A 72,089-nucleotide genomic window follows, 5' to 3' on the forward strand; every position below is an offset into this window, starting at 1 on the left:
GAGCCTGTTGGCTTCAAACAGTTGACACATTCCACGCTAGATCGGAGCACCACACCCATGTGGACTTTTATATCCTTGTGAATTCAGGGAAATAAGCTTGTGTGTTGGACACAGATGTTCCGCTGATACCGAAAGGGTTAAGTGCATGGCACAGGGTTCATCGAACCACCTTCAAGACATTTCTCCACCGTTCGACTCTCGAACAGCCTAGGGAAAAACGAACAGTTAAATCTTTCCGTGTAAACTCTGATTTCTCTTATTTTATTGTGATGACCATTTCTCCCTAAGTAGGTGGAAGCTAACCATTTTTTTTCCAGGCGCTTGAAATTTCAAGAGAAGATCATACCGCAACGAAAAACCCCTTTGTTTTAATGGTTGCCACACCAAATCAAATATCTAATTCGTGGCACTGTCTCCCCTATTTCACGATAATACAAAACGAGCTGCCCTTATTTGAACATTTTCGATGTCCTCCGTCAGTCTTACCTATATATACTTGAATATTTCTGGTATCTCAACTGCAGATTTTTCAGCGCTCATTTAACTTTAGGACTCTGTATTTCAGAATGAACAAAAATGGACTTGTGCCACTATTGAAATAAGCCCTTCACATGTGGTACATATTTGTTAAAAGAAATAGTTAGTCATTAGGTCTTTAAAATGTGTGTGTGTGTTTGTGTCTGAGTGTGCGTATGTGTGTGTCTTCCACTTCCCCTCCTACACCCTCGGATCGATTTCAACCACACTGCTACACAAATTATTTTCAGTCTGTAAAGAAATATTATGGGATAAGCAAAGGGGACGTCTTATTGGGGCGGGGGATGATAATTTGGAGGGAGAAGTGGGAGGAGGACATGGACACATACAGGGAGAGTGCGAAATGGACAGATAGAGGGGTGAAGAGATGGTGAGTGAGGGGAAAGTCCATTTGCTTTTATTAACCATCTGTTCACTAAGACAACGCAGCAACATTTCGTCGGGCAATTACAGGTTCACAATTTACGGGTCTTTGAGGGTGGCAACAACCTGAAACAGAGAACATTCTACACGTAGTGGTCCGAATGGTATCGACTAGAAAGTCAGTGGTAAACCTCCCGATTCTTTACTATAGTTAGTGTATTGGAGGTTCATAACACACCATTTACGTGGTTTACCAGTTAATAAAATGCACTGAAAATCTGCGGTCCTAGGTACCACATCATGTTGTTAGTTATGGCCCTTGAGCAAAAAAGTTTGACGACTACTGATTTAGACGAATTGTAAATAAACAACATGGAATGCTTCAAAATCAAATGGGTCAAATAGTTCTGAGCACTATGGGACTTAACATCTGCGGTCATCAGTCCCCGAGAACTTAGAACTACTTAAACCTAACTAACCTAAGGACATCACACACACCCATGCCCGAGGCAGGATTCGAACCTGCGACCGTAGCGGTCGCGCGGTTCCAGACTGAGCGCCTAGAACCTCTCGGCCACACCGGCCGGCTAGAATGCTTCAATACAGTGATATCTCAACTCTGTGCCGTATGCTGATCAATGTAAAATATTTGACAATAATTGCTCATTTTACAAATGAAAAAATGAGGTCTTCAGCGCAAGGGCAAAAATGGTCAAATTTTACTGGTTGTGTTTTATATTCATACAAGAGAGTAGATGTTAGTATTCTTTCCGATCGGTTTACTATTTTAGCATACTGTGCAGTGTTTTTAGATCCTTGTATACTCATATATTATGGAATTGCTGTCAGTGTGTGACATAGCGACCATTACTGTTGCTTTTTATTCAGTAGAGGCGTTTGTACATTGTTTTCCTCATATTGTGGCTGATATTTTGGATGTGTAGGTGTATCGTTTGGATAATTGGGATAAGTTCTTTATCGGAAAGAATTGTGTTTGTATTGTCGTGATTTTGAGGAAATGATAACTAACAACAATGTCACAGGCTCCCTTACATTAGAGTGGAACCTTGTTAATCTTTCAGATAACCATTCCTGTACTGATAGCCCTATCCCATTGCATGATATAGTTAGAGTAAATGTTATCCTGATGAATGCCATTTGCTGAGTCCTGGAATACAAACCAGAACATTGCCACAAGGTCTTGCGATCTGACCGGAAATACTCCCTTACTCATACTTTCATCACAGCTTCCTCTATACATCCGACAGCTTGCGAATCTCCAGCGTTACACCACATGACATATCGTCTCCTTCCTATTAGTATGTACCAAGGTGACTATGACCAGTAACAATAAAACAATAGCCACAATTGATGAATTTAAATCCAACATTATTGGTAACATCCTCACTAAAAATACCTGAAGAACCTAGCCAGATCCTCACTGTACTCAGAGAAAAGCATACACAGCCAGGTAAAAAATTAGTACATCTGGAAATATGGCGTTGATTTTGATCTGATGACGGCGTGTGCCGCCTGGGAGATAGTAGATGTACTGATAGTGGTTTCAGTATCGTCCGACAACAGATACTGTAGTTGCATCGCTGCCAGAGTGCCATCTGCATCTATGCGTCTATCCTTTAGTAGGCAATGCTCCCAGCCAGAAGGCTCAGCGTGGTGCAAAAATGTGAAACAAGCAGGCAACCATGCCACGGAGATGCACTCGTGCTTCCCAAAGCCAAATGAGATAATTGGAAAGGGGTCACATTTTCTCCTTCTGAGTGGCGGGGTGGTCTTTTCGGGGAACTGGCATACAAGTTGGATGTGCTGCGTCAGTTGTGCAACGATGCTGGTGTAATTAGTCAAGTAAGCATTCTCGCACCCGTGGATGCCTCCCAGGATCGTTGTACTGTAAGTGCAGCAGTGGCAGATCGTACAGCTACCTCAGACCGGATAAGAGGGCTTGTGAGCCGTGACGTGTCAACACGAACTGTTGCGAATCGAGTCACAGCTGTGGGACAACGCAACGAGAACGCCCATCTCCAACCCGTCTTCCGCTCATTGCACAGCATCGACGTGCACTGCTCGCCTAGTGCCATCAGACGATCACTTGGAAAATGGAAAGGCGCACCATCGTATTCAGCGATGAAAACAGATTCTACTTGCACGCAGAAGATACGTAGCAGGATTTTAGAAGATATATTGTGTACGAACATTATGAATTACCTCGAAGAAAACTGGCTATTTACACACAGTCAACAAGGGTTTAGAAAACATCGTTCCTGTGAAACACAACTAGCTCTTTATTCACATGAAGTGTTGAGTGCTATTGACAAGGGATTTCAGATCGATTCCGCATTTCTGGATTTCCGGAAGGCCTTTGACACTGTACCACACAAGCGGCTCGTAGTGAAATTGCGCGCTTATGGAATGTCGTCTCAGTTATGTGACTGGATTTGTGATTTCCTGTCAGAGAGGTCACAGTTCGTAGTAATTGACGGAAAGTCATCGAGTAAAACCGAAGTGATTTCTGGCATTCCCCAAGGTAGTGTTGTAGGCCCTTTGTTGTTCCTTATCTATATAAACGATTCGGGACACAATCTGAGCAGCCGTCTTCGGGTGTTCGCAGATGACGCTGTCGTTTATCGGCTACTAAAGTCATCAGAAGATTAAAAAAAACTCCAAAACGATTTGGAAAAAATATCTGAATGGTGCGAAAAGCGGCAGTTGACCCTGAATAACGAAAAGTGTCAGGTCATCCACATGAATGCTAAAAGGAATGCGCCAAACTTCGGTTACACGATAAATCAGTCTCATCTAAAAGCCGTAAATACAACTAAATACCTAGGTATTACAATTACGAAGAACTTAAATTGGAAAGAACACATAGAAAATGTTGTGGGGAAGGCTAACCAAAGGCTGCGTTTTACTGGCAGGACACTTAGAAAATGTGACAGACCTACTAAGGCGACTGCCTACACTGCGCTTGTCCGTCCTCTTTTAAAATACTACTACACTGCGGTGTGGGATCCTTACCAGATAGGACTGACAGAGTACGTCGAAAAAGTTCAAAGAGAGGCAGCACGTATTTTATTATCGCGAAGTATGGGAGAGAGTGTCACAGAAATGATACAGGATTTGGACTGGAAATCGTTAAAAGAAAGGCGTTTTTTGTTGCGACGGAATCTTCTCACGAAATTCCAATCACCAACTTTCTCCTCCGAATGCGAAAATATTTTGTTGACACCGACCTACATAGGGAGGAACGATCACCACGATAAAATAAGGGAAATCAGATCTCGTACGGAAAGATATAGGTGTTCATTCTTTCCGCGCGCTATACGAGATTGGAATAATAGAGAATTGTGAAGGTGGTTCGATGAACCCCCTGCCAGGCACTTAAATGTGATTTGCAGAGTATCCATGTGGATGTAGATGTAGATGGTCGTTTACGTGTACGGTGTAGACTTGGTGAGCGCTGTCTCGTAGAATGCATTCGTCCATCCCACGCATTATGGTCCGGCATGCGAGAAGCTACAAATCTCCTTCACCTTTCGTGTTTCTGGAAGGGACGCTAACCAGCGCTCAGCATGTGAAACCGCCATTATGCCCGGTTTTTCTTTCGTTTTGCAACAGGAAGCTGATGTGTTGTTCGAACATGATAGAGCTCGTCCACACTATGTTTGTGAAACTCAACGTGCTCTGCAAGACATGCAGCAACTCTCCTGGCCAGCACGATCTCCGGACTTTGTCCAGTCGAGTACGTGCTGGCAATGGTGGGACGAGATATAATTCGGGAGACTCGTACACCAACAACTCCTACGGAGCTACTTTAACAGACCGAGCAGGCGTGGCGTAACTTCTCCCAGGACAAATGGCTCTGAGCACTATGGGACTTAACTTCTGACGTCATCAATCCCCTAGAACTTAGAAGTACTTAAACCTAACTAACCTAAGGACATCACACACATCCATGCCCGAGGAGGTAGTCAAACCTGCGACCGTAGCGGCCGCGCGGTTCCAGACTGTAGCGCCTAGAACCGCTCGGCCGCCCCGGCCGGCTCTCCCAGGACAGTATCCGCCATCTGTACGATCGACTGGATGCCAGAGTCAGCATCTGCATTGTCAATCGTAACGGCTACACCACGTACTGGTGTGGATATTTCCGCAAGGATCGATACCTGGTACCTCAGACTGCCGTGCTATTGATCCGTAAATGTATCATTTCTTGTACTCCATACACACTGTTGCATCAATAAATCTTGAGTGAACTGGAGACCTTTAAGTGGCGGTGTAGAAAGAACGAGAACGAAATGACGCAGTTTGCTTCTTATAGGTGAAACTTCTAACAGATTAAGTAACATCTTAAAGGCAAATGATTTCTCTACGTTTCTCTATGCTTCAGAGACGGCCGGTGGGTGTTTATATAATTCAGAGGATAAACAGCATTCCACTATGATAAGTGGAGTTTATGAGATCATATACCAAAAGTGTCACTCCTGTTGTATAGAACAAAATAGGCGGCTGATCTGCTCTAGGTTCAGGGAATGCCATAGAAGTTGGATGTTAAAGAGGACAGATTCATCCACTGCTGAACGTTGCTTAGACGAGAACCACTTACATGCAATAGATGTAAAAATGCTCCACATAGAGGAAAAGGGAGAAAAGTTGACTAAGAAGTATCAGAAATTTTTAAAAAAATCGCCATATGTTTCCGTACTTTTACTACTGAACGAGCAGTCCCAGTTCAGTTATTTATCCCCTTTTTAGATAATGTTGTAACTTCTACATTTGAATGAAACCCTATTAATCTCACAGATAACCATTCCTGTGCACATATGTTTAGTTGTAGAGTAAATGTTATCCTGATGAATGTCATCAGGCTATGCGATACAAACCTGACACTGTCAAAATTGTCAACAGACATATCTTTTATAGTTCAAATCGAGAAACATAGATTAAGAATTTGACATGTGTGTATTTCTGCATTCCCAGTCGTTCAGAAAGTTGTGTGCTATAAAATGGGCTAACAATCTAGAACCTAGCTAGTACAAAAATAATAAAGTTTTATGAACCAAGGGAAATAAATATTTCATTTAAGTGTCCAAATGTTCTCTACTTTTTGAATGACACACGAACATTCAAGGCCGGCCGGAGTGGCCGAGCGGTTCTAGGCGCTACAGTCTGGAACCGCGCGACCGCTATGGTCGCAGGTTCGAATCCTGCCTCGGGCATGGATGTGTGTGATGTCCTTAGGTTAGTTATATTTAAGTAGTTCTAAGTTCTAGGGGACTGATGACCTCAGCAGTTAAGTCCCATAGTGCTCAGAGCCATTTGAACCATTCTGAACAAACATTCAAAGCACACAACACACGAATATAATATTTTAAAATACACTGCTGTGAAAGCTTAACTCTCTAACACTTCGATTCTGTCCTTTTCTAGTTTTCCTACAATACTTAATTGACTTCTATACAATTTTGTGGTCTTTCAGATTTACAGTGCTCCCCCATCCCTCCCAACCACCCTGACCCCCACGCCCTCCCCGGTCATTGATTGCACGTCTCCCAATACTTTGTTTAACTCTTAATCTTCATTGGATAACCAATGTCTTCTAACTCCTCTTCTATCGTGCCATCAGATAAATCGTACCCCACATAGATGCCTTAATGTACACTTTCCACCTATCAGCTCAATCCTCTGAGTTTAACAGTGGAATTACTTTTAGACTCTTAATGTTTGTTCCTTTGGTTTTGTTTTCACCAAAGGTTGCTTTGACTTTTTTATATGCTGAATAGTCCTACCAATGACTATTTCATTTTTGATTTCTTCGCATTTTTTCTGCAGTCATTTCACTTTGGATTCTCTGGTTTCCTATTTATTTTACACTTAAGTGACTTATAATGTTGTATTCCCATAATGAGATTTTCACTCTGCAGCGGAGTGTGCACTGATTTGAAACTTCCTGGCAGATTAAAACTGTGTGCCGGACCGAGACTCGAACTCGGGACCTTTGCCTTTCGCGGGCAAGTACTCTACCAACTGAGCTAGCAGAGTGAAAATCTCATTCTGGAAACATCCCCCAGGCTGTGGTTAAGCCATGTCTCCGCAAATCCTTTCTTTCAGGAGTGCTAGTTCTGCAAGGTTCGCAGGAGAGCTTCTGCAAAGTTTGGAAGGTAGGAGACGAGGTACTGGCAGAAGTAAAGCTGTAAGGACGGGGCGTGAGTCGTGCTTGGGTAGCTCAGTTGGTAGAGCACTTGCCCACGAAAGGCAAATGTCCCGAGTTCGAGTCTCGGTCCGGCACACAGTTTCAATCTACCAGGAAGTTTCATGTATTCCCATCTCTTACTGTTTATTTTTGTATTTACTTACTTTACATATCAATTTCAGTATTTCCTCTGTAACACAATGTTTCTTTACAGTTACCTTGTGCATACTTACATTTGTCTGTCCAACTTCTGTGATTATCCTTTTCAGATAAATCCCTTCCTCTTCAACTGACCTGCCTATTGCAGTATTCATTACCTCAGTATTTAATGCTTCAGAGAACTTCAAACACACATCATTCTTCCAAGTACCCTACTTCCTTCACCACCAATAGTTCTGGACAATTCTCGTAAACTTCAGTCTATTCTTCATCATTACTAAATTGTGATATGACTCTATATCTGCTCCCAGGTACACCTTACAATCCAATATCAGATTTGCAAAAGGTCTCTAAATGGTGTAATCCAGCTAGAATCTTCTTACGACTCTACTACTTTCCAAATATACCTCCCCCTCTTGCAATTTTCGAATAGTATATTCATAATTAATAACAAACTTATAGAACAACTGAATTTGTGTTTTTTATTTTGTCACTCCCATTGCCAAGTTCGTATTTTTCTACAATTCTGCCTTCTATTACATCGCGTACTACAGTATTCCAATCACTCACGATTACTAAATTTCCATCCTCCTTTCATAAATATTTTGCCATATACTTTCACCCTCTCTTTATCAGAATGTGACATTGGCAGATATACCTGAACCATTAGTGTTTTTTTTTTGTTTTTTTTTTTGTCGGTTCTGATGAGAATAATCTTTTTACTGTATTGACCCGCATAGATCCACACCAAAAATCTGGGTAAGCAGTTGTAATGTGCATCAAACAAGTCAGCAGATGCAGCTAGAAGTTCAACAACGGGCAGAGGCTGACACTTGTGGATGCACACAGAGCCCCTCATCCGTGAACTCTACTAGCCGGCTGACAGCTTTCAGAGACAGCACCGGCCAGCCACTTTTGCCTTGACGTGTGTGTTACCTCACGTTTAATGTGCCACTGCCAAGTAACATAATTCGATGAAACTTGGACCATAAATACACTCCTGGAAATTGAAATAAGAACACCGTGAATTCATTGTCCCAGGAAGGGGAAACTTTATTGACACATTCCTGGGGTCAGATACATCACATGATCACACTGACAGAACCACAGGCACATAGACACAGGCAACAGAGCATGCACAATGTCGGCACTAGTACAGTGTAAATCCATCTTTCGCAGCAATGCAGGCTGCTATTCTCCCATGGAGACGATCGTAGAGATGCTGGATGTAGTCCTGTGGAACGGCTTGCCATGCCATTTCCACCTGGCGCCTCAGTTGGACCAGCGTTCGTGCTGGACGTGCAGACCGCGTGAGACGACGCTTCATCCAGTCCCAAACATGCTCAATGGGGGACACATGCGGAGAGCTTGCTGGCCAGGGTAGTTGACTTACACCTTCTAGAGCACGTTGGGTGGCACGGGATACATGCGGACGTGCATTGTCCTGTTGGAACAGCAAGTTCCCTTGCCGGTCTAGGAATGGTAGAACGATGGGTTCGATGACGGTTTGGATGTACCGTGCACTATTCAGTGTCCCCTCGACGATCACCAGTGGTGTACGGCCAGTGTAGGAGATCGCTCCCCACACCATGATGCCGGGTGTTGGCCCTGTGTGCCTCGGTCGTATGCAGTCCCGATTGTGGCGCTCACCTGCACGGCGCCAAACACGCATACGACCATCATTGGCACCAAGGCAGAAGCGACTCTCATCGCTGAAGACGACACGTCTCCATTCGTCCCTCCATTCACGCCTGTCGCAACACCACTGGAGGCGGGCTGCACGATGTTGGGGCGTGAGCGGAAGACGGCCTAACGGTGTGCGGGACCGTAGCCCAGCTTCATGGAGACGGTTGCGAATGGTCCTCGCCGATATCCCAGGAGCAACAGTGTCCCTAATTTGCTGGGAAGTGGCGGTGCGGTCCCCTACGGCACTGCGTAGGATCCTACGGTCTTGGCGTGCATCCGTGCGTCGCTGCGGTCCGGTCCCAGGTCGACGGGCTCGTGCACCTTCCGCCGACCACTGGCGACAACATCGATGTACTGTGGAGACCTCACGCCCCACGTGTTGAGCAATTCGGCGGTACGTCCACCCGGCCTCCCGCAAGCCCACTATGCGCCTCCGTCAACCGCACATACGGTTCACGTCCACGCTGTCGCGGCATGCTACCAGTGTTAAAGACTGCGATGGAGCTCCGTATGCCACGGCAAACTGGCTGACACTGACGGCGGCGGTGCACAAATGCTGCGCAGCTAGCGCCATTCGACGGCCAACACCGCGGTTCCTGGTGTGTCCGCTGTGCCGTGCGTGTGATCATTGCTTGTACAGCCCTCTCGCAGTGTCCGGAGCAAGTATGGTGGGTCTGACACACCGGTGTCAATGTGTTCTTTTTTCCATTTCCAGGAGTGTAGAAAGAACTGCTCCAGTATAGTATACCGCAGTACCGTACAGAAGGTAACTAAAATGAATACTCAATGAAACGAACAGAAATGATATTTTTATTCAGAGACAACATTTACACTGAAGTGATGGTATCCTGGACATTACAAAAGATGGGACATAGTTTTTAGTATGGCGTGTGACGCCAAGGACGGCAGTGCACGCTCTGCAATGTGCTTCTATGCTAGCAACAAGGTTGATAAGGAGTTCTTATGGTAGAACTTTCCATTCCTCGAGCAGCGTGTTAGATGGTCGTTGGTGGGAATTTAAGTCGAGGAAACGGACAGGTCATTTCCTTCGCTGAATATCTTCTCATTTCAAAAGCTCCTCTTGCTACACTGTTCGATTCTCTTGCGCATTGTCATTGATAAAAATACATCAGGGAAGAGCGGACCCTTGAAATTATGGACATGGGGAAGGAGTGCAATGTCACAATAAAGTCGACTGTCCAGTGTACCGTGTCCGAAGATTTGGAGGTCAGTACGCCCATGCAACATTATGCCTCCCATACCATAACACCTATGAAACACATTTGGAGAAAACCGAATCAGTGACCCATAAAGGGCAATCTGCTGTAATGTGGTAGATAGTTTGTCTATTGGAACTACATTGACATTCTTATGAATCTGCCTTACCCCGTCTATAAAATGAGTCCACACATCTGCCGAAGTTGTTCTTATTCTGTTGAGACTGGTCCATATTCTCCGGTATAAAGTGAAATCAGTTTTTCTGTGATACAGGTCAAGTCATAGGACAAAATGGTGAGAACACTTCTCAGAGAATTTACCATGCTTTGGTGATGTTAAAATTGTTGGCAATAGTTCCTTGGCTTTTAATAGGGACGGACTTCAGAGCACTGTCTTTTTCCACACATTTGGATAGATCTGAATCCTCTTACGTGTAAATTAAAAAACGTTTCTTTCAATAGTTTATTCGTTATTTATCTTCTGCATGTCCTTACAAATGTTTTCTTCAAGTTTCATTGTCCTTCGATCACTCGCTATTCATGGAGGCCTTTTCATTTACATCTATCCTCCGAAAGCCGCCTTACGTCATATAAGTGGCCTTTTCTCCCCCTTTCTTGTTCCATCGCGAATGGGGCATGGGGTGAATGATTGTCGCTGAACCTCAGTATGAACTCTTAAATTCTTGGTTTTTCTGTTTGGGGCCATTTCACGAGACGTTTGTGGGTTGTCGTAATATAAGACTCGACTCATCCCGGAAATTACTCTCTCGGAATTTCTACAGTAACTTTCTCCGTGATACATAGCGCATCTCTTGCAACGTCTGCCACTGTACTTTGTTGTGCATCTACGTAACAATTTTGCGGCGATTAAACGATCCCTTGATGAAACGGACTGCAACCCTTTCGATCTCCTCTATCTTGTTTATTAACAAGATTTTGAACTAGCTGCGCTTCAGCAATTGTGCATGCAAGACGTTGAATGGATTGGAAATAACTGCCAACCAGTTGCAAAATTCAGTTTTGTTAAACCCTGACCACGTTTTAGACAGTTTTAAAACTGTCTTCTGTAGAAGGTATTGTACGTAAAAATGGTTCAAATAGCTCTGAGCACTATGGGACTCAACTACTGAGGTCATCAGTCCCCTAGAACTTAGAACTACTTAAACCTAACTGACCTAAGGACAACACACACATCCATGCCCGAGGCAGGAGTCGAACCTGCGACCGTAGTGGTCTCGCGCTTCCAAACTGTAGCGACTAGAACCGCAGGTCACTCCGGCCGGCAGGTATTGTGCGTAGAATCACATATTATCTACATTGAAGCCCCAAAGAAACTGGTATAGGCATGCGTATTCAAATACAGAGATATGGTAAACAGGCAGATTACGGAGCTGCAGTCGGAAACGCCTATGTAAGACAACAAGTGTCTGCCGCAATTGTTAGATAGGTTACTGCTGCTACAATGGCAGGTTATCAAGATTTAAGTGAGCTTGAGCGTGGAGTTATAGTCGGTGCACAAGCAATGAGACACAGCGTCTCAGAGGTAGCGGTGAAGTGGGGATTTTCTCGTACGACCATTTCACGAGTGTACCGTGAATATCAGGAATCCGGTAAAATATCGAATGTCCGACATCGCTACAAGAACGAGACCAACTGAAGAGAATCGTTCAACGTGACAATAGTGAAACTCACCCGCAGATTGCAGCAGACTTCGATGCTGGGCCATCAACAAGTGTCAGCGTACGAACCATTCAGCGAAACATCATCGACATGGCCTTTCGGAGCCGAAGGTCCACTCGTGTACCCTTATGACCGCACGACACAAGGCTTTACGCCTCGCCTGGGTCCGTCAACACCGACAATGGACTGTTGATGATTGGAAACATGTTGCCTGGTCGGAAGAGTCTCGTTTCAAATTGTATCGAGCGGGTATGAATCCATGGACCCTCCATGTCAGCAGGGGCCTGTTCGATCTGGTGGAAGCTCTGTAATGGTGTGAAGTGCGTGCAGTTGGAGTGACATGGGGCCCCTGATACGTCTAGATGACAGGTGATACGGAAGCATCCTGTCTGATCACCTCTGTCCATTGAGCATTCCGAAGGACTTGGGCAATTCCAGCAGGACACTGCGACAACCACACGTTCAGAATTACTACAGTGTAGCTCCAGGAACACTCTTCCGAGTTTAAACACTTCCGCTGGCTATCAGACTCCCCAGGCATAAACATTATTGAATGTATCTGAGACGCCTTGCAACGTACTGTTCAGGAGAGATCTCCACACCAACGTACTCTCACGGATTTATGGAGAGCCCTGCAAGATTAATGATGTCGTTTCTCTCCAGCACTACTTCAGACATTTGTCGAGTTCATACCACATCGTGTTGCGGCATTTCTGCGTGCTCGCGGAGGCCCTACATGATATTACACAAGTGTATGAGTTTCTTTGGCCTTTCGGTGCCGGCCATAGTGCCCAGGCGGTTCTAGTCGCTTTAGTCTTGTGTACATAGTTCCGCGTCGTCAGCGCGTACACAACTTTCCCACTAGAGCGCGCCCCGCTAAGCACAACAGCGCAGGCGCAGCGCTGGTCCGTCTCCGCACTACGAGATGGCGCTGCCATAAAGACGGACCAAATTCTGCTTCCGTCGATCTGCATATTAATATGTACCGCAGCCAATGAGATCGCTGCTAACGTAGAACCTTTTCTCCTCGCGGATCACAATCGCGCAGTGATACATGAACGCGCGAGGTATTATAAGGAGTGTACAGACCTCCGATTAGTCAGTCTGCATTTGTCTGCTTCAGTCTACAGTCAAGTTTCAGTCTGCGCCCAATAAGATTACCATATTCCTGTACATAGCCATGAAGATAAATGTATAGACACTTTTGTCAAGTATCAGAGATACATGTGAGAATAAGATTAACGTACCAATACCAAAGGAACTTCAGATTGTCAATTGTAAATAGCATCCAGAACCAAGTTAAGTAATTTTTATGCTTGTTATTATTTTAATAAATGTGTGTGAAAATTAATCAAGTTCTGTTTAAAGTTAGCACCGTCAATCTGCTACTCTAAGTGTGCAAGTGGTATTTCTATCGTCTGACATAACGGCAGAAGATAAACAGGCCACGATAAGACCACGAGACATATTGCTGACACTCGCCTACTTCGTTAGAGCGACAAGTCAAATAATCTGATGGTGTGTGTAGTGAAGGTCTTACAGTACGCACACCACAAGTCTGGAACACCGCGACCGCTACGGTTGCAGGCTCGAATTCTGCCTCGGGCATGGATGTGTGTAATGTCCTTAGGTTAGTTAGGTTTAAGTAGTTCTAAGTTCTAGGGGACTGATGACCTCAGATGTTAAGTCCGATAGTGTTCAGAGCCATTTGAACCATTCTGAGAGTAAATTAAAATTATATCAATACCTTCAGCTGCTAACAGACGTTGATAAATATCAACGGGGACAGGTGAAAATGTGAGCGCCGACCGGGACTCGAACCCGGGATCTTTTGCTTTCATGGCAGACGCTCTATCCATCTGAGCCACCGAGTGCACAGAGAACAGCGCAACTGGAGGGAGTATCTCGCGCATGCCTCCCACGAGACCCACATTCTCACCTTGTATGTCCACACACAACCTTCATAGTGTCTCACCCCAAGACACTCGCTGGCCGTAGTGGCTGAGCGGTTCTAGGCGCTACAGTCAGGAACTGCGCGACCGCTGCGGTCGCAGGTTCGGATCCTGCCTCGGGCATGGATGTGTGTGATGTCCTTAGGTTAGTTAGGTTTAAGTAGTTCTAAGTTCTAGGGGCCTGATGACCTCAGAAGTTAATTCCCATAGTGCTCAGAGCCATTTGAACCATTTTTAACCCAAGACACTCATTACTCGTGGGAGACATTCTTACCAAGAGGCGTAAGATTTGAGAGTCGGTGACTCTGTCTAGTACATGTACGTGTCATCTAGTCATCGACTTAATCACTTTTTAATACATATGATTTAAAAATAGTAGGTCTCTAAAAATTTGAAAACGTGATAAGAAGTTCACCAGGGGGTTAGTTCCTGAGAATGAGCCCGGAATCTGCAGTGATACGTATGGAATATCAATTATTTGGGATGTCTTTCCCAGAACCCTCAAGCGAACGCACATGTACACTTCTCGACACGTGGCGAGCCCGGCTAGTTTGGCTGCGTTACGCACAGTGCTGGTACTGCCCCGGCTAGTGTGTATACTAGTAGCGGGCTCATCGGAGAGCGACCGGCGCCCGCTGGCCGGCGGGCCGCACCTTGACCCGGCCTGACCTGGAGCGGCCGGCAGGCGCAGGAAGCGGCGAAGGCGAGCGCGTTAGCGCGCCACCCACCAACGACGCTATCGATCGCAGTGGCACCGTGGCACAGCGCGGGCACAGGCACAGACGCTGCCGGTCTGTCCCCAGAGATACGGCGCCTCGCGGCATCATGCGCCGCATGCAATATTCACCGCACGCGCACGGCTCCACCGCGGAGGCTGTTGCGTCGCCGGATGCTTCGCTGACTGGAGGTGGTGCCATCGCTTCCGGTATAGACGAATCGCTGTGCGCATTCGGTACCATAGCCTAGCTCGTCAGGTGTCACAGGCAGGCTATCCACTATTCACAACCTCACCTCTCTTTTCAAACTCCTATACATTTCTCCTTCTCCTCTTCTGTCCCTTCAATATCACCACTACCTTGCAGCTTATCCTCCTCAGTCTCTCTCTTTCCACCTTCTCCTCCACTCGTATTCCCCTTCTGCTCTACCTATATTCACCACCCCTCTTACCCATGTTCACTTCACCCCTCCCTGCTTCTCCTAAACCTCTTCGTCCTCCATCTTTTTCGTCGCCCAACTCGGCCTTCGCGTTCTGCTCATTCTCTCTCACTTTCACTTCATCCTTCTTCTCTTCCACTTTTTTCTTCTCCTCCTTCATTTCCATACTCCTTCACCTTTATTCTGTTTCTTCGCACAACTATTTCCATTTTGCTCTTCATATTGGTCTCTCATTTCTCATCTTTCACACCTCATTCCTCATCTTCCTAGATCTCGTCCCTCAGCTTCCTCCATACTTCCTTTTCCCCTAATCTTTCTCATTTCTTTTCTTGAACCACTTGCATTTCACTGTCTACTAAATTACGTTATTTACACCAAACTATAATTCTCATCCTGCCCTCATTCATTTCCCACTTATTTCTCCTAACTTGTTCATTGCCCCCCCCCCCCCCTTCCTCATGGTCCTCCACCCCTATAGCGTTAGGCTTTCAGTTTTGCTATCAGATCCTGCCACAATGGGTTTTTACTAACGAATTTTGGTTTATACAAATTTTTTTATTGATTGTAAACTTTAATTTTCGTGAAAAACAGGAACTATCAATTTATGTTTTGCAGTGTTCATTACCCATTCATCGTTACAAAATTAATTAACTCCTTATGTCAGTTTCTTCAGAGATATTAATACTTTTATGACCTTCTTTCATAAATTTTTGCAGTTTCCCACATATTTCTGCTTTTACACAACAAAAAACAAAAAAAAACTTAAAAATCAACTTCAGTGTGGGCCTCAGCATTTACAAACAATTTAGAACAAAACGGTCTGCTATAATAAAAAGTACACTACTGGCCATTAAAACTGCTACACCACGAAGATGACGTGCTACAGACGCGAAATTTAACCGACAGGAAAAAGATGCTGTGATATGCAAATGATTAGCTTTTCAGAGCATTCGCACAAGGTTGGCGCCGGTGGCGACACCTACAACGTGCTGATATGAGGAACGTTTCCAACCGATTTCTCATACACAAACAGCAGTTGACCGGCGTTTCCTGGTGAAACGTTGTTGTGATGCCTCGTGTAAGGAGGAGAAATGCGTACCATCACGTTTCCGACTTTGATAAAGGTCGGATTGTAGCCTATCGCGATTGTGATTTATCATATCGCGACATTGCTGCTCGCGTTGGTCGAGATCCAATGACTGTTAGCAGAATATGGAATTGGTGGGTGCAGGAAGGTATTACAAAACGCCGTGCTGGATCCCAACGGCCTCGTATCACTAGCAGTCGAGATGACAGGCATTTTATCCGCATGGCTGTAACGGATCGTGCAGCCACGTCTCGATCCCTGAATCGAGAGATGGGGATGTTTGCATGACAACAGCCACCTGCACGAACAGATCGACGACGTTTCCATGGACTATCAGCTCGGAGACCATGACTGCGGTTACCCTTGACGCTGCATCACAGACAGGAGCGCCTGCGTCATTTTTTCGGATGAATCCAGGTCCTGTTTACAACATCATGATGGTCGCATCCGTGTTTGGCGACATCACGGCGAACGCACGTTGCAAGCGTGTATTCGTCGTCGCCATACTGGCGCATCACCGGGTGTGATGGTATGGAGTGCCATTGGTTACACGTCTCGGTCACCTCTTGTTCGCATTGACGGCACTTTGAACAGTGGCCGTTACATTTCAGATGTGTTACGACCCGTGGCTCTACCCTTCATTCGATCCCTGCGAAACCCTACATTTCAGCAGCATAATGCACGACCGCATGTTGCAGGCCTTTCTGGATACAGAAAATGTTCCACTGTTGCCCGGGCCAGCACATTCTCCAGATCTCTCACCAATTGAAAACATCTGGTCAATGGTGGCCGAGCAACTGGCTCGTGACAATACGCCAGTCACTACTCTTGATGAACCGTGGTATCGTGTTGAAGCTGCATAGCCAGCTGTACCTTTTACACGCCATCCAAGCTCTAATTGACTCAATACACAGGCGTCTCAAGGCAGTTATTACGGCCAGAGCTGGTTGTTCTGGGAACTGATTTCTCAGGATCTATGCACCCAAACTGGGTGAAAATGTTATCACATGTCAGTTCTAGTATAATATATTTGTCCAATGAATACCCGTTTATCAACTGCATTTCTTCTTGGTGTAGCAATTTTAGTGGCCAGTAGTGTATTACTTCCAGAGTTATGGATACCTTCCAGAAAAGAGTTTAAAATTCGGCTAACGGACATCGACTGAACTCATTTAAATTTCACGACTTTAAAGGTTTTAAAATAACACATATCTTTTCCTTAACAATGTACAGTAATTAAATATCAGCGCCTCAGGTAAGTCCTGCAGCATCTTCTCCTGTAAGCTGCCCGTCGGCTCGTTAGTCTTCCATGACCAGCGCTGATCAGTCCTGTTACAAAGAAAGCATGCGACTCTGCTCTTCTCTGCTCTCAACCGGTGACATGAAACAGATAAAATAAATTCAATTGTATAGTTTAATTTACTACTTTCAACATAATACGTTAAAGGCATAGATTAATAATAATACAAACTCGCTAAAAGTCACTCAGCTCTCTAGGAACATGTTGTTGGTGTTGTGGTCTTCAGTCCTGAGACTGGTTTGATGCAGCTCTCCATGCTACCCTATCCTGTGCAAGTTTCTTCATCCCCCAGTACCTAGTGCAACCTACATCCTTCTGAATCTACTTAGTGTATTCATCTCTTGGTCTCCCTCTATGATTTGTACACCTCCATGCTGCCCTCCAATGCTAAATTTGTGATCCATTGATGCCTCAGAACATGTCCTATCAACCGGTCCCTTTTTCTCGTCAAGTTGTACCACAAACTCCTCTTCTCCCCAATTCTATTCAGTACCTCCTCATTAGTTATGTGATCTACCCATCTAATCTTCAGCATTCTTCTGTAGCACCACATTTCGAAAGCTTCTATTCTCTTCCTGTCCAAACTATTTATTGTCCATGTTTCACTTCCATACATGGCTACACTCCATACAAATACTTTCAGAAAAGACTTCCTGACACTTAAATCTATACTCGATGTTAACAAACTTCTCTTCTTCAGAAACGCTTTCCTTGCCATTGCCAGTCTACATTTTATATCTTCTCTACTTCGACCATCATCAGTTATTTTGCTCCCCAAATAGCAAAACTCCTTTACCACTTTAAGTGTCTCATTTCCTTACCTAATTCCCTCAGCATCACCTGGTTTAATTCGACTACATTCCATTATCCCCGTTTTGCTTTTGTTGATGTTCATCTTATATCCTCCTTTCAAGACACTGTCCATTCCGTTCAACTGCTCTTCCAAGTCCTTTGCTGTCTCTGACAGAATTACAATGTCATCGGCGAACCTCAAAGTTTTTATTTCTTCTCCATGGATTTTAATACCTACTCCGAATTTTTCTTTTGTTTTCTTTACTGCTTCCTCAATATACAGATTGAATAAGATTGGGGAGAGGCTACAACCCTGTCTCACTCCTTTCCCAACCACTGCTTCCCTTTCATGCCCCTCGACTCTTATAACTGCCATCTGGTTTCTGTACAAATTGTAGATAGCCTTTCGCTCCCTGTATTTTACCCCTGCCACCTTTAGAATTTGAAAGAGAGTATTCCAGTCAACATTGTCAAAAGCTTTCTCTAAGTCTACAAATGCTGGAAACGTAGGTTTGCCTTTCCTTAATCTTTCTTCTAAGATAGTCGTAAGGTCAGTATTGCCTCACGAGTTCCAGTATTTCTACAGAATCCAAACTGATCTTCCCCGAGGTCTGCTTCTACCAGTTTATCCATTCGTCTGTAAAGAATTCGCGTTAGTATTTTGCAGCTGTGACTTATTAAACTGATAGTTTGGTAATTTTCACATCTGTCAACACCTGCTTTCTTTGGGATTGGAATTATTATATTCTTCTTGAAGTCTGAGGGTACTTCGCCTGTCTCATACATCTTGCTCACCAGATGGTAGAGTTTGTCAGGACTGGCTCTCCCAAGCCCGTCAGTAGTTCTAATGGAATGTTGTCTACTCCCGGGGCCTTGTTTCGGCTCAGGTCTTTCAGTGCTCTGTCAAACTCTTCACGCAATATCGTATCTCCCATTTCATCTTCATCTACATTCTCTTCCATTTCTATAATATTGTCCTCAAGTACATCGCCCTTGTATAGATCCTCTATATACTCCTTCCACCTTTCTACTTTTTCTTCTTTGGTTAGGACTGGGTTCCATCTGAGCTCTTGATATTCATACAAGTGATTCTCTTTTCTCCAAAGGTCTCTGTAATTTTCCTGTAGGCAGTATCTGTCTTACCCCTAGTTAGATAAGCCTCTACATCCTTACATTTGTCCTCTAGCCATCCTTGCTTACCCATTTTGCACTTCCTGTCGATCTCATTTTTGAGACGTTTGTATTCCTTTTTGCCTGCTTCATTTACTGCATTTTTATGTTTCCTCCTTTCATCAATTAAATTCAATATTTCTTCTGTTACCCAAGGATTTCTACTAGCCCTCGTCTTTTTACCTACTTGATCCTCTGCTGCCTTCACTACTTCATCCCTGAGAGCTACCCATTCTTCTTCTACTGTACTTCTTTCCCCCACTGCTGTCAATTGTTCCCTTATGCTCTCACTGAAACTCTGTACAACCTCTGGTTTAGTCAGTTTATCCAGGTCCCATCTCCTTAAATTCCCACCTTTTTGCAGTTTCTTCAATTTTAATCTACAGTTCATAACCAATAGATTGTGGTCAGAGTCCACATCTGCCCCAGGAAATGTCTTACAATTTAAAACCTGGTTCCTAAATCTCTGTCTTACCATTATATAATCTATCTGATACCTTTTAGTATCTCCAGGATTCTTACATGTATACAACCTTCTTTTATGTTTCTTGAACCAAGTGTTAGCTATGATTAAGTTATGCTCTGTGCAAAATTCTAACAGACGGCTTCCTCTTTCATTTCTTACGCCCAATCCATATTCACCTACTATGTTTCCTTCTCTCCCTTTTCCTACACTCGAATTCCAGTCACCCATGACTATTAAATTTTCGTCTTCCTTCACTATCTGAATAATTTCTTTTATCTCATCATACATTTCATCAATTTCTTCATCATCTGCAGAGCTAGTTGGTATATAAACTTGTACTACTGTAGTAGGCGTGGGCTTCGTGTCTATCGTGGCCACAATAATGCGTTCACTATGCTGTTTGTAGTAGCTTACCCGCACTCCTATTTTTTTATTCATTATTAAACCTACTCCTGCATCACCCCTATTTGATTTTGTATTTATAACCCTGTATTCACCTGACCAAAAGTCTTGTTCCTCCTGCCACCGAACTTCACTAATTCCCACTATATCTAACTTTAACCCATCCATTTCCCTTTTTAAATTTTCTAACCTACCTGCTCGATTAAGGGATCTGACATTCCACGCTCCGATCCGTAGAACGCCAGTTTTCTTTCTCCTGATAACAACGTCCTCTTGAGTAGTCCCCGCCCGGAGAACCGAATGGGGGACTATTTTACCTCCGCAATATTTTACCCAAGAGGACGCCATCATCATTTAACCATACAGTAAAGCTGCATACCCTCGGGAAAAATTACGGCTGTAGTTTCCCCTTGCTTTCAGCCGTTCGCAGTACCAGCACAGCTAGGCCGTTTTGGTTATTGTTACAAGGCCAGATCAATGAATCATCCAGACTGTTGCCCCTGCAACTACTGAAAAGGCTGCTGCCCCTCTTCAGGAACCACACGTTTGTCTGGCCTCTCAACAGATACCCGTCCGTTGTGGTTGCACCTACGGTACAGTTACCTGTGTCGCTGAGGGACGCAAGCCTCCCCAACAGCGGCAAGGTCCATGGTTCATGTTGGGGGGGGGGGGGGGGTCTAGGAACATAGTATGTGAGAATGTTTGACACGTTGCACTGTATTCTGTCAATCTGTAACTCCTGCATCCCAACTCAATAAGTCTGCTCTTTTTGCACTTTGCTTCTCCATGTTCAGATCTTCAGAGCAACATTTCCTCTTACCCTCCCCCCCCCCCCCCCTCCTTCATATCTCCTCTCCTAGTCCTCAATACACCTTTATACCTATTATAAGTTCCCAAGCATTTATAAGCCAAGAGAAATAAGATTCAATAGAGCTTTTTCCTACACTGCTTTCAACAGTCGGAGCGAAAGTCGGCGCGTGTTCTCTTCGAAGACTGAATTGTGTAGTGAATGCTACAGTGGAGAAAGTGCGCTGATGTCGCCATGGCAAACTGGATGGCTCTGCTGGTTACGTGCAGTTGTCTCAATCGTGCGACTGGGTTCGCGATTTCCTGACAGCCGGGTCACCGTTCGTAGTAATTAACGGAAAGTCACCGAATAAATCAAAAGTAATATGTGGCGTTCTGCAAGGAAGTGTTACAGGCCTTCTGCTGCTCCTGATTATGAACTATTTAGGAGAAAATCTTAGCAACCCTCTTAGATTGTTTGTAGATGATGCTGTCATTAACCGTCTTATCAAGTCATCAGATGATCAAAACAAACTGAAAACCGTTTTAGACACGATATTTTTATGGTGAAAAAAGTGACATTTGACACTAAATAAAGAAAAGTGTGACGTCATTCACATGAATACTAGGAGGAATCCACTAAATTTCGGTTGCAGAATAAAACTCACAAATCTAAACTCTGTAAATTCAACTAAATATTTAACGATTACAGCTATGAATAATTTGAATAGGAATGATGAAATAGCAATCATGGAAACACAGCAATCATGGAGATGCGTATGTAGATGTAGAAACCTCGTCAAACACTGCACGTGCCGCAAAAAATGACGATAGAGCAAAAATGAAGATAAAGGGCGTGACGGCGAAGGTAAATCAGAACAAGAGAGTGTGTCCCCGACGCAAGCTCCTGCAAGGTCGCGATCGAATATCTCGATCAGCGGAAAAGCACCGTCGCTAGAGTGAGCTGCTTTGGCAGCAACATCGATTATCGACTATTGCAGCTTGTAACTGCGCATAGACAGACCCCATGCAGGCAATAACTCTGCAAGTCAATGCTGAGCAACAGCAGGAAGTGATCAAGCAGAATGAGAAACGTTGGGCTGAATAATTCAAACACGGTAGGAAAGAGAAAAAAACTTTGTGACTCGAGAGAAATCACAAAGGGTACAACTTTGGGCCCACTCGTACTCCTTATGTATGTGAATTACCTCCTACTTAACATTTATGAAGCAGATTGGTACTTCTTGGAGAAGATGGTAACGCTATACTTAATCATATTAGGGAGAAGGTAGCTAAAGAACATCTTGTTATTCAGACAATTATTAAATGATTGTCGGAAAATTGGCTCCCCCTTAATTTTCAGAAAACATACTATTTTCAGTTCTGTACATGGAACAGAGGCACACCAACAATTGTTGTATTATATGAACTGGAGGTAGTAAACAGGGTAAAATGCACCTAATCTTTGGGGTGTATATGTTGATGAAAGCTTGAAATAGAAGATGAATGTTACTGAATGGCTCAAAGAAATAAGTTGAGCTACTTTCGCTCCTCATATAACTGCTACCCTTGGAAACAAACGAATTAACCTTTATGCTAAATCACTGCTGGAAATTGCGTTGCATTGTTGCATGTGGGTTTGCTTCAGACCATACGTGCTCTTTATGTACATTTTTTATATCATCTCGAGTAAACTGTGCCTCATTAATTATTAAAATGCATTTGTGTAATTGCCGATTAGTGTATAACCAGTTGCACAACTCCAAGCCCGGATGTAAATGATGCACTTTTTGTTTATGGTAATGATACAGATTATTGTACTTCAGTGTATGCCGTACCTAAGATTGCGAAGTGCCCAATTGTTGAGAGGTACGTCGTGTACTTGTAGCCGGGCGAGCGCTCGTACTGATTATGAACGCTAGGTAGAGAACCTGTCTTCCGTAACGTTCGAAATACTCCAGTAATGGTTCGTGCTTTCGGAATACTCCGAGTTGGATAAGGTAAGCGATATTCGTTAACTGCAGCCGTAGCATTACCATCGCATTTGCCATAAATAAACACCATATCGGCATAATCTGCTGTCGTAAATTTGAAATGCATCCCTATTTCATAAATAATATACAAACTACAACAGCGACTATGTGGTTTCACTTAAATACACTGTTGTTATTATGTTCTTTCACTGAACAATACAGAAAACTAACTCGTTTCAAGGTTAGGAAACGGCTGCAACAACTCACTAATGGTTGCCAGCAATGACGTAAACGGTTCTACATAATAAATTTAAAGTAAAGAAATTTAGTTGTGTAATAATCTTTGCTTCTCTGGAATGTTCTGGGAAACTACTGCAGATACAAGTCTGGGACATGTTTTATTAGATTCACGAGACGAATAACAACAAAATAAATGGAAATCGTGCTTTACTTTAACCGCGTACCTTTTTGCAATGGCTTCATATTAGCAAACTCGCTAAATTTCAGGCAAAACATTTTACTAGCGGAAATGCCGTAACTAAATATTTGCAGACGTATGTTTGTATGAACTTTTCTCTTTAGTTTTATTGTTTAACAAAATATTAAAATATTTGCATATCTTCGTGAATCACCCTGTATATGTTCGCTAATGAAATTTGTAATAAATAATCCATCACAATTTGAGAAGAATAGATTTGCCTATAACAACGCCACCAAAAGAAAAAAACGACGTGTATTTTGCATTATTGACGTTATCAGTGTTTCAGGAAGACGTTCAGTAAGCACCAACAATTCTTTTTGACATTTGCTCAATAACAAAAAATGTCTGGCAGCTAACAAAGAATTTTTAAACCTAACCTAAAATCAGTTCTTCCGGGCAACTCCTTATATTCCACAGATGAATTTTTATTTAAAACTAATAACTTGTAAAAAAAGAAAAAAAGGAAAGCAGTTCCATGAGTAAGACTCCCAAATAATGTATTCATTAATGTTCAAACTTATCATACATACATGTCCTAGAAACAGGCTAATTCAAAAACATTTCGATAAAAATACCGTTCATATGATGCGTGGACTATGTAGCAGCCATACGAACGAGAATCATTTCCTCATTTCCTTGCTATGGGGAACATAGGCATGTACATTTATCTGCTAACTGCACGTCACAATGAACTGGAATTAGGGTGGCCGCAGGGATACCGCCAGTGGACATTACAGTCGTGGAGAAAGATCTGGACTGAGGAGACGTGCTACATGCTGCTACGCGTCGCTGTGCGTGGGCAGATGATACTTGTGCGTCGCAGATCTCACAATGCGGAGCACGTGGCTTGTCAACACGTTCGGGCAAGTAGTGGAGACATTCTTGTTTTTATTATCTTATACGAGTGCGGAAATTCCGAGGCAAGAACAATTTTTGTGGTTCTGAACGGTCCAGTCACATTAATGTGACCGTTGGCGTTTTTTCCACGTTAACGTACAACAACCACTCGGCAAGTGGCAGCACTAGTAGTGGATGTTATATAAAACAAATCGGGGTGGGGGACGCGGTAAGAGTGTAGTCGTTGTCGTAATGCACAAACGGAGCGATTTATTTGACAACGAAAAGGACATGATCATAAGCTCTCGGACAAAGGGTGGAAGTTTTTCTGAAAGAGTTTGCAAACCGTTCACCTGCCTGCCACTGTGGTTAAAGTATAACATACATGGAAAAATGGTGCTATCCAAAGTCGGCGCAGAGGCAACTATGGTGCACCACGGGCCATAGGCGATAGGTGTGAAGGATGACTGCGGAGACGTGTACGGGCGAACAGAAGTTGAGCTGTTAAGCGACTGGCCGCCCAGACGAACCATGTGTCTGCTCTACAATCATTTAGCGAACGTTGCCGCGTATGGGCCTCTGCAGTAGGGATATGGCGCATACATCCCTGCTGACAGGCGTTCATCGGCAACGAAGGCTGGAATTTGCACACCACTACAGCAACTGGACGTCCACTGACCACGGAGTGTCGACAGGTGGCCTTTTCTGACGAATCACGTTTAAACACCCTGCAACAGTCGCCAGGGTGGTCCAGGCTGGAGGAGGAAGCGTTACGGTCTGGGGAATATTTTCGTGGCTTCCCTGGGCATCTCGTCATTCTGGGAGGCACAATGGATCAACACAGGTATGCATATATCCTTGAGGATTATGTCCACACATACATGCAGTTTGTTTTTCGTCGGCACGATGCCATCTACCAGCAGGACAATGCGACGTGTCACACAGCCCACGGTGTACATAGCGCTGTTCGAAGAGCACCAGGATGAGTTTACCGTACTCTTCTGGCCACCAGACTCCACGGATTGAAACGTAATAGAGCATCTGTGGAACAACCTCGATAGAGCTATTCGCGCCATGGATCATCAACCGACAAAACTAGGCAACTGGCCACTACAGCTGAGTCAGCATGGTTCCGCATCCCAGTTGGCACCTTCCAGAGCCTCTCTGATTCTCTTCCTGCACATCTGCGCTTCAAAAGGTGGTCACATTACTGTGGTTCGACAGTGTACTGTGTTACTGAGAAGAATGTCTAAACTTCAAAGTTTCTTTTAAAGAACATAAATGTAACTGGACAGCGTGGTGTGTTATTGAGAAGAATATCTAAACTTCAACCGTTCTTCCAAAGCAAGAAATAAAAGAGATGACGCGTTTTCTTCTATATTACTGCAGGTAAATTCTGGCCTGTCTTGTCGAAGACGTCACATCCGATTTTTTTCTGCATTCTTGGTTACCATAGCAAAAGACGATGCTGTCGCTGGAGTACTGACCAACATATCTGTAGTACATACAGAAACTCGAACAGCTTCAGTCCTTTCTCTACTAACAAAATACGTGAACTTTGTTCAGATGACTTATGGGAATGTTGCGGAGTAACATATTCGGCAACCGCCATCCCCGTGGCATCTTAAGCAGTTTATGGCCGAACGCTGTGAAGGGAACTGCATACTGTGGACATTTGGAGAGGGCTGCCATTTCACACAGCGACACATAAAGATGCACGTCTTTAATGACTCAAAGAACACGTACGTATTCAGCACACTAACTAACTGGAGGCGCGTAGTGTGGTCCAACGAGTTGCGATTTAAGGCGGCGTCGAGTACGCTGATAACGTCTCTCACGAAAATCAAGAAGCGTGGACCACGTCTATGTATCTGCTAGTATATGCAACGAAGTAGGTCGATGACTTTCTCGACTGCAATTGGAGCAAATCATCAGTCTTCTGAGTGTTTTGATGCGCCTCGCCGCAAATTTCTCTCCTGTGCCAACGTTTTCATCTCACAGTAGCAATTGCATCCTATGTCCTGGATTATTTGCTGGATGTATTTAAATCTCTGTCTTCTTCTATAGTTTTCACCCTCAAAATCTCTCTCTGCTACCATGGATGTTGTTCCCTGATGCATTAACGGATGTCCTATCGTTCTGTCCCTTCTTCTGCTCATTGATTTGCTTATGTTCCTTTCCTCACCGATTTTGCGGAAAACCTCCTCATTCCACACCTTATCCCTCCATCTAATTTTCAAAATTCTTCTATAGGAACTCATCTCAAAGAATTCGATTCTCTTCTCTTCTGGTTTTCTCACTACCATGCAATGCTGTGCTCCAAACGTACATTCACAGAAATTTCTTTCTCACGCGGTATTCTACTGCCAAGATAGCAGAATTCCGTAACTTCGTCTACTTTATGATCACCAGCGGTAATGTTAAGTTCCTCACTGTTCTCATTTCTGCTATTTCTCACTTTCGCCTTTCTTCGATTTACTCTCAATACATACTCTACACTCATTAGACTGTTAATTTCATACAACACATAATGCAATTCTTCTTCACTTTCAGTGAGGACAGAAAAGTCATCAGCCAATCCTATCATTAATATCTTTTCACACCGAATTTTAATTACACTTTTCAACCTTTCTATTTTTTCCTCGTTGCTTCTTTGATATATAGACTGAACAGTCGGGCTGAAAGACTACATCCCTGTCTTACACCCTTTTTAATCGAGCACTTCTTTCCTAGTCTTGTTGACTTATTGCTCCCTCGTGGTTCTTGTACATATTGAGTATTATCTGCCTTTCCCTATAGCTTACTGCTATTTGTCTCAGAATTTCGAACATCTTACACCATTGTACGCTGTCGAACGCTTCCTCCAAGTCGGCAAATCCTATGAAAGTTTCTTGATTTTTCTTTGGTCTTGCTTTCGTTACCAACCACAACATCAGAATTGCCTCTCTGGTGTCTTTACCTCTCCTAAAGCCAAACTGATCGTCATATAATACATCCACAACTTTCTTTTCCATTCTTCTATATGTTATTCTTGTCAGCAAGTTGGATGCAAGAACTGTTTAGCTGATTGTTCGGTAATTCTCGCACTTGTCGGCTCTTCCAATCTTTGCAATTGCGTGTATGATGCTTTATCGAAAGTCTAATGATATATCGCCAGTCTCATACATTCTACATACCAATTTGAATAGTCGTTTTGTTGTCGATTCCCCTAATTATTTTAGAAATTTCAAGGGAACATTATCTATCCCTTGTGCCTTATTTGATCTTAAGTCTTCCAAAGCTCTTTTAAATTCTAATACTGGATCTCCTGTCTCTTCTATATAGTATATCGACTGCAGTTTCTTCTTCAATCACGTCGTGAGACAAGTCTTCCCCCTCATAGGGGCATTCAATGTACTCTTTCCATCTATCCGCTCTCTCCTCTGCATGTAACACTGAAATTCTGGATGAACTCTGCTCTGCATGAAACAGTGGAATTCTTGCTGACCGCTTAATGCTACCGCCCTCGCTTTTAATTTCACCGAAGGTTGTTTTGATATTTCTATATACACAGTCAGTCCCTCCGGCAATCATTTCTTTTTCGACTTCTTCGCATTTTTCATGCAGCCATTTCGTCTTAGCTTCCCTGGACTTCCTATTTATTTCGTTCCTAACTGACTTTTATTTCACTATTCCTGAATTTCCTTGAACATGTTTGTACTTCCTTCCTTTGTCGATCATCTAAAGTATTTCATTTGTTATCCATGGTTTCTTCGCACTTGCCTTCCTTGTACCTACGGTTTTCTTTGTGGCTTCAGTGACTGCCGTCTTTAGAGATGACCATTCCTTTTCAATAGTACTGCCCACTGAGTTACTCATTGTCGCAGTGTCTACAGCCTCAGAGAACTTCAAGCGTGCCTCTTCATTCCGAAGTACTTCTGTAACCCACTTTTTTTCCACACTGATTCTTCCTGACTAGTCTCTTACGCTTCAGCCTGCTCTTCATCACTACTAAATTGTGATCTGAATCTATATCCGCTTCTGGGAAGGTCTTACAACCCAATATCTGATTTCGGAATCTGTGCCTGAGCATGATATAATCTAACTGAAATCTTCTCGTCTCCTCCGCCCGTTTCCAAGTATACCCCTTCCTCTTGTGATACTTGAACAGAGTGTTCCCTATTACTAACTAATACTTATTGCAGAACTCAACTAGTCTTTCTCTTCTCTAGTTTCTACTACCAAGCCCATATTCTCCCATACCATTTCCTCTACTTCCTCCACTACAACCGCTTTCCAGTCCACCATGGCTATTACATTTTCTAGTCCCTTGACGTACTGAATTACCCCATCAATATCCTCATATACTTTCTCAATCTCTTCGTCCTTTGCTTGTGACGTCGGCATGTATACCTGAACTATTGTTGTCGGTGTTGGTCTGCTGTCGATTCTGATGAGAACAATCGTATCACTGAACTGTTCACGGTAACACACTCTCTGTCGTACCTTCCCACTCATAACTAATTCTACTTCAGTTATACAATTTTCTCCTGCTGTTGATACTACCCTACACTCATCTGACCAGAAGTTCTTGCCTTCTTTCCATTTCACTTCACTGACCCCCACTATATCTAAATTGAGTCTTACTATTTCCTTTTTCAGATTTCCCTACCACTTTCAATCTTCTGACATTCCACGCCCGATTCGTACAACTTTATCCTTTCGTTGTTTATTCAATCTTTTTCTTATGGTCACATCGCTCTTGGCAGTCCCCTCCAGGAGATCCGATTGGGGAAATCTGTTGCCGACGGAGAGGTCGTCATGATCCTTTTCAGTTACAGGCCGCATGTCCTGTGGATACACATTATGTTTCTTTAATGAAGTGGTTTCCATTACCTTCTGCATCCTCATGTCACAGATAATTGCTGATTTTCGGCCTTTAGGGACAGTTTCCAACCCCAAGAGCAAGAGAGTGCCCAGAACCTCTATCCGCTCTTCTGCCCACTTTGACAAGGCAGTTCGCTGAATGATGGTGACCTCTTATACCTGAAGTCTTCGGCTCTCCACAGTTGATTATTTTTATTCTAAATTTAAGTGGTGGTGGAGTGTGAACCCTGGACCAAGGAAGTTTTGATTACTTCTCAAAGATGCTACCCCTACACCACAGGAATATACGTGTTTGTATTGAGGAGGTTGCCATTATAATCTGCAGTGATTGGAAGTAGACTACGAGAGGCGTTCAATAAGTAATGCAACAATGTTTTTTGCTCAGACAGTTTCGGCTTAAAAACGTCGGACCCTTTAGCTTCACGAAGTTGCTATATGTGGCGATGCTTTAAGTAGTCTTTAAAATGACGTCTCTAACGGACGAGCTTTCCAAGCGGGGTACTGTCATCGAGTTTCTATTAGCGGAGAACCAGAGCATGGCAGATATTGATAGACGTTTGTCTACGGAGACCTGGCAGTGAACAAAAGCACAATGAGTCGTTGGGCGTGGCGTATGTCATCACCCCAGCAAGATCGCATGAAGCTGTCACATATCTCGCCTGCCAGTAGGTCGTAACAGCTGTGACTCCTGCAATGCTGGAACGTGCGGACACTAATTCGAAGTGATCAATGGGTCACATGGAGGCACCTCGCTCGACGTCTCTGTTGGGAGTGCTGACGCACTCGTCCACCAGTTACGGTACTCAAAGGTGTGTGCCCGCTAGGTTCCTCGCCTAAGAGAAGACCAGAAAGATTACCAAAGGACTATTTGCGCGGAATGCTTGCGCGTTACGAGGCTGATCGTGACAGTTTTTTGTCGTACATCTACACAGACGATGGAACATGGGTTCATCACTTCGAAACGGAACAAAATGGCAATCTGTGTAGTGGCGACACACCTCCTCCGAAGAAAAAAGTTCAAAGCCGAACCCTCAGACGGTAAAGTCATGTTCTGGGACCCTGAAGCAGTTATTCTGTTTCTTATCCTCCCACGTGGTGGAACGATCAACTTCGAAGTGTATTGTACTACCCTCAGGAAATAGAAGAAATGACTACAGTGTGTTCGTCGAAACAAAAATGGAAACGAACTTCTCCTTCTCCATGACAACGCAAGACCTCACACTAGTCCGCGCGCCAGAGAGGCTCTCTCAAAACGTTTGAATGTTCTTCCTCATTCACTCTACAGCACAGGTCTCGCGTCTTCCGGTTTGAATCATTTTGGCATATTGAGAGATGCACTCCGTGAGAAGCTGTACTTGGATGATGGGGGGGGGGGGGGGGGGTTATTCACACAGCAAGACGTTGGCTCCGATGTCGACCAGTAGAGTGGTACCATGCGGGCATAAGGATCCTCCCGTAGAGTGGCGCAAGGCCATCGCATAGAACGGAGATTATGTTGAAAAATAGAGTTTTGTAGCCTAAAGAGTAGGTAATAATATGATGCACTGTAAACCTGAATAAATTCAATCTGCTTTCAGACAAAAATATGTTGCATTATGTACTGACCGCCCTCTCGTACATCTAATCATCTGTATCTCGTACTGTCTCGTTGTATACATGAAATATTGGCGAGGATGAAAATGACTCTGAACAGTAGTTTGAATGCTAATACCTTACATGCAGTCAGCTTAAGAGGAAGAAGTGCGGCTCAGAAGAAAAGCATACACCTAACAGGTGACCGGTTTCACTCATCTTTCACATGACTGCAGTACTCTCCTCGATGTAGTAAGTACAGCTAGAGTATGACGCACCGCTGCAGCGTTTCCGACGAATCTAAGTTCAAATTTTCCCGGGCCTTTTGGATATCGTACTTGATTAGATTAGATTAGATTAGATTTATTTTCATTCCAATTAATCCATAGTGAGTAAGTCCTCCAGAATGTAGAACATGTCAGAAAAACAATAATACATGACAAATATTTACAACGGAAACAAATAAGCTAATGTACCTTCCACGGGTCCCAAGTGGAATGATCGTCGTTGGTTCTATTGAGAAACTGAGAAGTTGGCCACCAATAAATTATTTGGCTTCTTTTAAACTGAATTTCATTGGTTGTTAAGCTTTTTATGGCTCCTGGCAAGTTATTGAAAATGTGTGTTCCTGAATAATGCACAGCTTTTTGTACAAGAGTAAATGCTTTAAATCCTTATGAAGATTATTCTTATTTCTAGTATTGATTCCATGAATTGAGCTGTTGGTTTGAAAAAGTGATATATTTTTAATGACAAATTTCATTAAGGAATAATTTTGTGAAGCAGTAGTTAGTATCCGTAGTTCCCTAAACAGGCTTCTGCAGGATGTTCTTGAGTTCACACCACATACAGGGTGTTACAAAAAGGTACGGCCAAACTTTCAGGAAACATTCCTCACACACAAAGAAAGAAAATATGTTACGTGGACATGTGTCCGGAAACGCTTACTTTCCATGTTAGAGCTCATTTTATTACTTCTCTTCAAATCACATTAATCATGGAATGGAAACACACAGCAACAGAACGTACCAGCGTGACTTCAAACACTTTGTTACAGGAAATGTTCAAAATGTCCTCCGTCAGCGAAGATACATGCATCCACCCTCCGTCGCATGAAATCCCTGATGCGCTGATGCATCCTGGAGAATGGCGTATTGTATCACAACAGTCCACAATACGAGCACGAAGAGTCTCTACATTTGGTACCGGGATTGCGTAGACAAGAGCTTTCAAATGCCCCCATAAATGAAAGTCAAGAGGGTTGAGGTCAGGAGAGTGTGGAGGCCATGGAATTGGTACTCCTCTACCAATCCATCGGTCACCGAATCTGTTGTTGAGAAGCGTACGAACACTTCGACTGGAATGTGCAGGAGCTCCATCGTGCATGAACCATATGTTGTGTCGTACTTGTAAAGGCACATGCTCTAGCAGCACAGGTAGAGTATCCCGTATGAAATCATGATAACGTGCTCAATTGAGCGTAGGTGGGAGAACATGGGGCCCAATCAAGACATCACCAACAATGCCTGCCCAAACGTTCACAGAAAATCTGTGTTGATGACGTGATTGCACAATTGCGTGCGGATTCTCGTCAGCCCACACATGTTGATTGTGAAAATTTACAATTTCATCACGTTGGAATGAAGCATCATCCGCAAAGAGAACATTTGCACTGAAATGAGGATTGACACATTGTTGGATGAACCATTCGCAGAAGTGTACCCGTGAAGGCCAATCAGCTGCTGAGGGTGCCTACACACGCTGTACATGGTACGGAAACAACTGGTTCTCCCGTGGCACTCTCCATACAGTGACGTGGTCAACGTTACCTTGTACAGCAGCAACTTCTCTGACGCTGACATTAGGGTTATCGTATGGGAACCTTATGAGATAGGTTTGACAGAGGACACTGAAAAACTTGGTTCAAGTCTTCCCTCGAATGAAAAGGTTACTTTCTTTATTTTCGCAAAGTTATGATCTGTCCGTTCGTTCATTGACGTCTCTGTTCACTGTAATAAGTTTAGTGTCTGTGTTTTGCGACCGCAACGCAAAACCGTGCGACTAGTAAACGAAAGGACGTGCCTCTCCAGTGGGAACCGAAAACATTTGATCGCAAGGTCATAGGTCAACCGATTCTTCCACAGGAAAACACGTCTGATATATTCTATACGACACTGGTGACGGCATGTGCGTCACATGACAGGAATATGTTGTCGACCCACCTAACTTGTACACTTGGCGAATGGGTAAAAAGATTCTACTACCTTGCTCGATTTAGGTTTTCTTGTGGATGTGATAATCACTCCCAAAGAAGTGATGAAAACATAAGAGTTTGTCACATTAACTGCAACAAATGAATGCAACAGTTTCACAGTCGCACAGTTTTCCCTGTGCTCTGTCAAAACATATGTTTTTAACGTTTTCAAATTTTTCCTTGTATAGACCGTCAAATCCTGCATATGTCCAAGCAAATCTGAACATGTCCTGGAATTTTGGAGAGCGAAGTTGATTACGTGTGAGTGCCTGAACTTTGATAATTCACACACGATCACGTAAACAATACTGCTCTGTGTACCTGTGCAGCTTCGCAAAATCATAGAATCTTTTCACAAAGAATTTCACTTGCCGAAAACCAAACACATCTTACGGTTGCACAGGAGGTGTACAACCTGGAGAAATAGTAATCACGTCTACTCCCACACTAAAATTGTACAATGCCTGATCCTTCTGTCCTGTATAGCTGTCAAGGAGTAAGGCAAAATCTTTGTCCGAGTAAGGAGCAATCGCACGTTCATTAAAGTCTTTCACTAGTCTTTTCTCCATTTTTCCTGACGCACTGCAATTCACAATGACATTCGGCGTTTGCGCAAGTACCCTATTCACCTGTTGCTAAACTTGCTGTCCAAATACACCATTTTTTTCCTGCAAACATAAATAAAATGTAGGTAAAAGAAATCCTGCTTTGTTCCGAGCATACTGTATGGTATAACTATGTGAAGTGGCATGCAGCTGGTCTACAGTACATTCCGTGTCGCCTTCTCCAACTAACGATAACGTGCGGGTCGATTTCATTTCATAGTTAAAACCGGACTGATCTGTGTTGATAATATATGCGTCTTCATACTGTTGGAATCTGACGTTATTTTCTGTAACAAACGTCTTGGAACACTGTAAAATTTCTTTCAGTTTATTCGCGTAGTTCTTGCTTACATATTTCGTAATCTTCCTGCTCGTAATTTTGTATTTTCTTTTGAACGTGACCAGCCAATGAGATGAAGCCTTGAAGTCCAGGCCGATTTGTTTAGCGTAATGCAATCCCCAAATCTGTAGGTCTGTATCATGCACTGCACTTAATTCATTTCTGGCTTTAATAAATTGTCGGTATACATGGTTTTCTAGTTCACTGAACTTCTGTCTTCGGGTTCCACCTCGTTCCACGACTTCTTTGCAATATTTAATTGTGCTTTTTTTCCTCCATCCCTTTAAATTTCTTAAATTTATTTGTTACTTCACTCCATAATCTATATTTGCGTCTGCCGGCCACGGTGGTCTCGCGGTTCTAGGCGCGCAGTCCGGAACCGTGCGACTGCTACGGTCGCAGGTTCGAATCCTGCCTCGGGCATGGATGTGTGTGATGTCCTTAGGTTAGTTAGGTTTAAGTAGTTCTAAGTTCTAGGGGACTGATGACCACAGCTGTTAAGTCCCATAGTGCTCAGAGCCTATTTTTGCGTCTTTTAATTGGTTTGGACAGTAACCTGTATTGGAGCATTTCCTTCATGTAACCCAAAGAAATACCATCAGATTGAAGTCGCAGGATTTCCTCTTCGTGTTCTTCGTACGGATCGTCAACAATCTCATCATCTGGTACATACAGCCCTGCAGCAATCAGCAAGGTATCGTCATCACCACACTTACTGTTTACCAACAAATGTAGGAAATAATCATACAAATGTTCGACAATCGTTCGATCCCTTAAGGAACTTTCCGATTCCTTACAGTTCGGAAAATATTCATTGAACTTGTTATTGAAGTCGCGAGGTATATTTGCTGGATTCATATTGCCCACGGAATACATCTCACGTATTTAATGCACTCTCGTCCAAAGTAGCGAACAGTCAACTGCCAGCCAGGAAGCCTCGTTAGCAGGAATACTCTCTCTTCCGTGCGCTCTAGTCGACTGACGTCGTGTGTTTCGATGTTTGTTTAGGTGTAGCGTCCCCATACTACGGCGCAGTTACCTCGCATCGGACGGACGGACGGACAGACAATAATTGTTTGAAAATAAAAAATTAAACTTTTCACTTGAGGAAAGACTTGAAGCAAGGTCCTCTCGTTCCGCAGATGTTCACGCTAACCACGGGACCACAGCGCTTCTGAGCTCACATTATCCTTGATGTTGCATATCGTGCGCATGGACTACTCAGTTTGTATATTTTGCTTATTTTTTTCCTAGTTCCACTCAACTTCTTCCTGTTTTCTCGACTGATCTTTGATCTGTGTTCAGGTTTTCTAGGCCTATCCACTGCGCCAACTTATAACTAAATCTGAGGGGGGTGCGATGGGAGGTTCCCTTGTAAGAAGTTTGATCTACAGGAATCAACGCTCAGGACAATTACAAAGGGTAGAAAATATTCTCGAACGTGTGAAAAATGCTCCATCTTTGAATTCAGATGTCATTCGTAAACGTTATGGTATTATCGTTGAGATGGAAATAATGTTAAAATTACGGTGTGATAATCAAGTACTAGTCAAAAATTGTCCTGTTGATCAAAACACTGTGTGCTCTCAAGCTAACCTTAATTTTGAGAGTTGTAATAGTATCGATTGGTTTAGCCAGTTGAAAAGTCATTGTAATTGGCATAGCATCTCAGCAAGTGGAAAGGCAGCAATGGCTGACTAAGAGACTGGGTCGCTCTGTACAGAGAAACCCAAGCCAATCTTAGAAGAAGGTGGCTATACCAACCAAACCACATACAGCGTCGATGAAACTGATCTGTTCTGGAACATGATGTCTAGAAGAACTTTTGTCGCGCGTGAAGAGAATACCTATCCAGATTTTAAGGCCGCGAAAGATCGACTGACAGCGCTCCGTATGCAGCTGGTGACTGAAACTTTAAACCTCTCTTAGTCTGTCGCTCAGAAAATCCAAGAGCTTTAAACAGATGGTTTGCCAGTGGTTCTGAAGTCGAATGCTTAAGTTTAGGTGACAGCTTCCCTTTTCGATGACTGGTTTTGTCATTACTTCATACCTGAAGTCCAACGTTGTTCTCAGTTAAAACAAATCCCATTTAAGTGATGCTATTAATCGACAATCCATCAGGTCATGCTAGTGTTACTCTAATTAATTTGTACCCACGTAAGAAAGTTGTATTTTTGCCACCGAATATAACGAGTTTGCTTCAGGCGATGGACCAGGGAGTCACTAAAACATTTAAATTTTACTACACGAGACGACCGTTTGCGCGTGTACGTGACACTATGAGACAAAACAACGAGCTCTCTGTTAATTAAATTGCATAAAAAGCTTTAAATGGCGTCTGTAACCCAGGTAGAATCAGCACTAGATCCTGATCAAATTGCTAAATGCTTAAAAAAGTGGTCGATCTATCCAGACAATTAAATTCAGAGATGGGTGGTGATGATATTCAAGAATTGTTGGACTCACACAGTTAGAAGCTGACAATTGATGAGCTTATGGAGATACGTGTGCAAGAGAAAAACGTGGAATAGCCTGATTATTTAGACCCAAGTCAACCAGAATATCAAATGATGGTTGCAAACTTGACAGAAGGCATCAGTTCAATTGAGAAAGGGCTAAGAATTTTGCAAAACATAGACTGCAACGAAATCACATTTCTGTTACAAAACAGGGAATAAAACATTGCCGGCCGAAGTGGCCGCGCGGTTCTGGCGCTGCAGTCTGGAACCGCAAGACCGCTACGGTCGCAGGTTCGAATCCTGCCTCGGGCATGGATGTGTGTGATGTCCTTAGGTTAGTTAGGTTTAACTAGTTCTAAGTTCTAGGGGACTAATGACCTCAGCAGTTGAGTCCCATAGTGCTCAGAGCCAATAAAACATTTATTAGCGTGCTAGGAGGGAAGTTTGCATGAGAAGAAAACAATATTTGACCCGTCAGATAACATTTCTAGATTTTATGAAGCCTTCTACGTCATAATAACTTCAGATACATTCATGCAACGCATAATACTGTACTGTAATATAATTTCCTGTATTGTTGAACATTTTAGTAAGCATTTTACTTCTAAATTGCTTTGTTTTCTTTAGTCTTTGCTACCATTTTAAAGTAAATTGTATTTATTTATAAGCAAAATTAGACCCCAAATTTTGCGATTTCATCTTATATGGTTATCGCTTGGGCCACTTACCACTTTTGTCCAGCTTATTACTGTAATTGTGTATCATTACTCGCAAAACATCCCAAATACCTGTTGGTAAAGTAATTTCACATCTGAGAGAATATAACTACGTGTTTATCCCTATGTACCAATAACGATTCAAGAGAATCCTTTGAGTATGGTAATTGAAAGGCTCCTCCAAACTCTGTTGTAGGCTTTGTCTTAGTCAATCAAGAGAGCATTGTAATAAATTAATGCATATAGGAAGGTCAGCGATATGATTATTATGGGGTTCTACGTAACGCACATTGTTGTACTGAAAGTCTGAGTGACTGATTTTGGATTATCGTCTGTTTTAAAACAAAGTAAGGAGTATACCTCCCTCTTGTGACTTCCTTCTCTCACATCTTGCAGAATGTAAGCACGTCAGTTTCTTCTTCTCTGTAATATTGTCATTAATTATAGGAGTAATTAACCTGAGCTGCATTTTTATTTATTTCAAAATGGACCACTGTCCTTTTCTAATGATATACAAACCCTCTTCATATTTCAGTTTTTAATAACTTTGGAAAGCGACTGGTTTGGTGACGTGTCGATTAACTGCCATCTGCACGCGATTGCATCCCCATTTGCATTTTTCATAAGTCGAGCCTTGTAATCTAAATTTCTTATCACGAAGTCCGATTACTGTTTTTCTTCGTGTAATGTACATTATTCTGTTACATTATACAGCATATTATCATGGTCCGTCTACAGCAAGCCTTTCTGCTCCCCAACTCTGCATCTGCCTACAAAGGAAAAAATTATTCCAGCGGGTAACAGAGCCTTTTTAGTCCAGTATAATGCTTCAGAATACTGAACCTTGAATCTAATAATTTTATTTTTTATTATACTCCTGTTGTGGTCGCTGTGGTGTAATCCACTTCCGAACAACTAGCTTTTGGAAGAGTTAAGCACAAGTATTTCATTCCGTCCATTCTTTTTTATAGAGATACATGACAAGACGCAGGCTCTGAGTAACTATATTTGTGAAACTAGAGGTAGTACCAGCAAGATATGATGGTTTACAGACGCGTTAGCTGTGGCTCGCATGTGATGCGAGGTATGTATTTGTGCGAAGACTTCAGCTGTCGAACTGCACTGGCGCAGGGTAGTCGTTCGCAACGGGGCCTCCACCACTACTGCGCCGACGGTTTGGGTACGGACTATTTTGTGCGCGCTGTAGTAGAGCAGCCCTTAGTACATATAAGTACGCACTACAGTCCTGCAAAAGATGAGCTAAATCTGTGCCCCTTTCGGTGTACTTTTACCCTGTCAGACACCACAACGTGGCACTCCGAATGCTAAATGAGCAGCGAGGCGCTTGTGAGTGGGTCATCGGTTTACAGAGAGCCGCACGCAAATGTTGGCGGCTTTGTGTCAAATAAGGCAGCGCAGTGGGTTGCGCCGCCCTTGTCCGCAGCTACTCGACATCCCACCAGCGTTCACCCCTCCATCACACTTCAGCTGCATCCAGTGTCCACCGCTCGTTTAACCGTAAGCCTGCCGTTGGGCATCTACTCTTGCGTAAACTAGAGCCAACCCCCGTCCCCCTCTCCCCATAGTTGTGTCGGCCGTTACCTAACTTCCACACATTTGACGCTCGAATGAACTCGCCAGTCTTCCATCTCATTACACAGATTGTAAAACGGACAGTGTGGTCCTCGAATAAATGGGAAACGAGTGCGTCGACCCATCTTTCTAGTGTCCTCGTACAGTGGAAGGATTGCGAGTGGTCGCTGGTCCAGCTCTAGCCTCGAGAACGGATATCAGTTGTACGTTTACCCATCAATGTACGTGTATGCGTGTGTGTGTGTGTGTGTGTGTGTGTGTGTGTGTGTGGGTGTGTGGGTGTGTGTTCACTCAGGAAGCACTGTACTGCATGTGTCTCTAAACTTCTCTTTGTTGGCTGTCAATGTTCGTTTCGCACTGTAGGGCTGGATTCAGAACCTAAATTATTTTTATCCATATTCTGCAGCTGTGGACGTGATCGTATTCAGTACACAGAACGCTTGAATAAAAATACCTTCAGTCACAATTTTTTTGTGTTTTATTCAATTCTTTCCACCAAAAACATAAAATTCAGAGTAGAGATGAGGGCAAGAAAAGCATTAATTTACTGGCTCTTGGAAGCACAAACCCCCAAGAAAAACATAAATTCAGCATACGCAGAAAACACGCATACACATACATAAAATTTGACAGCTCATCATCCCATCCGCTGCACACAAACATGCTGCATTAGGTCTATGGTACACAGAGCACACGCCTTTGGACAGAATTGAACACAGTAAGAAGTATTGTCATGAACAATGGCTGCACAATCAAAACACTAGATAACTTGGACACAGAAATACACAATATTAAGACAGCAAATTGACATACTAAGAAAGAAGAGAAAATATTTGCCAGCATCCCGTACTTAAGCCCCATATCACAAAACGTCGGCCGGCCAGAGTGGCCGATCAGTTCCGTTTCAGCCGCGCTAGCGAGTGGCCGCTGTTAACTGTTGTGCTGCACTTCCGTGTTTACATCGCTGTACTTGTGCTTCGCCGAGTGCTGTCTGTCTGTTAATCTCTGTGTTCGTTATATTCCTTGTGATCTGATCGCTCTTTCTGGTGCTGCTGCTGCTAATTGGAATTTCGGTTGTTTAACCGAAATTGCTTCGCTGGATTAACCATGGCTACGAACCTCAGGAAGAATATTCTGGTATTTGCTTTTGACAAGGAATCCCGTCCCGTTCAGCCGATATCCCTGGTTGCTGGGAAATGTTGTTAATTACGTCCTTAACAAATTAGGATCCGATAGCATCATAGAGTTCAAGGTACACATGCTGTGTGAATTCCACAAAATTAGAAGGTATTCGAATCACAATAAAAAGTTCGGTATTATGTTAAAAATTGTATTTGAAAGAATGAAAGAATGGGCATTGGTTAATATAAAAAAGAAGACTTGGTTGACAGTGATGTATTGCAGTTACCTTAAGGATATTATTTACGATTTTACAGTATATTTATGATGTGTGCTTTTTCTACTTCAGAGAGTAGTTTTTGAAATTTATAAGCTAATGTACAGAACTTATGTGACATTGAGATTGTGTGTCTAATGGTGTCAAAACACAAAACATTAAAGGTGCATTATTGGCTTATATTAGAAATCTGGAAATAGAAAGTTTTTATAGAAATTTCCTTATCGATTGGTTAAAACCATAAGATTCTATCTGATAAATGTAATATTAAAAAAAAAAAACAAAAAAAAGCTGTTCTAGGCGCTACAGTCTGGAACCGCGCGACCGCTACGGTCGCAGGTTCGAATCCTGCCTCTGGCATGGATGTGTGTGATGTCCTTAGGTTAGTTAAGTTAAGTAGTTCTAAGTTCTAGGGGACTGATGACCCCAGAAGTTACGTCCCATAGTGCTCAGAGCCATTTGAACCATATTTTGAACAAAACGTGGTAACCTATTAAAAAATTTGTAACAATCAGGCATAAATTTCCAGGAACACATAAATGCTTTCAGACTCAGTTACTGCACAGCATATGCAAGGAACTAAACACGTTATTTACAGGATAGAAAAAAATTGAAAGTACTACAAAATGAAGCTAATGGCAAGACCATATATCTGTTAGAACTCAGGTTTTCTGCGACTGTAAATATTTCGCCTCTGCTGTACTGGGACAAAGATGCATGACCGCGTTGCACAAGTAGTGGATAAGATCTTTGAGTCTGTTTTTCATGTAATCTGTGGTGCGCTCGGTCGCCAGTCAGTTATGCAGCGTAAGGGCGTTATTATTAGAGGTCGAGCACAGAAATAACGTAGCTGTAGGAACTACAGGTATAAGAGTTGTAAATTGTTGTAGCTGTATTGGGAAAGTCCAGAGTTCCAAGCAGTAATAGAAAGCACTGATGCTCAAATCATTATAGGCACGAAAATTTGGTTGAAGTCAGCGGAAATTTTTGGGAAAGACCTACCAGTGTTCAGAAAGGATACGCTAAATGCAGTTCGCGGTAGCGTCTTTCTTGTTGTTAGAAGTAGTTCATGTTGTAGCAAAACTGAAGTACATAATTCCTGTGAATCGCCCGCCTACACAGTGCGACACGAAATTAAGTTGGTCCTACGCTCAGATACGTTTATTTGACGTGGGTGTGAGCCCTCATGACTGACTAGCCCGACTGCCAGACATTTATGTCTCCATACTTATTTAGTGGCACCTGAAGACGAGGCTTTAGGCTTTGAAACCGGTCGTGCAGTAACGAATTACTGGCAACTGTAGCGAATTTTTTATTCTATTAATCTCTCTGCTTTGTTGCTGTCTGCCTTTTGGGCAAGCTAGCCTGCACTCTGCACACAACGTTCCACTTAAGATAAATCACAAGCAATTTCGTTTTTCAGCGTCGCTATTTTTCCCTACTCAGTGATGCAAACTCACATTTTCTCGTAGTTTCGCTGGTCTTTTGCCTTCTCGGCGAGTCATCACTTTCTATCCCATCCTATAACGGTCGGATTCCCCTTTCTCCTACCCATTTTGTCTTGCCACTATAACCCACAGTTTGAACCTACCTGTTTCTAATTTTTCATTATTATTCTGTATTTCACAAATATAAACTTTTTCTTTCTTGTAAAAGGTCTTACATTTGTCATTACCGTTTCGAAGTGTTGGTTAGCAGGGCAGTTATAAAACCTCTTATAATATACGTATTTTAATAAATGCAATGCAAAATGTATTAAGAATGTCTGATTCCGTGTAAAAGCGGACCTTATTGCCATAAACTCTCCAGGCTCAATAAACATAAATAAAATCATATGCTGATATCGACATAAGCCATTCGGTGCTAGGGTGTGAAAGTCTGCCTGCGCAAATTGAGATATGTTCGTCCGTAGTAATCAGTGTGCGATTTTCAGGGGGGGGGGGGGGATGGGGGGGATTTCCCCCCCTCTGCATCAGACCATCCCCTCCTCTGGTTTTAGTTTATGTATCCCAACCTGGGATGTTTATTTCCCACGCACTGGACTAAAACTTTACATATAATTTAAATTTGTGGAGCCGAACACTGAAAGTTTTTAATAAGTCTTACTATTAATATGTTTCAGTTTTCTGTCATCAGAGTAAGTACAGCTTTTCACAAATGTGCCTCTACTTTTTGAATTCCCCACGTATACCTGTATGTAGATGATTTTATAAATAACCTTTACCTGTAATGCACTTTTTAAAGATATAACAAGGGATGGCTTTTCTGATAGTGCATACGCGTGAATAGTGAGTTTCGGCATTAACATCTATTTATAAATAGCTGTTTAACCATGCGTAACGCCACGGCCCAAGCTAGTAACATATATAGTTCTACTAACCCCCTAAGACATCCCCCCCACTGGTAAAAGCACAAATCGCACCCTGGTAGTAATTTTTTCCGAATTCTTCCATAAGCAGAGATCTGCTGCATATATTTGGTCAACAAATAATGTTGGTAGCACCAGAAGGCAGCTCACAGGAAATAATTGAATGGTTCAACTAGTTGTCCTCTCAGCTGTATTTAACTGCATAACAATGTGCTCAAAATCAAACTTTTCAAGTTACATTGGTGAACAGTGCTCTGCAGCTGAGAAAACAAAAGCAGTGGAAAAGAAAGTTAGTCTGATGTATACGTTTAATAAACATTTTCCACAAGCTCCTCGAAGAGCTTAACTTGCAGCTTATACAAGTGGATGCAACTTTCTATTGTTAAATGTAAAGCGATTCCCAAATGATTTGAGATTCATTGTTATTCATTGCCAGCGATCGAGAAAGATCATTGGTTAACAGTCGGGAAGAGTTGGGGTCAAATTCTTCGCAAGTAAACCAGAACCCGCTTTAAAACCTCCGTAAACCCGTGGGTTTTGTAAAATTGTTGTTTAAAATATCGATCAAACGACTCGTTTGTTGTTCTGATTTCATCTGTAGGTATACCGACCTGCAAAGTAGTGGTAAATGTAGAATCTTCATTTACATAGTTTTCAAGCAGGCAGCCTGAAAAATTAACTTAATTTGATTGGGAGCAATATTAGATGCAACTCTACGAACGCATCCCCAACTATGCTTGGAGGTATAAATCTTAAACCAAATATATATTTCAGAAACTTTCTGACTTTTGATTGAGGGTTGATATACTTGTAACGAAGTCAAAATTCGATTATCTTTCGATACCATGCCTGAACTAAGTGAAAACTGCAGACTTTAATGTAAACAATAAGAAACACTTTCTGGCTCGGCACTGAACTGCAACTTCAAAACCTAAAATTTATGTTTCAGGCAGATCGAAATAATCAGCAACTAGTTGCAATAAAAGAAATTTAATTTCTTAACCGGTTTCAGGCACTAACTACACTTTTTCAGAAGGTTAGAAGTGTCGCATTATTTGTGAGTGTCAAAAATAAGATGGATTCAAATAATGCTATAGTTACAATCTTCTAAGAACAGCACTAAGTTCCGGAAACCGGTTAAGAAATAAAATTCCATTTATTGCAGCTGCTTACTGATTATTTCGAGCCGGCCAGTGTGGCCACGCGGTTAAAGGCGCTTCAGTCTGGAACCGCGCAACCGATACGGTCGCAGATTCGAATCCTGCCTCGGGAATGGATGTGTGTCATGTCCTTAGGTTAGTTAGGTTTAAGTAGTTCTAAGTTCTAGGGGACTGATGACCTCAGATGTTAAGTCCCATAGTGCTCAGAGCCATTTTGATTATTTCGATATGTACAACTACAGTTGCTGAAGATGGATAACATACTGAATCTTTCAGGGTTAAAATTTTTAATGCACAGACTACGAATACCGTTCCACTTGCATTCGTATGCTGATACAGCTTTTTGATAACATTAAACAAATAGCAACTTGGACCTACTTCAAGGTAGCTTGTGTGGTCATACGAAACATGTAAACCTCATGGAAATGTTATGGTTCAAATGGCTCTGAGCACTATGGGACTTAACTTCTGAGATCATCAGTCCCCTAGAACTTAGAACTACTTAAACCTAACTAACCTTAGGACATCACACACATCCATGCCCGAGGCAGGATTCTAACCTGCGACCGTATCGGTCGCGCGGTTCCAGACTGTAGCACCTAGAACAGCTCGGCCACCCCGGACGGCAAATGTTATGGTGAAACGTAAAATGTCCCATCAGATAACAAAATACGCTAATTACTACACAGAATTGGTAGCTTTTTGTCCACAAGTGAAAAGTATGTAGGCCTATGAGGCAGAATCTTTCATCTCGATTTGATAAAATATCTAAACTGTTTGACATCTCTGATGCCTCCTTTGCGAATGGGCTTCTGTTTCCTTCGGTCTCTGGGGACGATAAACGAAAATTACTTTACTGGTTGTGACATCAATTTTTCACACTCCTTTCTTTTGTACTTATTCTGCATAACATATGATTCAATAACCCTACTGCTTTTATTTTTATGATGCGACGCGTCTCCTGAATACACTATTTCACTCATTTACGCAACATTCTGCAAAGTTCCGACACAATTCTCCTCCGTACACTCCACGAAACGCCACCGGTCCTCATTTTACGCTGCTTTCTGTATTTAAAAATTTTCCTTAATGATACAATCCATTTCAAGATTTCAAAGTTTTTATGAGGTCCATTCTTTAAAGCTTAAAGTGACAAGAGAAACATAGACGCACATAGACGCACTTCGATATCACTGTCAAGACTTAATTCCCAGTAGCGACTATTGCATTAACTCCTGACTATGTACACGGAGATACCCAACGCATCACCGAACACAGCATACAGCGTTCTACCTTGTGTAGCCACATCTACAATAACTTTCGGCTGTGGCCATAGAGTCAACACACGCAGCAATAGTTATATGCAAGGTGGGGTAAAGTAAACCTGGATCGAATTTTCTCATTTTGAGAAGACCGAAAGAGCGATCTGTTTTACTTGCTGAAAGCATTCAACAGCCAAGATCGCATAAATATTTCTTCATTGAAAACAACCCATTTCGACAGACTTCGCTCTCATCTTCAGGTCGTAAAAAAATCTTTTGTTAAGTGCTAGTGTGTACAGTGCTTTAGTGACGTAGAAACATCTGTGAGCGATATACATATGGACATGGCGATTTGCACTAGGTACTTTATAATTTTAAATATTTTAGTTTTGACTAACCTTTTATAATATGTTGATTTTTATACACATGACAATTTGGCATGAGGTCCAACGTAAAATGGAGACGTTTCATAACAAAAGATTTATCAAGACATGAAGACGAAAGCAAAGTCTGTCAAAACCTGTTGTTTAAAATAAAGAAATATTTATGCGATCTTCGCTGCCGAATGCTTTTAGCAACTAAACGCAGAGTTGCAAGACTTACGTAGTATGCAATTAGGAATTCAATTTAGCGACAGTGAAAATTCATGTTTTGCAGTAATGAGAAAATATTTTTAGCGACAATGAATTAATTTTTGCGGAATTTCTTTTACGTTTCTGCACATTTGTTGTCTTGTCTCATATCACTTAACGCGACGTTCGGGACGTACTTATAAGAACGACCACGGCCTGAAGAAGAACTATTTAAATACTCATTTTTTATTTATTGTCTTTTCTCTTTTCTGTAAATATTATAATAATTTTCAAACAGATTTATTGTCAAAGATTTATGTAAGCTGTAGGAAGGGATAACGCGAAAAAACAAAGAGCCGCTTCGCCTTCAGTTTCTTTCTCGACGAAGAGCCGTCTTTTGTTACCTGTGAGTCGAATTGTAAAGAAGTAGAGAATGTGTTGTGTGCAAAATGCTGAATAATTACCACATAAAAACGTATCGACACTGTTTTCCATTGACGGTCCAACGAATCAACAACCTTGGAGTCCCGTGAAGTTATTTCTTGGAAATTTTCTTTTCAAAATCTCATATAATATTGGGCCCAGATCTTCGATACGACGCTGCACAATAACTGAGGTACGTAAATGCACTCATCTACTCCCTTTTGTGGCCACCATATTTAATTTTGTTCTTAGGTCGTGGTAGGCCGTGACAAGGAACCTGTAGCTATTTTCCTCTCACGAAGTCCGATCCAGTCTATTTCTTTAAAGATAAAATTGTTATATCCTAGCCAGTAATGCCACCCGAGCCCGCTGCCAAAAGGTTGGCAGCATCAAAGTCCGGACGCCATCCGCATAAGCAGCGCCAGCGAGACAGGAAATCTCCGCAAGTCTGCGCGCGCCACCGCTGGCTTCTGGCTTCTTAAGCGCTGGAGTCGCGAGCGCTAGGACAGTTCTGTATTCGCCGCTCAGTTGTATACTCGCCACCGAATTGGGTACTTGCTAGTCAGTTGTGTGTTCATCGCAGCAGAGTTGTTGTTTGTCGTCAGCCGACGCTGACCAAGCCGCTCCGACTCGAACTAGACAGATTTCTGTAGACATGGAGTTCACTACTGTGTTTCGGTATCTTCGTTAATAAAGATAAGTACCGACTTTTATTTAATCAGAGTGTTTGGGTTTTTCACCTTTCTGTTCACTGTTCCAGCGGACCAGTCGGCCCGCTATTAAAAGTGTGGCGGTGACTTCGTAAGCCGTTTCTACAGCGAATTGTTTGTCGCTACGAACGCCGCCACAAAACTGGTGACGAGGACTTCCGAACTCGTGTGCAGGGCTGGTTCAACTTGTTTCTGGTTATACTAATTATAGCGATAAAATTGTGGGGGCTGGTTTAATTTGTGTTCACTATGTCTGCCGAATTACAACAGTTGATCTTGTTACAGAGTCAGCAAATACAAAGTCTGGTGGAAGCAATCGTCAAACAAGCGGCTAATCCTCCAACACAAAAGGAACAAGCACAGGCAGCACCACCTTTCCGTGCTTTTGATGCATCAAGAGAAGAATGGCGAGAATATTTCGCGCAGTTGCAGGCGCACATGACAGTCTACAAAATCACAGGTACTGAGCGGCAGCTTTATTTAATTTCCACTGCAGGCGTGGAAGTCTATCGACTACTTTGTAAGTTGTTCCCGGAATCCAAGCCAGAAGCTTTAGACTATGACGTTGTTGTTAACAAGCTTGCTGAGTATTTCGAGTCGCGAGTTCATGTGGCAGCAGCCAGATTCAAGTTCTTCAGATTAAAGAAACTGCCACATCAATCTAATAAACAGTGGTTAACAGATTTACGGGGCCTCACCCGTCAGTGCCGATTTAATTGTGTGTGTGGAGCTTCCTACAGTGATGTCATGTTACGAAACGCTATTACTCAAAACATTGCAGATTCTCGTATTCGTGCTGCTATCTTAAAGTTGCCTGACCCGTCATTAGAGACTGTGATGAACATCATTGAAGCCCAAGATACTTTTGACTATGCTGAGTGTGAGTTAGATCAGCCATGTATTTCTCAAATTGCCTGTGCTAAGCAAGTTATGTCACGCCCGCGGCCCCACCGGCAGAGTCAGACTGTAAACACTAGCCGGCCGCGTCATGTTAAACACATTCGTCAGCCGCGTGTGCAAAATGATAGAGTTAAGTCTTGCCCTAAGTGTGTTCTTGCTCATCCTCGTGAACGTTGCCCGTTAAGAAACGCGGTTTGTCACTTTTGTCAAAGGAAAGGACACATCCAGACTGTTTGTTTGCGTAAACGCAAGAACAATTCTAGTGCTGCCCAGCCCATGGATATTCATGTTCTTCAAAGCCAGCCCGCCCAGAAGGTCGCGTTTAAAGACTCTTCCACGGTTCGTGTGGGTAATAAACTTGTTCGCAATAAGCCACCCACCCAGCCCTCTGCTATGCGACCCAAGCGTAATTCAAACGCTGTAAAAAGTCATGTACAGACTGCAAGTGAAGCGGGAGTTGTTGTTACACGCGCTAAACGCGCTGATTTTGTGTCTTCCGCCTCCACTGCACCGATCCAGAGACAGTGTAATAAACTATTTGTGAAGCTACGCATCCAGGATAAGGCCTTCAATTTTCAATTAGACACTGGTGCGTCTGTGACTCTCATAAATAGTGCTACGTATGCGGCTATCGGCCGCCCTAAACTTTCAGCTGCAAAACATTCTTTGGCTACTTAGAGTGGAGAACAAATTCCTGTGTTAGGTGTATGTAGCGTGCCAGCCACATTCCGTGGCAATACAAAAAGTTTCATTCACAGTGCTCCGCGCTACAGACAGTGTAAACATTTTCGGATTAGACTGTTTTGACTTGTTTGGCCTGTCTATCCAAGACAATGTGTTGCAAATTAATTCTGTTGTTGTTCCTCAAGACAGCATAACCGATTTGTGTAACCAATACAGTGACATATTTAAAGACGAACTAGGTTGTGCTGCGAACTTTGCCGCTCATATTACGTTAAAAGATAATGCTCAGCCTCGATTTTGTCGTGCTTGTCCAGTGCCTCACGCCCTCCGGGCACCTGTAGAAGATTAACTTCGTCGTTGGCAAAACAACGGTGTTATTCAACCCGTTTCAGCGAGCCAGTGGGCTTCTCCCTTAGTTATTATAAAGAAACCGTCTGGCAAGTTACGTTTGTGTGCTGATTTTAAGTCGACAGTTAATCCTCAGACTGTCATTGATTCTTTTCCTTTGCCTAGACCGGACGAGCTGGTGGATAAGTTAGGGGAAGCTCGTTTCTTTTCCAAAATTGATCTCCGTGAAGCATATTTGCAATTGCCCCTCGACGAGCAATCACAACAGTATTTTGTCATAAACACGTCGTTGGGGTTGTTCCGTTTTCTGCGTTTGCCTTTTGGTTGTGCGTCAGCTCCAGCCGTTTTTCAGCGTTTTTTGTCACAACTTCTGGCTAATGTGCCATCGTGTTGCAACTATTTAGACGATATTGTTGTGTCCGGTCGGACGCCTGCTGAACATTTCCGTAATTTGGAGTGTTTGTTTAAAGTGTTGTCTCAGGCAGGCCTACGTTGCAACATCGATAAATGTTCATTTTTCCTTACGGAGATGGAGTATCTGGGACATGTTATTAATGCTCAAGGCATTCATCCCTCCCAGTCACATTTAGCAGCTATTCGTGATTTGCCCGCCCCTCGCAATCTGCATGAATTGCAAGCAGTTCTTGGCACATTGACATATTATATTAGGTTTATACCTAATGCATCACAGATTGCTGCACCGTTGCATCGTCTCCGCCGTAAGAATGTTCCGTTTGTGTGGTCAGCTGATTGCCAATCAGCCTTTCAGCAGCTTAAAGAGGCTTTATTGAATGATCGTTGTCTGGTCCATTACGACCCTAACAAGCCTCTGGTGTTAGCTTGTGATGCCTCTTCTTTCGGCCTCGGTGCTGTGTTGTCTCACCGAGTCGGTAACACCGAACGTCCTATTGCGTTCGCATCTAAATTGCTAAACAAAGCTCAGTGTAATTATAGCCAATTGGACAAGGAAGCGTTGGCTATTGTGTTCTGTGTCACAAAATTCCATCACTACCTCTATGGTAGACCATTCTATTTAGTAACAGATCACAAGCCCCTGACGTCACTGTTTCATCCGTCTAAACCAGTTCCTCAGCGGACAGCTCAGAGACTACAACGTTGGGCTCTTTTGTTATCACAATACCAGTATGAGATACTGTATCGCCCTACAGCTCAGCATGCAAACGCTGACGCGCTTTCTAGATTGCCGATTGCTGCGGATGATGTCTTCGATTCCTCTGACGACTCTTGCCATCAGATTGACGCCGATGAGCATCAATCCCTCCGGGATTTTCCGATTGATTATCGTCGGGTGGCACGTGAGACAGCTACGGATCCTCATCTGAGTTTACTACCACGTTTTGTTCAACGTGGTTGGCCGTCCAAGGCAAAGGACATATCGGATCCTGTGGTTCGTCGCTATTATCCGCAACGTCATCTGTTGTCTGTTTCGCACGGAGTTTTGCTGTTACGCACCGAGAATGACCAGCTTCGTGTAGTGGTTCCCCAAGTGCTCCAATCCAAGGTCCTCGACTTGTTCCATCAAGGTCATTGGGGAGTGGTCCGCACCAAGCAGCTTGCCCGCCGTCATTGTACATGGATCGGCATTGATAAGCAGATTACGCAGATGTCTACAGATTGTTCGACGTGTGCCGAACACCAAGCTGCTCCGCCTCAACGCTATTTTGAGTGGGCACGCCCTGCCGGTCCCTGGCAGCGAGTACATATTGATTTCGCTGGTCCATATTGGCATTCTCGTTGGCTCATCGTGATAGATGCATTTAGTAATTTTCCGTTTGTTGTGCCCATGCAGTCTACAACGTCTGCACAAACTATACAGGCGTTGACTTCAATTTTTTGTATTGATGGTCTTCCAGAAGTTTTAGTGTCTGACAATGGTCCACAATTTACCTCTGCTGAATTTGAAAGTTTTTGTTCTGCCAATGGCATTCGCCATGTTCTTACTCCGCCGTTCCACCCTCAATCGAATGGTGCAGCGGAACGTTTTGTACGCACATTCAAGGATCATATGGACCGCCTTCGTGCTACGCACTCTCGTCAGCAGGCCCTCATCACGTTCCTGTCGTCGTACCGGACCACGCCACGCGACGGCCCTTCGCCTGCGGAGCTTCTCCACGGCCGTCGTCATCGCACTCTACTACGGTTGTTGCACCCCCCGGATCGACCCGCCGCTTCTGAGCATCGCACGCGTTTTCAGCGCAACGACGCCGTTTTTTTTTCAGAGTTTATCACGGTCGCCGTCGTTGGGAACGTGGTACCGTGATAAGTGTCCAGGGTCGCGGTTTTTATACTGTTCAAGGTGCTACTGGGGTGCACAGGAGGCATCAGAACCAGTTGCGCTGCGCTGGCCGCCCGGATTCTGCCGCTCGTTCTTTGTCCACAGATTTGGTCCGCGGCGGGTTCCAGCCGCGCCTTCCGACTTCGCTGCCGCCCCCAGGGCAGCAGCAGCAGCCGTCGCCGCTACCACGCCGACAGTCCGTCCCGTTGATGCCTCCCGCGCAGCTTCATCCGGGAGCGCCCCAGGTGGTCGCTCCGGCGCCTGCGGTCCCTCTTCAGTCGCCACCGCCTTCGGAGCTGATGGACGTCGACCCCTCAGCCGGGCCGCCTTCCCAAGCGGTGGCTGTGCAGCCTGTCCTGCAGCCGCTTTCTTTGGGCACCCCCAAGGAGTCTGACACCGCAGCGCCTTGTCCGGCGCCCACTCAGCAGCCGTCGACGCAGCGTCAGGAGACGCTGCCTCTCTTCGTGGGTCCCGACGCCCCGTCGCGTCCAGTACCAGAAGCTGCGCCCGTGGTCACAGGCGTGCACCCTGACCTCGGTTTTCAGTCGGTGTTTCCCGAGGCCCCGCGCAGCCAATGCTGGGGTGCGGACCGGGCACTGCCACCGACACCAGTCTCCGCCCCGGTCTCTTCTGCTACGCCTGCGGCCAGACCCCTCCCCCGCCGTCGACGCTCGCCACGTCATTACTCAACGACGGTGCGGCAATTTGGGGGGGGAGGAGTGTTATATCCTAGCCAGTAATGCCACCCGAGCCCGCTGCCAAAAGGTTGGCAGCATCAAAGTCCGGACGCCATCCGCATAAGCAGCGCCAGCGAGACAGGAAATCTCCGCAAGTCTGCGCGCGCCACCGCTGGCTTCTGGCTTCTTAAGCGCTGGAGTCGCGAGTGCTAGGACAGTTCTGTATTCGCCGCTCAGTTGTATACTCGCCACCGAATTGGGGCCGGCCGAAGTGGCCGTGCGGTTAAAGGCGCTGCAGTCTGGAACCGCAAGACCGCTACGGGCGCAGGTTCGAATCCTGCCTCGGGCATGGATGCTTGTGATGTCCTTAGGTAAGTTAGGTTTAACTAGTTCTAAGTTCTAGGGGACTAATGACCTCAGCAGTTGAGTCCCATAGTGCTCAGAGCCATTTGAAGACCGAATTGGGTACTTGCTAGTCAGTTGTGTGTTCATCGCAGCAGAGTTGTTGTTTGTCGTCAGCCGACGCTGACCAAGTCGCTCCGACTCGAACTAGACAGATTTCTGTAGACATGGAGTTCACTACTGTGTTTCGGTATCTTCGTTAATAAAGATAAGTACCGACTTTTATTTAATCAGAGTGTTTGGGTTTTTCACCTTTCTGTTCACTGTTCCAGTGGACCGGTCGGCCCGCTATTAAAAGTGTGGCGGTGACTTCGTAAGCCGTTTCTACAGCGAATTGTTTGTCGCTACGAACGCCGCCACAAAAAAAATGAATGCCGCGCGTGCCTCTGAAAGAAGTGTACGTTCGCGAGTTTCACATAGGGACACGGAATGTACGTGCTCTCTGATTCGTAGAGCCCGTCCGGTGTCATATTTTAGTAACTTTTGTTCCATATCTTAATCGCACCGCCGCTTTACGGCGGAATTTATTACGCGATTTGTCGGAAAACTTTCTGTTTCCAAATTGCCGCGCCGACTGGCCGAAATGTACAACAATAAGCATTAGCGGAAGCAAAGGGAGAACTTACAGGTCGATCTGCAACCCCATTGTCTTCCAATCAGAACTAAGGCTCAGCCTCTAATGGCGTCAACGTCCATGTCACCCAAAAACATACACACGTTCTTTCCTATTTGTATTTCTCTGCTCTGAGTGCACTAACATTTATGGTAAAAATCCACAGATTGTAGATTTATTAATATTGAGTTAAAGCAGGGCACATGATAACGGCAGGTCATAAAATACATGAAAGGTGTTCACATTCTGTATTGCCTCTTTTACCATTTTCTGTACAATTGTTTAAACTCGTTTTAACAACATTTCTTTTTGCAAGAACGCAGATCAAGCCCTGAAATTTCGAAAACGTTCCTGTTGAAACGCATTTCTGTTTAACTGAATCGACAATGTGAAACGCAGAGTAAACTGGTGACTGAAGAAAAAGCCTCATCACAATGTAGTACCGTTACGTATTGCACCATTTTCAAAGGTTCGAGAAAATAATTACTAACACGCGAACTGAGCTAGATGAGAAAATTATAGCAGGCTGAAGGTCGCACCAGTTGGGTTCCGAACAGGTAACGATATTCGGTTTGATATCGATGTAAATTACGAATTCTCTCAGTAGAGTTCCGTTCTTAATAACTTTTATAATTTGCGTGTTTTTAAGGTTAAACACGACACGGAATTAACTATACACTTCCAGCACTAACGTTTGTCTCCGGTGAATCGTAATTTTTACTTGTAGTATTTAACAGATCGAACACCCTTCATGATATATGTTTAACTGACTCCACATACACGTTCATTTAATTCTCTCGAAGTAATACTTCTCGTTATGAAGAAGAAAGTCTATGGACAACAACGGAAAGAAACACCGGACTAATTTGACTAAACTTCAGTACCGTCGATTTAATTTTATCGATATTTACCTTTTAATCCATTCAGGTCAAATGATCTTCAAAGTCATTTGCTGTGTATGACAGAATTACAGAATCGTCGGTGAATGTCAATTTTTGTATTTCGTCTCAGCGAACTCCTTTTATGATACTTTTCTTTTCTCGATGTACGTATTGAATAACATGGAGGACAGGCTATAACTTCGTCTAATTTCCTTATCAACTGCCGCCTTCCTTTCATGTTCTTCGGCTCTTATAACTGCAATCTGGTTTCATTATAAGATGTAGGTCATCTTCGCCTTCCTGCATTTTATCCCTCTTGAATTCACAGTTTCAAAGAGAGCGTTCCAGAGGACACTGACAAAAGTTTTACCTGAATCCGAAAACGCAGGTTTGCCACTTTTCACAATGAGTTAAGTCTTAGTCTCAGCATTGCCTCATGTGCTCCTGAATTTCTCCGAAACCCAAGCTATTCTTCCCCCATGTCGGCCTAAACCAGTCATGCCATTCTCTCATAATAATTCGTATTTGTAATGCGTAACCATGGCTAATCAATGTAATGGTTTGATAATATTCACACCTGTCAGCACTTGTCTTCTTTGGTATTGGGTTTATTACATTTTCCTTCAAGTGTGCGAATATTTCACCTATCTCATGTATGAAGGGCTTATTTCAATAGTTGTACAACTCCATTATCTCCACTTTTCTGTCTCTAATGCTTCTGACATTAATGGCCCAAACAAACAGAAAGAAAGGTTCATTTCTAGCAAGAAGCCATATGCTTGAATATTTCTGGTATCTCAACCGCAGACTTTTCAGCGATTATTTAACTTTAGGACTCTGTATCTCAGAATGAACAAAAGTAGACTTGTACCACTACTGAAATAAGCCCTTCATATTCTGTGCACTACGTGGAACAGTTTTTCCGTGGTTGGTTCACCTGAGGTTCTTTATAATCCCGTGGGAATTCGTTTATTCAAGGTGTCTTGTTTCGATGCTTTCTGTCAAAGGTTTCTCGCCATATTTCATCACCTATCTAATTTCCATCTACTTTCTCTTCTTTCCGTAACATTATCATCAATCTTCTTTCCTTTTAATGCCCTCACATGCATCCTTCACCATTCAGGTTTCTCTCCTCTGTGTAGTACTAGCTTGCCTTTAGACCTCTTGATGTCCATACTGCCACTTTGCTTGTCTTAAGGATTGCTATAATTTTCCTATAAGCTATATATATATCTCTCACAACCATGCGTCTTTTGCATTTCTTCTCTAGCCACTCCTCCCATTCCGTCTTGCATGTCTGTCAATCTCATCTGCTATTTATTTATGCACGATCCACTCACATTAATGCGACCACTGCCTATGTTTGACGTCAGCGTACAATAATCACTCACAGACGGCAGATGGCAGCACTAGCAGTGGAGGGTATATAAAGAGCGTCGGGGGACGCAGAAAACATTGCAGTCGTCGTCGTAATGCGGAAACGGGGCGATTTATCGGACGTCCGAAAGGGCATGATCATTGGCTGTCGGGCGAAGGGTGGTAGCATTTCCGAAATGGATAATTTTGTAAATTGTTTACACGCGACAGTGGTTAGAGTACATCGTCATAGTAAAATGGCGCTATCCAAAACTGACTCAGAGGGAACTGTTGTGCACCATGGGTCACAGATTACAGGGGTGAGCGACGGCTGCGAAGTTGGGCATGGGCGAATAGACGTGCAACTGTTGAGCAACTGACCGCCCAGAAGAACCAAAGGGCTACTAACAGTTCAGCGAAGGCAATAGGGGCCTGGTTCATGCACCCATGCTGACTGCTGTTCATTGGCAACGAAAGCTGGAATTTGCGCGCCACTGAATGGAGACCACTGGACTTTTCAGATGAACTACATTTTACCCTCCGTCGGACAGACGTTTATGGCCCTGCAACAATCGTCATAAGAGTCCATGCCGGAGGAGGGAGCGTTATGGTCAAGGGAACGTTTCGTGGCGTTTCCTGGGAGATCTCGATATTCTGGAATGCACAATGGATCAACACAAGTATGCATTTATCCTTATGGACCATGTCCACCCCAGCACGTAGTTTGTTTTTCCTCGGCACGGTAGCATCTACCAGAAGGACAATGCAGTTTGTCAAACAGTTCGCAGTGTACGTTCGTGGCTCGAAGGACACCAGGACCACCAAATTCACCAGATTAAAACCCAATTGAGAATTCGTGGAACCACCTCGACTGGGCTGTTCAACCGAGAAATGTAGCACAGCTTTCCACTCCACTGGAGTCGGCGTGGCATCACGTCCCTGTCGCTACCCTCCAAAAACTCACTGACACTCATCGTTCACGTCCGTGCTTCAAAAGGTAGTTATTCAAGGTTTTTACAGGTGCTCACATTTCCTTCTGATCATGATCTCATGATGAGGACAACGAAGTTTGGCACTTCCATTCTACACTTTTTGCATTAGCGGGCGATCGTCGCGTATGGCGGCAGAGGCGTCGTTGTGCGCCACTTAAATCCACATGGTGGTTCAAAATGGTTCAAATGGCTCTGAGCACTATGCGACTTAACTTCTGCGGTCATCAGTCGCCTAGAACTTAGAACTAATTAAACCTAACTAACCTAAGGACATCACACACATCCATGCCCGAGGCAGGATTCGAACCTGCGACCGTAGCGGTCGCTCGGCTCCAGACTGTAGCGCCTAGAACCGCTCGGCCACTCCGGCTGACCCACATGGTGGAACAGTTAGCGCAGAGTACTGCAGGAACTTCCTAGTGCAGCAGGTACGTGTCGTTCGGGAGAAACGCCCGGATCTTGAGGACCATGTAACCATACTGCACGACAACGCAAAGCCACGTAAAGCAGGCTGTGTGCGGCGGCAACTGCGCCGATGACAGAATGGGAAGAACTGGAGCAGCCGCAGTACTCTCCTGATCTTTCGGCCTTTGAGGACGTCTCATACGATAGGTGGAAGAACCACTACTTCGAAGGTGGTTTGCGGCACGAGAGGACATCGCCAATGCTTTGCGAACCCAGATGACGTGGTGCGGGAAATGGTGACGCAGGTGGTGTTCAGCGCTGCCCTCGTCGTCGGCAGCGTGTGGCGAACGTTGCAGGCGACTGCTTTGAGGCTCTTTAGAATCAGTTTCGACATGTCAGCTGCATGTGTGCGGGGCTGTAATAATTTTGGACCATGAAACCAATATTGTCCTCTAAAATACCGTTAATAAACACGTGAGACATTATGTCCGCGTATTGTTCCATGTCCAGACATGTAATTCCCACTTCGTCCTTTCATCTGTATATATCTCATTTTCCAACCAGATAGGTATCTGCAAGGAATAAAAGAAGTTGCAATCACTTTTGTCCCAATCATCATACTTTTTTATTTCATTTTGAAATTATGGCATTAACTTTATGTGAGCTGCAGTCTCTTTCAAAACTCCGGCAAAATAAGGTTTTCCCAAATGTGTGAACTGTTACAACGTTCAACCTGTTCGTTTACGTAGGAACAAATATTCCATTACAATTTAAAAGTGTTGTATACATGGAAGAACCCTGGAGATACTAAAAGGTATCACATAGATTATATAGTGGTAAGACAGAGATTTAGGAACCAGGTTTTAAATTGTAGGACATTTCCAGGGGCAGATGTAGACTCTGACCACAATCTATTGGTTATGAACTGTAGATTAAAATTGAAGGAACTGCAAAAAGGTGGGAATTTAAGGAGATGGGACATGGATAAACTGAAAGAACCAGAGGTTGTACAGAGTTTCAGGGAGAGCATAAGGGAACAATTGACAGGAATGGGGGAAAGAAATACAGTAGAAGAACAATGGGTAGCTCTGAGGGATGAAGTAGTGAAGGCAGCAGAGGATCAAGTAGGTAAAAAGACGAGGGCTTGTAGAAATCCTTGGGTAACAGAAGAAATAATGAATTTAATTGATGAAAGGAGAAAATATAAAAATGCAGTAAATGAAGCAGGCAAAAAGGAATACAAACGTCTCAAAAATAAGATCGACAGGAAGTGCAAAGTGGCTAAACAGGGATGGCTAGAGGACAAATGTAAGGATGTAGAGGCTTATCTCACTAGGGGTAGGATAGATACTGCCTACAAGAAAATTAAAGAGACCTTTGGAGATAAGAGAACCACTTGTATGAACATCAAGAGCTCAGATGGAAACCCAGTTCTAAGCAAAGAAGGGAAAGCAGAAAGGTGGAAGGAGTATATAGAGGGTCTAGACAAGGGCGATGTACTTGAGGACAATATTATGGAAATGGAAGAGGATGTAGATGAAGATGAAATGGGAGATACGATACTGCGTGAAGAGTTTGACAGAGCACTGAAAGACCTGAGTCGAAACAAGGCCCCCGGAGTAGACAAAATTCCATTGGAACTACTGACGGGCTTGGGAGAGCCAGTCCTGACAAAATAAGTCACAGCTGCAAAATACTAACGCGAATTCTTTGCAGACGAATGGAAAAACTAGTAGAAACCGACCTCGGGGAAGATCAGTTTGGATTGTGTAGAAATACTGGAACACGTGAGGCAATACTGCCCCTACGACTTATCTTAGAAGAAAGATTAAGGAAAGCCAAACCTACGTTTCTAGCATTTGTAGACTTAGAGAAAGCTTTTGACAATGCTGACTGGAATACTCTCTTTCAAATTCTAAAGGTGGCAGGGGTAAAATACAGGGAGCGAAAGGATATTTACAATTTGTACAGAAACCAGATGGCAGTTATAAGAGTCGAGGGACATGAAAGGGAAGCAGTGGTTGGGAAGGGAGTAAGACAGGGTTGTAGCCTCTCCCCGATGTTGTTCAATCTGTATATTGAGCAAGCAGTAAAGGAAACGAAAGAAAAATTCGGAGTAGGTATTAAAATCCATGGAGAAGAAATAAAAACTTTGAGGCTCGCCGATGACATTGTAATTCTGTCAGAGACAGCAAAGGACTTGGAAGAGCAGTTGAATGGAATGGATAGCGTCTTGAAAGGAGGATATAAGATGAACATCAACAAAAGCAAAACGAGGATAATGGAATGTAGTCGAATTAAGTCGGGTGATTCTGAGGGAATTAGATTAGGAAATGAGACACTTAAAGTAGTAAAGGAGTTTTGCTATTTGGGTAGCAAAATAACTGATGATGGTCGAAGTAGAGAGGATATAAAATGTAGACTGGCAATGGCAAGGAAAGCGTTTCTGAAGAAGAGAAATTTGTTAACATCGAGTATAGATTTAAGTGTCAGGAAGTCATTTCTGAAAGTATTTGTATGGAGTGTAGCCATGTATGGAAGTGAAACATGGACGATAAATAGTTTGGACACGAAGAGAATAGAAGCTTTCGAAATGTGGTGCTACAGAAGAATGCTGAAGATTAGATGGGTAGATCACATAACTAATAAAAAGGTATTGAATAGGATTGGGGAGAAGAGGAGTTTGTGGCACAGCTTGACCAGAAGGAGGGATCGGTTGGTAGGACATGTTCTGAGGCATCAAGGGATCACAAATTTAGTATTGGAGGGCAGCGTGGAGGGTACAAATCGTAGAGGGAGACCAAGAGATGAATACACTAAGCAGATTCAGAAGGATGTAGGTTGCAGTAGGTACTGGGAGATGAAAAAGCTTGCACAGGATAGATTAGCATGGAGAGCTGCATCAAACCAGTCTCAGGACTGAAGACCACAACAACACAACAACAATTTAAAAGTGCTGCAATGGAGAAAATTTTGTCAGTGCTGTATTTAATAGTCTATATGTTACCTTATTGCACTGCTACACACCAATAATGAGTCAGTGAAATCAAATTAAAAAGAAATATTTTCAAAAATCAGAGTTAAAAACATTTTCAAATAGTAGCTCTTGAAAAATAACACAGTTTTCCGTTTTCGAGATATTTTATTTGTGCAACACAGCCAACCGATTGCAACAAGATTTAACTTGACGTGGTTTCGACACCGACTATGGGTGTCTTCATCAAAAAACCCAAAAACAATTATCTATAAAAGATTAAAAAACCATTAATATAGAGGAAAGACCAAGAAAAGATGTTTATTATACTGAACAAATCTATGAGATGGCTATACTCACATGTAGTGCTAATGGAAAACAGATTTACAAGCAAAATGTTCTCGTCACACAAAATAACTTCTTAAAATCATACACCTACGTCAGCTAAAATGTTTAAGACATCTAAATGAACTCAGTTCACTAGCAAATATCACATTTTCCGTGTAGAAGACCTTCCGATTCAAGGAGCAAGATGGTGCACGACGGACAAGTATGGATGAGCCCTCCACACGTTACGTAACTACACTCCTGGAAATTGAAATAAGAACACCGTGAATTCATTGTCCCAGGAAGGGGAAACTTTATTGACACATTCCTGGGGTCAGATACATCACATGATCACACTGACAGAACCACAGGCACATAGACACAGGCAACAGAGCATGCACAATGTCGGCACTAGTACAGTGTATATCCACCTTTCGCAGCAATGCAGGCTGCTATTCTCCCATGGAGACGATCGTAGAGATGCTGGATGTAGTCCTGTGGAACGGCTTGCCATGCCATTTCCACCTGGCGCCTCAGTTGGACCAGCGTTCGTGCTGGACGTGCAGACCGCGTGAGACGACGCTTCATCCAGTCCCAAACATGCTCAATGGGGAACAGATCCGGAGATCTTGCTGGCCAGGGTAGTTGACTTACACCTTCTAGAGCACGTTGGGTGGCACGGGATACATGCGGACGTGCATTGTCCTATTGGAACAGCAAGTTCCCTTGCCGGTCTAGGAATGGTAGAACGATGGGTTCGATGACGGTTTGGATGTACCGTGCACTATTCAGTGTTCCCTCGACGATCACCAGTGGTGTACGGCCAGTGTAGGAGATCGCTCCCCACACCATGATGCCGGGTGTTGGCCCTGTGTGCCTCGGTCGTATGCAGTCCTGATTGTGGCGCTCACCTGCACGGCGCCAAACACGCATACGACCATCATTGGCACCAAGGCAGAAGCGACTCTCATCGCTGAAGACGACACGTCTCCATTCGTCCCTCCATTCACGCCTGTCGCGACACCACTGGAGGCGGGCTGCACGATGTTGGGGCGTGAGCGGAAGACGGCCTAACGGTGTGCGGGACCGTAGCCCAGCTTCATGGAGACGGTTGCGAATGGTCCTCGCCGATACCCCAGGAGCAACAGTGTCCCTAATTTGCTGGGAAGTGGCGGTGCGGTCCCCTACGGCACTGCGTAGGATCCTACGGTCTTGGCGTGCATCCGTGCGTCGCTGCGGTCCGGTCCCAGGTCGACGGGCACGTGCACCTTCCGCCGACCACTGGCGACAACATCGATGTACTGTGGAGACCTCACGCCCCACGTGTTGAGCAATTCGGCGGCACGTCCACCCGGCCTCCCGCATGCCCACTATACGCCCTCGCTCAAAGTCCGTCAACTGCACATACGGTTCACGTCCACGCTGTCGCGGCATGCTACCAGTGTTAAAGACTGCGATGGAGCTCCGTATGCCACGGCAAACTGGCTGACACTGACGGCGGCGGTGCACAAATGCTGCGCAGCTAGCGCCATTCGACGGCCAACACCGCGGTTCCTGGTGTGTCCGCTGTGCCGTGCGTGTGATCATTGCTTGTACAGTCCTCTCGCAGTGTCCGGAGCAAGTATGGTGGGTCTGACACACCAGTGTCAATGTGTTCTTTTTTCCATTTCCAGGAGTGTAGTTTGGTAAATATGTGGAATTTTAATGAGCACAAAATTCTGTAACTAAAAATTAACAGAATCCTCCATATCGCTTTAATGTATTGTACAGCATTTAAATATGTAGAACTCGTAACAGTTACAAATGTCGCACAAAACACAACCTTAAGCCTTAAAACAACAAAAACAGTATTAAATGCCGGAAACTGCTTATGTCGGTTTCTAGGGTGCATACCTTCATGTGATTTTAAAATCGCTTACTAGATTAAAACGCCGCCCAGGGAACATCGTGTATTCCTAGGTACGCTATCCTCTACGTACAATACTCTCCCCTATTAAAAAAGATCCGTGAAATTTCAGTTACACGATAAATAACACAAATTTAAAAGTTGTAGATTGAACCATATATCAGGAATTACAATTACGAACTACTCAAATTCGAACCATTGCATAGAAATTATTATGGTGATGTCTCCGTTTTATGGGCAGAACTCTTAGAAACGCTGAATTTTATCCAGAATGGGTGCAGCTGAACTCCGTGAATGCACCTTTATAGAGTGCAAATTAACCAATATCAGTCACAATAGTAGATGATTTTATTTAATTCATTTCCGGTTTCTGGCTTGTGCCCGACTTTAGGTGTCCTACTTTTAGTTACATACTTCCATGCTCTGTGTTGGAGATTACTGTTGAGGTAAAAAACAAATAATGTGATGATGACTAAGTAACCACTGCTGACACAGCTGGAAATGAAATGAAATGATATGAAATGATCGTTTGGCATTGATGGCCCAGAGTACCTACCTGGGGAAATTCGGCTGCTGAGTTGCAAGTCCTGCCAATTGACGCCACACTGGGTGACATGCGTGTCGATGATGATGAAATGATGATGAGGACAACACAACATCCAAGCCTCGAGCGGACAAAATCCCCGACCAGGCTGGGAATCGAATTCGCGCCCGCTGCATGGCAGTCAGACGCGCTGGTCACTTTTTCTATTTTTTTAGGATATTTATTTTGCATTTAACAGTCTCACATAATAACAGAAAACAAACTCATTTGACAAATAATTATGTACATTACAATACTTTCATATTTGAGTCTTTTGTATGGAAATCTGCAAGAAATTGCCCATTGAATTATTTCTTAGATGACACTTTTGTGAAGTTCACACTGCATTTCTCTTTTTTTATGCTTTTCTTTTTCTTCCGTAAGGTTTCATGTCAAATTACTATCATAAGCTTTACATATTGGAATCTTCAGAAAATTCGGGTATTTAAGCTTGTATTTAGGACGACGAGTTGCCTTCTCTTATTCATCCCATGAGTATGCCAAGTATTGTAAGCTGTACGTTTATTTAAGTCCAAAAATTATATGAATTATGTGTGCCTGATCCACGTTGTTACGTGTCGCATTGCTTTGGGAAACGGTTTCCATTCGGTATCATGGCGTTAGAGACCTTATACTGATCAGTCGAATCCTTTCCCTTACTGTGTGGGCATATCTCGACAAATTTCGGACACTCAGAACGATGTTCGATTGTGTCCTCCGCATTACAGTTTGCACGTGCGGCTGACAGTTTTAACTGAATGGAGTAAAGATTGGAGTTGGTCACTATTGTCCTGTTTATCGCTTTGTGCCACTCAGCTAAGGGGGCCAACGTGTTGTAAAATATTACAGCACATATTGCAAGAGTAAACATGGCGCTTTCACATTACATTTATCATATTTTATACAAAAATCTCTTGACTTTTTTACACTTTAACTGTATATTATTCGCCTTGGTAATTATTGGCTCTTCTATATTATCATAGTATGAAGGCTTTCACGACCGGATGACATATCTTCTGGTAAACCTTCCGGGATGTAAGGTCGTGGTCCATGAAACTCTTCAGCTCCTAACGTTTCGTCCAGAGCTGCGCTGGACATCTTCAGAGGGGTGTTTCTCCTCCGGTGAGTCTTGCCGACTGACGGGTCGGACGTCTGAGAGCGACTTATGTATCGTAGAAAGTGGGCGTGACCAGAGTTACACGTGATATGCAGAGATAACCTTTGTCAGAGATAAAACTTAACTATCGATCGTAATCTCGTCACGGATAAAACTGTCTAGCAATTCTGTAGTGCTACTGTCCAAATATCACTAAGTTTCATGGTCTCTTCTTTCCGATTAAAATTATCCCTATGTTTATATATTTCAATTGCTTCTCTACAAAGCCGTTGGTAATAGTTCGTCGTCGTAGATAAAATTTTTGTTTCGGAAAACTTCACTTGATGATTTCCTGGCTGAAAAGCGTGTTCTGCTACAGCCGATTTATCTGTTTTTCCTAATCGGCAAAGACTTCTGTGTTCTTTTAACCTGTTTTTAGACCAACGAAGAAAATTTGTCATGTTCTTCGGACTGTAAAAGATAAACGCGCTCCTCTATCAGCCAGTGGCGTATATAAAATCCCGTGTACATGTGGTAAAGTTTATGTTGGAGCAACAAAAAGAAGCGTAAATACACGGTTAAAAGAACGCAGAAGTCTTTGCCGATTAGGAAAAACAGATAAATCGGCTGTAGCAGAACACGCTTTTCAGCCAGGAAATCATCAAGTGAAGTTTTCCGAAACAAAAATTTTATCTACGACGACGAACTATTACCCACGGCTTTGTAGAGAAGCAATTGAAATATATAAACATAGGGATAATTTTAATCGGAAAGAAGAGACCATGAAACTTAGTGATATTTGGACAGTAGCACTACAGAATTGCTAGACAGTTTTATCCGTGACGAGATTACGATCGATAGTTAAGTTTTATCTCTGACAAAGGTTATCTCTGCATATCACGTGTAACTCTGGTCACGCCCACTTTCTACGATACATAAGTCGCTCTCAGACGTCCGACCCGTCAGTCGGCAAGACTCACCAGAGGAGAAACACCCCTCTGAAGACGTCCAGCGCAGCTCTGGACGAAACGTTAGGAGCTGAAGAGTTTCATGGACCACGACCTTACATCCCGGAAGGTTTACCAGAAGATATCTTCTATATTATGCCTTTGATACAGTAGATGTTAGTAACTTCAGAAGCACACGCACTCACAACGTCCAACGTGTTATGAAAATAGAGTTTATGGTCAATGAGCTTAAATCTAAGAAGTACAGAGATGTTACACACAGAGAAAGGTAACAGATATCAGATGATGAAAATGAAACTGTTACATTATTATCGAACCACACTTTTATTGAACCACACTGACACTTATACAGAATGATTCCTGCAAATTACATAAGGTTGCAGTCATTGCAATTTTAATTCTGTAGTTGTGAGAGGGCGTAGAGTTACAGTTTTAGTTTTTGAAAATTTCATTAAAGTTATGTAGAACTGACTTGTTTGCCAGGCCCAGAACATGTGGGCAGTTGTCGCATGAAATTTTGTAATAATCTGATTTGCTGTGACACTGGATATTTGTCTTCCTGTAGTGAATGATGTGCATTCGTAGCTTATTGTTAGTGCCGAAGGATAGTTGAGTAACACTGTTACGGAAAAGGTTAGCAATTTGGCATTAAATTTCTCCTATAAAGAGATTGCGTGGAAATGTGAGTATTTGTTCTTGTGAATCTGATCTAGGAGGTGTTGAGCCTGTTTCTTTTTGATTTTGTTGTGAAGTTTATCAGTTATACAAAACTGTTAAGGCTTTCGTGGCCACTTGTTGACAAACTGCCTATTTGATTCTGTATCGGGTTCTTCGGCCGACGTTCGTCTGATGATTTTACTGACGTTTCGCCAGTACGAGTAGCTGGCTTTGTCAAAGCTTCACCCCCTATTGCCGGCGGTGAACTGGAGCCGAGCTAAAAAAAAAGAGATGGGGCCCCTCCACGCCCGCACCAACGTGGTGACCAAACTAAAAGTTCTACTGTCACCTCCGTAAACATGTTAGTTGTCTAGTATGTGGATCACAGGATGCTGGGCTGTGATGTTGTCCGTGCGTCTGGGTAAGGCTACGCATTAACACGGTCCATCAGGTGATAGATAGTGGACGAAACGCGAGTGAGGGTAGCGATTTGAAGAGCAGAGGAAAAAAAGTGCCATGGCTCGTGCCGTGGGAAAAAAACCTCTGCGACAGTGGGATGGGTAGTAAGAGCAGTAGTGGCTTACTAGCTGCGATAGTTCATGCAAGGTTGGATTTTTTAGTATAGGTATCATGCATCATTACCATGACAAGCGATGGCGATGTGTCCCAGTTGTTGCTGCTGCTGCATTCCTGGAACAATCAAGATCGTTATACAGTAGTGGGAGATCGGCCATAAATCATCTCACTGTGTGGGGGATGTGTGGAGCTTGTTTGCATGCAGTGTACGGTACGGCTTCCCTGTGTGGTGCCAGTTATTCGGCAGTGTACTCCAGCTGGATATCCAGTAATGGGTCTGATTAACAGGGGCTCGCCTGTGCCGTTATGTTTGCGTATGCTTGGCCATAGATGTTATGTCCTTACAAGTATGTCTTTTGGTCTTTTATGTTTCCATCTATGGTTGTGGTCGTAGTTCCCCAGATTCAGAATAAACGGGTTCTGCGAATGTCTGGAGTTTCTGTATAGTCTTGTGGTGAGTTTGTGGATTACCTCCGTGAGAGTCTCAAGTCGGTATTCCCGGTGAAGGTCCGCGATGCGTGTGTATCGTGGAGCATTGCTTATGATTTTGAGTACTTTGTTTTGTATGAGCTGCAGACGGCGCAGGCGTGTAGGCGCAGCGTATCCCCAGACAGGAGCTGCGTACGTCATCAGGGGTCGGATAAGTGTCATGTACATGGACCTCGACACCCTTCTGTTCAGTGTGCTACGCCTGTTGAGCATAGGATAGAGCTGTTTGAGCCTCGCGCTAGTTCGGTTGGTCATGTGTTGTATGTGGTCCCCCCAGAGTAATTTCCGGTCCAGCCAGACACCGAGGTATGTGACTTTCTCACGGAAACGTATTGGGCGTGCATGTAGAGTTATTGGTCTGCAGTAGCGGTGTTTGCGCAGTTGCTTCGGTCTTCTAGTGAACAAAACGGCTTCGCACTTGTCGACGTTTACTCTAACACGCCATTTCTCCAACCAAGGCTCGGCCACTCTGAGTGCAGTCTGTAGGCGTGACGCAATGTTTGATGGTTTCCAATCTTGCGCAAGGATGGCTGTGTCATCCGCGTAGATTGCCATCATTGTGTTGTGTGTGGTTGGGAGATCGTTTATGTAGAGCCGAGCTCGCTGCCGCAGACTATATGTACCTGGCGCACCAACGTCCGAGGGCTTCTCCGCTGTCATTTCCGGTGCGGTTCTCCTCTTTTATACCTGCGACGGTCCGCTACAATACGGGCAGCAAGAGGAGAACCGCACCGGAAATGACCGCGGAGAAGCCCTCGGACGTTGGTGCGCCAGGTACATACAGTCTGCGCCCGCGAGCTCGGCTCCAGTTCACCACCGGCAATAGGGTGTGAAGCTTTGACAATGTCAGCCACTCGTGCTGGCGAAACGTCAGTAAAATCATCAGACGAACGTCGGCCGAAGAACCCGACACAGAAGCAAATAGGCAGTTTGTTATCAGTTATACTTGGGTTTTAGCGATTCCTATGTGCAATTCCTTAGATAAAGTTAATTTCTTTTTCTTCGTCAGGAGCTCTGAGTGTGATATCGTGTATACAGTTTTTCGTAGATCTGAAAGATGCCATTTAGAGTTGTATTGGGTGACAAGAGAAGTTGTATATGGCAACAGATTTACCGAAAACCCATCCCAGTGATACTGACTGAATATTTTTTGTCAGATAGTGTACACACACATACACACGCGCACACACACACGCACACAATAATATCTGCACAACGATGCAAATGTCGACGGAGTGCGCTGGGTGTCATGTTTGGAAACAAGCTTGTTCCCTTCACCATTTTTACCTGCTGTTGACGACGGTAACGCCTAGTTCACTCATCACACTCAGTCCTGCATTTACTACTGATATGGTCGGTCTCGGGTTTATTTTTCTGGTAGTGTTAGCTGTACGCTAAGAGTAAGACACAGCAGCATGAACAGGTTTACTAATGAGAAACTGATCCGATCTGTTCCTCTTGCGTGGCTTCAGTAAACGTTGTGGAAGTGGCACATCGACGCTGTGCTAAGCACTATACGCAGCGAGATCATCCTCATCACAGAATCTTGGCATTCGGATACAGGCACCAACGACAAATCTGATCTTTTCGCATTAGAATTACTGTATATTATGGGCTTTTTCACAGTTGTGAAGAGATTTCCATAGAAAAAGAGGTCACTTGCGCAACAAACCGAATAAACCACAATTACGTCGTGAAACTTCGTGTTTTAACGGTACAGTCGTACGACTGTTTGTTGAATGTGATTCTCCAAATATTCGCGAAACAACATAAGAGCATCGAGTATCTACAACTGCTTGTTGAGCCATATGATTGAACGACGTAAGTATTCCGAAAATCATCTGCAATTTGAATGAAAATGCTGTGAGAAGACGCGGCCATTAGGACGCACTTTTAATAAATTTATTTGTGTCTTGACCACACTTTTATTATTCAACAACTTTACGTGTTTCGACTTTCAGTCATTTTCATGCCGTGAAGAGCAACAAAACGGGACATAGGATATCGTCTAAGTACCGTTGAGCTGTATGTGAGTCACATAAAATCATTAGATACATTGTATCACGTCAACATACTCGATCACGAGACAAGTACAAGTCGAAACGCGTAAGACTGTTGAAATATAAAAGTATGGTCAAGACATAAGTGAAGTTATTATAAGTAATCCGAAAATCAAAAAATTGAATAGTGCAGTGTTTGGTAAGATGCCCATATGAATATTTTTCAAGAGAATCAAGACTTTGTGTACGTTAAGGTATCCAGACTGAATTCTCGATGAAAAACGTGATAAAAAAAAAAGCACGGGGAACAGACTTGTCTAGAAACTTCAACGAAAGATTGTGACACATCAGTGAAATACGAACGCAACAGAGTTTTCCAACGTGAAATGTGTGTTATGGTGCACATGTGTTAAAAATATAGGTTAACGCTATTGATCTTGATACAACAAAGAAACTATTTGTTGACTTGTGGAATCATATGCAGTTTTCCATAGATGTATTTAGTATTTTGATATAATTTCGTAGGCTTCCGAAGGCGGAGTTAATTTCTATATAATTCTTCTATGTTGTAGACCTGGACATTTAGTAGCTTCTCCGTTTCCAGAGAAAAAGTTAATAAGAATTTTTTAGGAAACAATTTGTTATGAAAATAAATTTAAATCAGTGTCGTTATTTCTAAAGTGTTAAGCAGAAATGTATGAAATTTTGCACAACAGAATATGAAAACCAAACACATGTAGCCCAGGCAGTGTTTGTCTATCTGCAATAGTAAACGGCCTTTGCTAGAAATCCGCAGGCATGTGGTAACACCGTAAAGATAATCATGCCCAAAACCAAATTACGAGTACAATTAACTACAATTACCCGGTAATGATGAAGGTTAGATTTTCGGGAAGTTTCTCTTGGCTTCAATTCTAAAACTGAAACCCAACTCCAAACATAGCGACTTGTGAATTGTGAACTGCTTTGGGCTCCTATCAGCTCGCTGAAATTCAACAGAATAGAATTGAGTTTCCCAAAACAGAGAATGACTACTTCAACATGTGTCTGGAAATTTGTAACTATAGAACTATCCATGTGCACTGTAGTAAAACAAATTAATGCTGTAACTGAATTGCTAAGCCTCACGCAGGGCACCTCTAGCCCTTACACAAGCAATTATTCGGCTTAGCATTGATTGGTTGAGTTCCTGGATGTTCTCCTGAGGAATATCGAGTGAAATTCTCCCCAACTGGCACATTAGCTCATCAAAATCCCGAGCTAGTTGGAGAGCCCTGACAATAATGCTCCAAAAGTTAATTGGGTAGAGTTCTTGCGATCTCGCTGGCCGAAGTAGGGTTTGGTAAGCACGAAGATAAGCAGTAGAAATTCTCACCGTGTGCGGGCGGACATCATCTTGCTGAAACGTAAGCCCAAGACGGCTTGCCATGAAGGGCAACAAAACGGGGCATAGAATATCGTCGAAGTACCGTTGAGCTATAACGGTGATGCGGATGACAACCAAAGCGGTCCTGCTGTAAAAAGTCTTCGTGCTTGCCAGCGAGGTCCCCGGATCTCTTCCCGATTGAGAACGTTTGGAACATAATCACCAGGACCCTCCAACCAGCTACGAGTTTTGAAGATATATCGCGCGGATAGGACAGAATATCGAACTACATCTCTTAGGAGGACGTCCTATAACTCGATCAACCAATGTAAAGTTGAATAACTGCTTCCATAAGCGCCAGAGGTGGACTAACGCGTTATTGACTTGCTCAATTTGTGAAGCTCTTGCTGTTGAATAAGTCATCAATTTTTTTCTGACATTGTAATAATTTGTTTGTCTGTACGTGTACATCAAATTTACAGATTTTTGTCCCATTCGGGAAATTCCTTCGTGATGCAGCGGGTTCTTTTGCCTTAGAGTATACGTACATTAGGTTGCAGTGAAAACAAACTGACTGAAGGGTAATTATATGGAAATATTTATTGGATCAACAATGCAAATATAAAATCAGGGCTGATTTGACCGGACGCAGACGCCGCTCAGTAATTGGGCAAGGTGGAGGGAATGAACTATTTCGTCTCCCCACTCGACAGAGTCAGTTTTACATGAAAGTATGAGCGGCAGTCACCCCTTGTCGTATGTGTGACTGCAAGCTGATAGCCGGCAAGTTTCATTTTCCGTGTTCTGCGGTTCTCAACTGATACCTTCATCCACAATGGCTGATTTAATCCCTTCGGGTAAAGCACCGTCCCGGCGGTCGAGATGGTGGTGTTGTGCTCCCATTCAGTTCGTTTTATCTGTGGTGATTATCTCGCAGAGGAACTGTCATCGTAATATTTGGAAACTCAGGTGAGACAGGAAAGTACAGTTGGATACTTAATTATTTGAGCTTCGGACTGCGAAAGGTAGTCCAACGTGGAACGGAAATGAGTATGTCACAACGTGATGAGAGAACATCAGAATTAATGTTGGGATCTGACTCAGACTGAAGACATTGAGTCAACAATAGGTTGGCATTTCTTCAGAGCGAAAACTTATTGCCTCTCTTCCCGTCTGGTTCCTCTCTCAGTGATCGCTGACCGATCCCTCGATCACTGACCGACTGCTGTACACTGACTTAAAAACTTCTGCTGCTCCTCCTTCTTCGAAGTTTTCTTAGTAGCCTTCACTCTGCCCTCATTCGCTGAATTTTCTGTTTTATTGACTTTGTCAATGACGTACCCAATTTGCAATCTCACCCAACGAACAATCGACACTACATAACGATATCTCCCAGTTTTCCTGGATTGTTCAAAAATTTCCGATCTTTCTGCGGCTGACGAGTAACTTTGGAACTCTAGCACCAGTCTCAGATGCTCCTTGTTGTGACGTTTCTCATCACTTGTTGTGGCATTTCCTATAACTTACTGCTGGGTGCCAAGCAGGTTTGTAGGTTGTCAAGAAAGCAGCGACCCAAGAACAAACGCTCTTGTTTTTAATACGAATGCCTACACGTTTGTCAAGTGGCCGCAGGCGTTTGTGACATGGCAGCATTCTTGTTGCTGTCCGTCGGACATGAAATGGGGTAACTTGCTCCGAGCAAAGCAAGTGCTTCTGTTAAACCGTACCTGTCTGGCTTTTGGAAAAGATTCAGTTGCATTTGTAACTTAAGTGCTCCTGTAGTTACGAATGAATGACAGCGAAGCATTATAGCACTCAGGTGTCTCCAGTACTGCTTAAGTTTTGCACTCTGGCGATATATGACAAGAAATGTTCTGAGTGATATATCTGCTTGTATATGAACTCCCTCTCAAATTCGCATTGGACGCTACATGCGATCAAGGATGCTTTGTGTTTCACGTCCTGTTTCGCAGCTTGCTCTAACGATCATGCGACGAGTTTATCAACAAAATCGGCAATATGTACGAATAGTATAGAGTTTAAATGAGTCAAGCATGGGGGCAAAGAAAATGATCATCACTACCCATCTCGTGCATGGGTTTCAGTGCAGTGAGCTGCTCCTAGACTACATTAAATTTTCAACAGAACCATGACACACGAAGTAATAGAACTGCTGACAGAAATGTGGAATGTTATTGGTATGTCTTTCAAGTAACTGGATAATATGGTACTCAAGATATGCGTATATTCTGCTCAGCAATTCGCTTTGAAAGATCTTAGGATCTCAACAACCAGTTACTAACAACGCCCATCCAAATGGAGAACCTTTGTTGGTGATCAGGAAGGAAGACTGGGATTTAGTGGGCCATCAAAGACGAGGTTACTAGAGGTGAGGCACGAAATCGGATTGCGGATGAATGCGGGAGGAAATAAGCCATGTGTTTCCAAGTTAAGTATTCTGGTTTTGCCTTAAGCAATTTTTGGAGGAGTGCAAAACCTACACCGATGTGACAAGTCATGGCATAGCGATTGGCACATATACAGATGGCGGCAATATCGCTTACTCAAAGTATGAAAAGGCAACCTATTGGCGGAGATATTATTTGCACCCACGTGATTCATGTGGGAAGGTTTCCAACGTGATTATCACCGCAAGAATGAAATTGACAGTCTTTGAACGCTGAATGGTAGTTGGAGCTAGATGCATGGGACTTTCCTTTTCGGAAATAGTCAGGGAATTCAGTCTTCCCATATCCACAGTGTCAACCACGGACAGCGCACTGATCGATGGCCTTCACTTAATGAGCGAGAGCAACGGCGTTAAAGAAGCAACACTGCGTGAAACAACCGCAAAAATCAAAGTGGGACGTACGACGAATGTATCCGTTAGGACAGTGCGGTGGAATTTGGTGTTAATGGGCTATGGTAGCAGACGACCAATGCGAGTGCCTTAGCTAAAAGCACGACATCACTTGCACCGCCTCTCCTGGGCTCGTGACCATATCCGGTGGACCCTTGGCGATTGGAAAACTATGGCCTGGTCGGATGA

Source organism: Schistocerca piceifrons, chromosome 3, assembly GCF_021461385.2.
Source record: "Schistocerca piceifrons isolate TAMUIC-IGC-003096 chromosome 3, iqSchPice1.1, whole genome shotgun sequence".
NCBI lineage: Eukaryota > Metazoa > Arthropoda > Insecta > Orthoptera > Acrididae > Schistocerca > Schistocerca piceifrons.